The 72,089-nt window shown below is 40.2% G+C and overlaps 1 protein-coding gene across 1 annotated transcript; it reads left to right on the top strand.

The window, feature by feature from the left end:
• Positions 1 to 14,375: 14,375 nt before the first annotated feature.
• On the top strand, positions 14,376 to 46,457 carry TMEM212 (transmembrane protein 212). The gene is made up of 4 exons (XM_027875840.1): positions 14,376 to 14,559; positions 24,270 to 24,329; positions 27,778 to 28,101; positions 46,102 to 46,457. The coding sequence occupies exons 1-4, from the start codon at positions 14,401 to 14,403 to the stop codon at positions 46,120 to 46,122; spliced, it is 564 nt and encodes a 187-aa protein (XP_027731641.1). The 5' UTR covers positions 14,376 to 14,400; the 3' UTR covers positions 46,123 to 46,457.
• The last annotated feature ends 25,632 nt before the right edge of the window (positions 46,458 to 72,089 follow it).

Here is a 72,089-nt window from a genome sequence, read left to right as displayed (position 1 = left end):
TTACCTCTACATGGAGCCCATAAAATGTCTAAGACTCAATAATGGCATGAAAAGACCATCCCTGAGAGACATCCGCATGAACCCACCAACAATTTGCGGGTTCAATCAAAAGTCAACCTAAGGACTGATTTATTCAAAATTTTTGTGGAAGCAGAGGATTTTATGATAGTAATTAAGAACTAGGTTCCTGCCACTAGAAACTACACAAGGGTTATCCTTAAGGATCCTGGACTTAGTGCAGATTATACAAGGAAGTGATGGAAACAGCACTAAGCTTCACTGCAAGTAGTAAATATTTAGCACCTGCTGAATACCCAGCAGGACATGATCTGGTGATCAGAATTAAACTTTACGAGCTTGCTGTCTTTCATCAGCTGACAGACGACAAATCCCTGTTCTGAAAATACAGACCTCACAATATCCAGGAGAACTCATCTGCTAAAGTCTACTGGAAGCACACCATTACCCCAGACTGAACTGTAGCCCACAATCTCTTGGACACTATATCGAGACATAAAAACCGAGGAACAACCATTGCAGTTGATGCTGTCATCTCCAATGCTCATTATCTCCAAGCTCAATGGAACCAAAAGTTTTCCAAATGCAGAGAACTGGATGAGATCAAAGTCATGAGGGAACAGGAAGTAATTCAAGTCATCCTCATCCCTTTCCCTGCTTCATGAGCTGTGCCGAGCATCTTGTTTTCTTTTTTCTTATGAGGCAATTGGGGTTAAGTGACTTGCCCAGAGTCACACAGCTAGGAAGTATACCTATGTATCTGAGGTCAGATGTGAACTCAGTTCCTCCTGACTCCAGGACCAGTTTTCTATCCACTGTGCCACCTAGCTGCCCTTGTGTACCAAGCATCTTTCAGTGAGCCTAGATAGGCCATGAGCTTCCATCCTGATACTATTACCCAGCTACAAAATGCACTTATATTCTGTACCTGTGCAACTGTCCATAGAGCACTAAATATTAAGGAACCATTATAGGACCTGTTCCTAACTGAATCCCAACAAAAAAAAGAGGAGAATTGAGATAACAATAATATTAATAATAATAGCTTATATTAATAAAGTAAGCTAGTATTGTGTATTGGAATGGATGATCTATAAAAACTCCTTAGTGCTCTCAATCCCAGGAATCTAAGATATACATGAACATTTTCAAAGGCTTGTCTGTTGCAACGACTTGATACACTAGGAGAACCAAGTCATAGGAGACAACTTTGAACTCCACTTCTTCCACTTACTGCTTATGTAACCTTGGGCAACATATTTAATTTCCATGATCCTCAGTCTCCTTGTCTGCAAAACAAGGGGGTGGGAGTGGAGTAGGTGGCTTCTGAGCACCCTTCCACCACTAGATGTGATTCTACCTCCCATCTCACTTGGCCAACTTACTCAACCTCCCTGGGACTCTGTTTCCTTTCCTGTAAAATAAAATTGATTTTGTTTTTTTCTTTATTTCCCTCTAGCATCTTTTCCCAAGCTCTGCATATTCTGTGAGAAGCACATGACTGTCCTGCGGCTTCTCTCACCCTTCTGTTCCTAAATCAACTCTAGCCAGAGCATTGCTCAAGCTCTGTGACCTACCCAAGAAGCCCTTTCTGGCTCCATCAATGTTTCCCTCTCTGTTCTGGTCCCTCTCTTGTTTTCCTCTCTCCCTCACCATTCTCTGACTTCTTTGCTCCCCACACTCACACACCCCATATCCCTTCTTGCTTTCTGAAGCTTCTTCTCCCTCATCTCCAGCCAAGGTATCACTTAATCACAACTCCTGACACACCCGCACACACAGTCCTCGTTGGGGCACCTCCATCTCTGTGATCAAACAAGATTGGAATGACCAGAGGAGAAAGAAAAGATGCTCTGAACAGTAGCCCATGGGGGAAGGGCATCTGGCCCAGTTTCTCTTGGCAGGAATAACATCTGCTTGCAGCTGCAAGGTTTGAGATTCAGTGCCGCCGAAGTTTACTGATGTCACCCTTAAGTTGTTTTCCTTCGCGAAAACTTAGGAGAGCAGTGATATATTCCAGATGCCTTCTAGACGCATCTCAGAGTGGGAGATACAAAAACAGATAAACGCTGAATTGAGGAAGGACTAGGTCATTCACGATGTCTTCTCATTGGACCAAATATCTCACCTATCAGAGAACTGGAAATTTGAACCCTTCTGGGTAGGCTCTGGATAATTTAATTTAGCCCTCAAAAACCCCCAAGTGATTATAAAGAGCTAGGATTATTTCAAAGCAGGCTAAGAAAAAAAAGATATCATCTCTGGAATCAGAGGACCCAAGTTCAGATCCAAATTTTGACTCACTACCTGTGTGGCCTTGGGCAGGTCACTTACCTTCCCTGAATTCCAGGTTGGAATGAGGAGGTTGGACTATGTGGCTTTTTAGGTCCTTTGCATCTCTAAATCTGAGATTTATAAGATTATCCTGGATCACATCCTTCCATGGTATGGTGAGAGGGTCATAATTTTCATTGTTCGTGGGAGAAGAAAAAACAGAAAGATGGGAGTGAATTAACAGCCCAAATCACTCTTATGATCTTCTCCTAGCTCCACTCCTGATTCTCAGGACTTTTCTACCATGTCCCAAGAGCCTCCTCACCCTGGAAGATGCCTCTACCCCTTTGATCCTCTTCTCCAATTGGTCAGTCCCTCCTCAGAAGTTCCACCTAACAATATATTTACATACGTAGTATGACACAAATGTTCCACTTCCCCCATTGAATACTAGGGAGCATGATACAGTAAAACCACAAAAATGTATGAAGCATTAACTATGTGCAAGGAGTGAATAATTACTCACGTTATTTTGCCCATATATACCTAAAAATAAATGTTCATGTGTAACTAAAAGAAAAAAAAGTTGTGATCATCAGAGTCAATGCCTTTATTTTTACCAATGTGGCAGTAAGAGGTGTCAATGTATGAATTCCCCTTGTCCAAAATCCCCATTGTTCCACTGATAATACCTTTCTTTGATATTCACTTAAATTTATAATGAGCTGTTGAGATGATATCTTTTTTTCTTAGACTGCTTTGAAATAATCCTAGCTCTTTATAATATTATATATTATATTTATATAAAATAATATAAGTATATATTTATATAATATATTATTTATAATATTATCTCATTTGATCCTTACAACAACCCAGGGTTGGGGGATAGGTTCTGTTATTATCCCCATTTTACCAGTGAGGAAACTGAGGCAGACAGAGGTTAAGTGACTTCCCAGGGTCATACACTAGTAGATGTCTGAGGCTGGAGTTGAACTCAGATCTTCCTGACTTCAGACCTAGTGCTTTATCCACTGTGCCCCTGAGCTGTTTCAGAAGAACTGAAGTGAAGATATTAAACAGACACCTGCATGGTAAAATTATACAGAAATTATTCACAGATAGATGTGAAAGGAGAAAAAGAGATACTAGCAAACAGAAACACAATAGAAAGTTAGGCTTGGCCCAGCAAGGAACCATGACTCAGAAGAGCCTAGACCTATTCCTTTACTGATATTGTGAGTCATGAGGACCAAAACGTCACTTAAGATCCTTCCCCTGGTCAGAGGGCCAAGCCTGGATAGTGGTCAAAAGGAATATATGTGTCACTGGGGAAGGTGGTATTGACCAGACGGGAGGGATATTTGATTCTGCAGCTACCTAAATTCTCTTCCCCCACTCAGGGTGACATTATAAGTCTGGAAGCCCACATAGTTCACTGGGGAAGTCAAAAGTTCATCAGAGACAAAAGAGGAAATGTCTTGTGCACTTAGGGGCTCTGGTATGAGTCACTTGTGGTTTTTGTCAGGTTAAAAAAATGTATCCAATATACATATATATTTCATTAGTCTGAATCCTTGTGTGGGAGTGAAGGGTCCTTGGAGAAACATGAGCCAAATGCTGCTATTGCCAGAAGATACCTAGGGTGGGGGGCATGAGCCACAGTTTGTCATGGTTAAGGAACTTCCAATATTACACATGGTCTATGTCAACCTAGAGCTTCAGTGATAGACAAACTACACATTTTTCAGAGTCACTTGCTTACTTAAATAAACCAGGATGGAACAATTGTACTTAGCATCTTTCCATCTTTTTCCTTTCTTAAGGAGCTAAATCCCATTTGAGAGCATCCAGTATTTTCAGATGCCATGATTTTTTGCCCCATAGCAAAAGCCCACCTTCTTAAACACCTAAATGCTCCTGATGACATTATTTGATTAAAAATCATGGAACACTGCAGTCATAATCATAATCATAATAGCTCACAACTATATGGTACTTGGAGATTTGCAAAGAACTTTATCTTCATTCCTTCATCCAACAACCTTACAGAAGAATTAGAATCGCAAGTAACCCAATGCACAAATGGTAGGTCTGAGCAAGCTGCAGCCTGACCAATGAGCATTTGCTTACTTTTGAGAAGTGGTATGAAAGACATCATTATGGACATTGTGGACCAGGAAAGGAGGTGAACTGGTCTTGTGGAGAGCACATAGAAAAACAAATGGACTGTCTCAGTACTGCACTAGTATCCAGAAAATAACCACAAACCTAGACGTTGGCTTCCGGCTCATTGAGTACATTTATGGAAAAACTACACAGGATGAGAAGGCACAGATGGGTTGCAATCTACCCCTTGAGATGGATTGCCTACATCAATGAGACCAAAGGTCACATTGAGAGAAGCAATGCAACGAAGAAGACCTGAGTTGTAATCCCATTTCAAACACTTGGCAGCCATGTGACCATGGACAAGACATTTTATCTCCTTGAGTCTCTGTTTCCTTATATGTAAAATGGGAATAATAACCCCAGTTGTACCTACCTCAAAAGGTTGTCACAAGGATCAAACAAAATGTGTGTAAAGCAATTGTGTAAAGATTAGTTCCTTTTCATCCAAATTAAACTCCCCCCCAAATCTGAAATTGATTTTCAGCCATACTGACATGCCATGGTTTGTCCAGCACACAGCACATGTTAGTAACAGTTTTATCAGGAGAAACAGTGCAGTTTTGTTAAGCCAAGACTGAGAGGCATATTTTAATCTATTCCCTACCTCCCATAGGACTGTGCTTATGGCCCTCCAGAGAGCTAACATGGAGAGCCACTTAGAAAGACCATATTCATCAGCTTGAAACATAATCAGCACATCACCAACTTTTTCCAAGGCATCAGTACACTCAATGTTCCACAGAGAGATCAAACTGGATGATTCCGCCAGAGTAGACTTTAAATTAAAAGTCAAAGAATCAATGTGGAGGCAAATCTTTTTTTTATTATAAAATGATCATGATGAGGAAAAGAGATTGAGCAAGATTATATTTATTGTGCCATATTTATCCAGTCCACATAATTTCTGTGCCCAGGAGAATTCTATATATACTGTATTAGGGAAAATAATCACTTTACCAAGCAAGGGGCTTTGCACATAGGGAACACTTCATAAATATCTACTAGATTAAATCAGGACAGCTAGGTGGTTCATTGGTTAGAGTACCAAGCCTGGAATCAGGAGGACCTGAGTTCCAAACCTGCCCCTGACACTGATTAGCTGTGATCTTGGCCAAGTCACTTAACTTCTGTCTGCCTCAGTTTCCTCACTGGTAAAATGGGGATAATAACAGAACCTATCCCCCAACCCTGGGTTATTGTAAGGATCAAATGAGATAATATTTGTAAAGTATTTAGCACAGTGCCTGGCACATAGTAGGTGCTACATAAATACTAGTTATGATGATGATGATGATGATGATATCCAAGAGACTAAAAGAAATGTAAGCTCTGTTACTGGCCCTGCTTATCAGGGCTAGGGAGGATCAGGGAGTCAATATGTAAGAAACTGACCATTTGTCTGATTCAGGCTAATTCTCCAAACTTTCTATCTTTTTATTGTGACTCCTTGTATCCCTTACCCTTGTCCAGGACTACATTTTAGGCATGGTCATGGATGGGATCCACCATGCTGCATTCAAGAATGTCCAGAGGAAGGCAGCCAGGATGGTTAAAGGCCTTAAGATCAAGCTAGATAAGGATCAGTTGAAGGAGCTGAGGGCATATGGACTGGAGAAGAGATAAATCAGGGGACCATAATAGCTGAGTTCAAATTTAAGAGGATATGTAATGTGGCAGAGGAATTGGGTTTATTCTGCTTGGCTTAATCCAAAGAGTAATAGTTGGACATTATAAAGAGGCAGATTTAGGATCAATGTAAAGAAAAACTTCCCAACAAAGAAATTCATCCAAAAGTAACATAGGGAGACAGCAGCCTAGAGGTAGGACTATACTGGAGCCAGCTTGGGCTCCAATTGTTAAATGTTCAGTATGAGCATTTACACCTTGGAAATTGGCAAATGCTGTAAATCAGGGCTTGATTTGTTGTTTTGTTGATTATCTAGACTTAGGGAAGTGATGGAGAAAATGTTAATCACAAACATAGACTTTAAAATGTGTCCTGGAAACTTTTTTTTTTAAGAGCCAGTTGTTAAACATTTATCAGCATATTATTGGCTAGAGGAAAGATTGAAATGACCACTTGTAAGGAGTGTTTATTGTGGTAGAAGCTTGTATTCCAGTGAAGGTTAAATGAGATGATTTCCGAAGGCTCTCCCAACTCTAGCTGTGGGTAGACATGTTTCCCCCAGCAAGAAGAATCACCTTCCTAGATGCAAAGCAGATGTGCAAAGGGTAATTTCCTCAGTGTGTGGAAATCCCAGCATGGAAACTCCTTCCAGCTTCGCAGGTGTCCAAGATCCATCGTAATTAAGTGACTTGTCCTAGGTCCCAAAGCTAACAAGTGTCAGAGGCAGGATTTGAATCTGACTTGAAGCCTAGAATTCTATGCACTAAGCCTTGCTCCCTCTACAGCCCTAAACCTAATACGGTTTCTTTTTTTAGCTACCATATTACATGTTGAACTTATAGTCTCCTCCAAACCTCCAGATTTTTTTTAGATGTGTTGGTGTCTGATCCCAGCTACTCCATCTCGTATTTGTAAAGCTGATTTAAAAAAAAACACAAGTATAAGACTGCATTTGACCCTATTATCATATTAGATTCAACCCAATGTCCCAGCTTTTTCAGATTTTGAGGAGACTTGCCTGCCATATAAAGTATTATCTATACTCTTATACTAATCATTGACAAAAAATAATAAGCCATGCAGGAACAAGGACAGATCCATAGGGCACTTCACTAGAGATCCCAGGTAAGTTGACTTCAACTATTAATGTTTACTCTTCACATTTGGCCATTGAACCAATCCTGGATACCCCTTGGTACTGTTGTCCGCATACCTCCATTACAACCACAAAAATAGCATGAGAGAATTTGTTAAATGTTTTACTTATATCTATATAAGGGCATTCTTCTGATCCCCCAGTGTCAAAGAAGGACATTTTATGATACTTTCTTTTTTTGAATTATTGAATTAACACACATCAAAAACACAAAAATTTCCATAAACAAAAAATAGAAAAGGGAATTTTATATGAAACCATAAATCTCTATTATGTATAAACTCATTTTTTATTCTAAAATAAATTTAGAATGAGAGTATCAATAACTCCTTGCTACTCTATGTCACCTTCTGAACTTCCTTCTCCTGTCTTTTCTTTTTAAAAAATGGTGCATTGGTGCTTATTTCATTCTTTTCTCTTTGTTTGGGAGGATATTACTATCCCTACCCACTCACTGGTGGCTCCTCCTTACACCCTCCACATCCTCCAAAAAAATAAAATAAAAGCCCTCCTTCTTAACAAATAAGAATACTCAGGCAAAGCAAATTCCCAGATTCAGTATGGTTTGAAAGTGTGTCTCTCAAGCTGCATCCCTGGTCCATCACCTTTCTTCCAAAGGATGAGAAGTGATTCGTCATCTGTCTTTTGAAGTAATTGATTGGTTATTGATTGATCATAGTTCCGACATCTTTCTTGGCATTGTAGTAGTTATTGGCATTTTGTAGTTATTGCATAAATTCTTTTTGTTCAGCTTACTTCATCCTTTATCAGTACATACAAGACCTCCGATGCTTCTCTGCATCCATCCCTTTTGCTGTTTTTTATCATGCAGAAATATCTTATACCATACTATACCATTCATATAATTTTTTAGCCATTGTCTAGTTGATGAGCCCCCAGTTAGTTTCCAGCTCTTTGATACAACTAAAAGTGTTGCTACAAATATTTTCTTCCATATGGTTCCTTTCCCTCTTTGATTTTTTCTGGGTATGTGGTATTGTTGGGTCAAAGACTATGTTAAGTGGCTTTGGGGGTATGGTTCCAAATTGCTTTCCAAAGCAACTGGATCAATTCACAGCTCTAGCAGTGCATTATGCTTGTCTTCCAACAATTCTTTTCCTCTTTTTCCATATTCACCAGTCTGACAAGTGTGAGGTAGAGACTCAGGGTTGTAATAGTTTGCATTTCTCTTATTAATGATTTGCAATTTTCATATAGTTTTTGATAGCTGATATGTCTTTTTCTGTTTATATCATCTAACCACTCATTGGAAATTGACTTTTTTTCTTATGTATTTGTATAAATTTTCTGTATATCTTGGATATAAAATCTTTATTAGAAAAATTTGCCCCTAAGATTTTTTCTAGTTAACTGTTTTCTTTCTAATTTTAACTCCATTGATTTTGTTTATACAAAAATTTTTCAATTTTACATAATTAAAATTGTCCATTTTATCTTCTGTGAACAATCTTTCTCCATTGTTTGGTCAAGTACTCCCCCAAACTCCATAGTTATGAAATGACTCTTTTCATAAACACTTACATGTGTATGTTTTATATATATAATGTATGTGTGTATATATAATCACCTTTTATATCTATCACCGTTACTCCTAGTAGTAGATATAGTAAATGTGGTTGGGTTTATGAAACACAATACTTCTATGTTCAATTGTTTCTGGTCCTGTGAACCTAATCTGTCCAACCAATTCACTTTTCTGTTTCATAGCCCAAATCAAAAGGTTTTAATAATTATTGCTTTATAGCGTATTTTAAGATCTGGTACTGCTAGGTCCCTTTCCTTCTCCCTCTCTACCTTTTTTTCTCATTATTTTCCTTTGAGATTCTTGATATTTTGTTCTTCCAGTTGGATTTTGTTTTTATTTCATCTAGTTCTATAAAGTAACTTTCTGGTGGTTTGATTGGTATGAAAATGAATCTTTAAATTAATTTAGATTAGATCATAAGTTTTATTAGACAGGTTGTTCTGAATGTCTCAATGCAGTTTTAAACTCTAATCACTTACTACTGGCATGGTCCTACAAGAGCAGTTAATATCTCTCCAGTTATTTAATTTTTTCTTTATTTTTGTAAGAATGGCTAGTAGTATTCTCGTGATGGTTGTGTGTGTCCTCCTGTTCCTACCTTCCCCATTACTGTAGAGGGTAACAGCACCCTCCCAGTCCCTGACGCCTCACTATCTCTCACCCTCATAGCCAAGCTATTGCCAAGGCTGGCAGTTTCACCTTTGCACCTTCTTTTGAATACACCCCTTTCTCTTCCTTGACACTGGTACCACCTTGGTGCTGGCCTTCATCACCTCACAGCTGGACTACTGCAATAGCTACTGGTGGGTCTGCCCACCTCCAATTTTTCCCCATCCATCCTCCATTCAGACAGTAAAGTCCATTTCCAGTTCATCCTCCATTCAGACAGTAAAGTCATTTTCCTAAAATGCAGGTCCAACCATGGCACCCCCTTACTCAATAAACTAGTGGCTCCCTCTTGCCTCCAGGAGCAAACAGGAAATGCTCTGTTTGGCATTCAAAGCCCTTCATAACCTAGCCCCCTCCTCCAGTTACAATCTTCTTACACCTCACTCCCTAATACCTACTCTTTGATCTAGTGACACTGGCCTCCGACTGTTCCAGCTCTCAGCTCTGGGCATTTTCTCTGGCTGTCTCACATGACTGGAATGCTCTTCCTCCTTAGCCCTGCCTCCTGCTTTCCCCAGCTTCCTTTAAGTCCCAACTAAAATCCCACTTTCTACAGGAAGCCTTCCTTAACCCTTCTTAATTCCAGTGTCTTCTCTCTGTCAGTTATCTCCTATTGATCCTGTATGTAGCTTTCTTTGTATATATTTATTTGCATGTTGTCTCCCCCATTAGATTGTAAGCCCCTTGAGGACAGGGACTCTTTATTTTTGCATTCTCAATACTTAGCATAGTATTTGGCACTTATTGATTGATTGATGGTCTGAGTGAGTAGATTCCAAGATATTTCATACAATCTTACAGTTATTCTCAATAGGATGTGTCTATTCTTCTTGTTTTGGGGGTTTTGTTCTTAGGGATTCTTTTTACGGATATACAGAAAAGGTGATGATTTGTGTGAACTTAATGTATATCCTGCTATTTTACTGAAGTTGCTAATTTTAAATTCAATCACTAAGGTTATTTAAGTAAATATGTCATCTGCAAAAAGTATCAGTTTTTTACTTCTTCATGGCCTATATCTCTTCCCTTTTTTTCTTGTCTTATTTCTATAATTTTCATTTCTAGAACTATATGAAATAATAGTGGTGAGAGATGATGTCCGTGTTTTGTCCTCTCATTCTATTAGATGGGCCCCTTAACATTTCTTCATTACAGATAATCCTAACTCCTAGTTCTACGTAGCTGTTATTCACCCTTTTAAGGAAAAGTCCATTGATTCCTAAGCTTTCAAATTTTTTGAAATACAAATGTATGTTGTATTTTGTCAAAAGGTTTTTCTGCATCCATGGATATAATCATGTGATATTATTGGTTTCGTTATTATTTGTGGTCTATTGTGTTTAAACTTTCTTACTATCAAAACAACCCTTATATAAACCATTCCTCATATAAACCAACCTGATCATATCATTAAAGCTTTTCAGGATGGTGTTGTAACCTGTTTGCTAATATATTATTCATTATTTTGACATCAGTTCTCGTTAGGAATATTGGTCCACATTTTTCTTTTTATACTTTATCTCTCCCTGGTTCAGGCATCTGTTTTTCTATATTTGTCTCATAGAAGAAATTTGTTAGTTTCCCTCATCTCTCTAATTTTCCTGTTTTTGCAAACAGTTTATATAATATTGAAACTAATTGTTCTTTTTCATATTTGATAATATCAGCTTGATCCTAAGTTTAAAAAAAGACTTGGAATTTCCTTTTTTGGCTTCTTAAATTATTTTTCCAAGATCAGGTGAAAGTCTCCCTCCTCATCTTGAATAATTGCACATAGATAAATACGGAATCTTTTTACTCAAGGAGTACCAACAGATTAAATGAGATAAATACTTGTAAATCACTTAGTGCAGTGCCTGGCACATAGAAGGCACTTAATAAAAGCTTGTTGATTTCTCTTTCCCCCAAAGAATGCCAAAGATGGGATGTTCATCATGGAAGTTATTTGTGAAAAGAACATTAACAGAGTAGAGAGAGAATATTTCATCCAGAATCTCTTTAGAAAGTGGAATTCATTCTAAAAATGGATGTTGTACACTATCAGTAACAGGGAAGCCATTCACTCATTCACTCATTCAAAAAGCAAGGAACTAGGGATGTTCAGCTTGAATAAAAGAAGACTCAGGTAGGCTTCATACCTATGTTCAAGTATTTGAAGGGCTGTTATCTGGAAGAGGAATCAGGGTTTGTTCTTGTTAACCCTAGAGGGCAGAAACAGTGGCAAAAAGGCACTAGGATAAACTTCCTCATGATTCGAGCTGCCACAAATTGGAGTGGGATGTTTAGGGAAGTTGGTGGGGTTCCCCTCCTAAGAGGTCTTCAAGCTAAGGCTACATGGCCACACATTGGTTATGTTGGAGTGGGGATTCCTTATGGGTATGGGTCAGACTCAATAGCCTTTGAAAGGCTTTTCTGACACTACATGATTCTGTGATCCATTAAATTCTTAACTTGGATTTCACCAAACTCATGAAATCATAGGTCTAGTTAAGAAAAAAAAATATGGTACTGTTCTGGGCTCTGGGGACATCAGGAAAAACAATAACACCAACTGTGCAGTTCCTGCCCTGAAGGAGCTTACAGTCTAACTGAGGCAGAAGGATTCCTTGAGAGCACAAAGAAGTCAATACAAACACACACTAAATACATAGATACACATATGTGCACATGTATGCATATTATACATGTAGTGTGTATATATGTGTATGTGTGTCTGTATGCTTATTAATACAAAGTCATTTCAAGAAAGAAAGGACACCAGTTACTTAGGAAGGGGTTTGCATGAGGGCATACCTGAGTATGCATGAAGCAGTGGATGACCACGAACTCTACCTGGAATAGTAAGCATGAAGCACATCTTTATTTTCGTAGGGGAATGAGAAGAAGAGGGAGTGTAAGGTTTCAGGAGGGCTGGAGGGAAGTAGAATAGGTAATGAAAGATCTCCCCTACCCCAGTTTGCCATATGGTAGTTTCCTATTTTGGGGGCCACTAGGTGGCACCATAGTGCACAGAGTACCCTGCCTGGGGTCAGGTAGATTCATCTTCCTGAGTTCAAATCTGACCTCCCGCACTTACTAGCTGTGTGACCTTGGGTGAGTCACTTAACCTTTTTGTCTCAGTTCCTCATCTGTAAAATGAGCTAGAGAAGGAAATGGGAAACCACTTGAGTATCTTGGCCGAGAAAACCCCAAATGGGGTCACAAAGAGTTGGACACAACCAAAAGGATTAAACAAGCTTCCTATTTTAATTAAGTCTTCTTCCAAACCAGGTACTGAGCTACATTGTTTGACTTCATGGGCTATGAGTGACTTTAATTTCACTGCTCTGGGACAAAGCCCCAGCCACCCAGCCCTCATGAATGATTTCAGACCAAATCTCAGTGTCTTCATCTCCACACAGGTATAACCTTACGTGAAAAGCTAACAGATAATGGTTTAAATGTTCATAGGCTACAGCAGCTAAAACTTGAGTTTTGATCCAAGAATAGATGAAAACAAAAGTGTTTTCTTCACCAGTGAAATCATGGCTCAGAGTTGTCATTTCTCCTATATCTCTATGCCCTTTACTTGGTAACTGGGCATGGAATAAAAAAAGTTTGAAGAGAGGCCCATTAAATGAAATCACCATAGTTGGTTAAATTAAGGGAATTTATAACAGTTAGTGGAGGAGAGCTCAATGATGAAACTTTCATATAGGGGTTTTTTAATAGAATAAAACCATTTTTAGGATGAATCCACTTCTAATGAATCACCTACTCCAGTGATACAAATTCCAGTGATACAAAAATGGTGAGAGCCGATAAGGTAGAGAAAGGCTGCCCTGGCCCCAAGTGATTGGAGTTTGCAAAACATGAATGAGCAGAACATTGGTCTGAGCTGTCTGTTTTATGGGAAACTGGACTGTAAATGTTGATTTATGTAGGGCTTTGTGATGGAAAAAAACAGTGACTAGAGTCAGCAAATCTTCCCATCTGACTGAGCCAGGAAGTGGTCACTGACCAGACCAGGATAGGACAAAATAATGGGGGAATCTCTAAAAATACCCAGTAATCTATCTGTTTTCCTTCTATCTCTCCCCTCTTCTTATTTCCTTTCTTTTCTCTCTTCTTCTTTCCTTTTTCTCTTCTCTCACTTCTTTTTCTCTCTGCCCTATCCTCTTTGCTCCTTTTCTCACCTTCCCTCATCTCCTCTCTTTTTCTTTTCATCTCTACTTTCCTCCTCTCCTCCACTTTCATCTCTTTCTATTTCCCCCTCCCTCCTTTGCTCTCTTTGTTTCCCCCCTCTGTTTTCTCTTTCTTTTTCTCTAGATCCTTTCCTCTCCTTCTCCTCCCTTCTCTCTTTCTCTCCTCTTTCCACCTCTCCCTTTTCTCTCCCCTTCTTCTGCCTTCCTGTCTCTCCTTCTTTCCTCTCCTCTCCTTTCTCATTTCTCTCCTTTCTCTCCCTCTAGTCTCTCCTCTTTCTCACCTCTTTCTTTCTCTCTCCCTCTATTCTCTCCTCTTCTTCATCACTTCTTTGCTTCTCTCTCTCCCTCTCCCCTTTTACTTCTCTTGTCATCTTTCTACCTCTCTTCCTGCCTCTTTCTCTTGTCTCCCTCTCCCTAGCCCTGTCTTCTCACAGGTTTGCTCTTTCTCTTCCTCCCTCTCACCTCTCTCTCTTCCTGTCTCTCTACTTGTCTTCCTCCCATCTCTCAGCCTTCCTCTCTCTCTCTCTCTAGCTGAAAACACACTAGAATCAGACCAAATCCTGTTACCTTTATGAAGAATATGTTGTTTATTGCTTATCATACCTTTGAGAGGGTACAAAGAGAATCTCTCCTTTCCCAAGAAGTTAGCCACTTGAGTGCCATGGTTACAGCATCTAAGAGACATTTGTTTAAAGACATACCTCAAGCCAAGCTTTGGTGACACAACATTCTTGACTTCTAGACTCAGGAAAAAATGCAGAGCCCATTCCAATATGCCAGCCTGGTTCTTATCATCTTTGGAATACTGAGCATATTCTCTGGGATTTTTGCTTTCTTCCCAGTATTCTCCTGCAAGATTTGGTTCACCGGATGGAGTGCCCGGATCGCTTGTCCCATCTGGAATGGAGCTTTGGTAGGACTCACGTTTTATTAAATGTAATGAGACAGAAAGATCCCCACCTCCTGAAATTCTATATAATGTTCATAAGGTAAAATTGTGGTGAGTGCCACAACTGGAGATCATTGACTAAAATAGAAATATGTCATTCTTGTAATTACTGGCCTAATTGGATACTTCCATTTTATTTTATGCAGCAAATAATGACTGATTATTCCAGTACATCGGAAAAGCTGTTTGATTTATTCTATCTCTTTTTCCCCCTAAACAGATGCTCTGAGATATTCTTGGAATTTGTTTCCTGATATTTTAATTTTGAAAATATGAGGATAAACTTTGAGGAGAAAAAAAGTAATAAAAATAAGAGAGACGAATGCACACTGCTACAGTCCCACTGAGCATAATTTCATCTTGACTGGATGATTTGACTTGACTTTGAAGGCACTTCAAGATTTTACCTTGCTCTGAGGGGTGACGGGCAGTTGAAGGAATTTGGGATGTTTAACCTGGAGGAGAGAAGATTTAGGGGGATCATAATCGCTGTTGTCTAGTATCTGAAGGGCTTTCATATGAAAGATGGTTTAACCTTGCCCCAGAGAGGAGAATGGAGAACAATGAGGAAAAGTTAAAAAGAAACAAATTTCAGCTTGATATCCCATTTGTGGAGTGTTGAAGAGGGGACTGTTTTCCAGGCATGGTTTGGTCCCTTCCAACTCTGAAATGCTGTTATTCTGTTACAACAGATATCGAGTTTCATTGTACTTCTGAGTCATAGTGGCAGAAACACTCAGCTGGGAGAAAGGAAGCCTGGGTCACAATCCCCATTCTGCTACTAACTAGCTTTGTCACCTTGGGATTGTCCCTTTTCCTCTCTGGGCCTCAATTCCTTCATCTGTAAAATGGTCTGAATCATCTGGCAGCTAGATGCGGTGGGTAGACCTGGGGTCAGGAAACCCAAATCCAGCGCCAGATACTTACTGGCTCTGTGTGATCCCGGACATGTCACCTTTACCTTTGTCTGCCTCTGTTTTCTCAACTGCAAAATGGGGGAAATAATAACCGTTATCTCTTAGGGTTGTTGTGAGGATCAAATGAGTTAATATATACAAAGCACTGTGCAAATCTCAAAACACTATATAAAGTCTAGTTCTTATTATGCCCAGGACCTTGAACATAATGATAGCCAGAATAAGTAGGCACTTAATAAATAATTATGAGATTGAACATATGTAACCGAAGATTCTGAAGACATCTCCCTTGAGCTGCTATTCAGAGGGTGGGTTTATGAGTGGGCAAGGACAAGAGAAAAGGGAAGGGAACAAACATTTATTAAGTGCTTACTATATGCCAGGTCCTGAGGTATGTGCTTTAAAAATATTATCTCATTTAATTTAATTATCTCACAACAATCCTGGGAGGTAGTTGCTATTATTATCCCCATTTTATAGTTGAGGAAACTGAGGCATAGAGTGGTTAAGTGACTTGCCCAAGGTCAATTGCTAGTAGGTGTCTAAGGCTAGATTTGAGCTCTTTCTGACTCCAGGTCCAGCACTCTATCCACTCACCACTTCAATACCCCAGACCAGGACTTGGGGTGACAGGAATGTCCCTGAAATAAGAGATGGAAAAACAATCTCTACCTAGCAATTTTCTCTAGAACTAGTCCTGCCAATAAGAAAATATGGCAGTTCCTAGCTCCCTTCTCCTTCTGACCACTTGGGGTCTATCCTTCACCATCTGTTTAATCATAGCCTAGGTTTTGCATATCCCTCATGATGTCTATCATAGAGCCCTGTATACAGTAGACAACAAATAGGTGTTGATTCACAAAATCATAATCATGACCTTCTAGGTCATCGCTTCTAGTCCCCTCCTTTTACTATTGAAGAGAAGCAAAAATGACTTGCCCAAGGTCATACAGCTAGTTTGTGTCCAGAGCCTGGGCTAGATTCTTTATTCTTCACTCTTTACACAACGCCACATAACCTTTATGCATCGTACGATCTCCAGCCTTATCTCCTCTCCTCTATCCTGCCTCCATTTAGAACCCTTTGCCTAAATCCCTTGTTACTTATGGAACTTTGCCCACCTTTGTTTCTGGACCATCTATGTGAATCCTCCCATACTACCCCTCCCCACACATAAACACAACACAAACTTTCTCCTCTTCACTCAAGGAGACTCCTCTATTCTTAGTGTAAATAAAGCCTAAAAGCTACATACCAGCCTACATTTCTAATAAGCCAAGGTTGAGGAGGGGGTGGAGAATGGGGGGTCATACCCCAAAAAGAATTTCGCATGCTCCCTCTTTCAATGACGTCTCATTTTAACAGTCTGACCTTGGCCCTAATGAGTCCTCTATTGAACTCCCTTTTAAAAGACACCCCACCATTTTGACAGCTTTCCCTTCCTATTATCACCTGCTGATCTTGACTTCAAAAACGCCTTTATTGACATTAAGTATACATTTCTATTATGTTGATTTTGATTTTTGCCAATGGATCACTAACCTCTTCATGGACAAGAGGAGGCAGGTTTAGTATTTCAATGTTTTGTAATCTCTTGTTGAAGGATCTGTAAGCCCCTGTCACAAATATTGGTCCTTACATTTTCCCCATCTCCATCAGACAGGTAAGAGTAACTGATATTTATATAGGGCTCTAAGGTCACAGAATCAGATTTAGAGCTGGAAGGGATAATCCCTTCATTTTACAGATGAGGAAACTGAGGCCTGGGGAGGCTAAGTGACCTTGGTCAAGGTCATATAAGGAACAATGGCAGCAGTGAGTCTGAACTCAGGTCTGTTGACTTGGGAGCTGGTGGTCTTTTCCCTGTGCCATATAATATCTCAGAGAAACCCTATGAAGTAGATTTTATTTTCTCTACTACAGATATCATATTCCTATTTTACAGGTGAAGAAAGTGAGGTTCAGAGAGAGTAGATGCCTTACCCATCATGAAATAGCTAGTTAGGGTCAAAGTTCTCTGAACGCTTCACACATATTGGGTTTTCATATCTTTGTTCTGCCCCGTTGTATAATCAAAGTCCTTTCCCAGACTCCTTAAACTAGGCTATAGGAAAGATCAGTCACTGAGAAACAGGCTGCAGGGAGAAAATAAATAAAATCCTGAAATCTGAGCTTTAGGCTGGACAGAGGAAACCTGAGCTAGTCCAAGCTCACTGTGGGACTTTTCTCTCTTTTTTCTTTACCGAGAAACTGAGGTGCCAAATGCTTAATATGCTAGCTAGCCAACTGAACCAGGATATTGTAAGAATTAATGAAGCAGTGGGTCAGGTTCTCCCGGTGTCAACTTGTACTTGGAAGCTACATTAATTTTTATCACATTGTCATTGAGGATGCTTAAGCTGTAACTTAGTAACCAAGTGGCCTAAATGAGTTAGTTATTTGAGGGGGTGGGAAAAGAGAAATAGATAGAGATGAGGAGTCTAGATCATTAGCTTCATTAGCATAAGGAATCTTTATTGTGGAAATTCTTTATATCAATGCAGATCAGAAACTTTTGTGCAATTTGTGGTCTTAGAGAGTCTTTTGGGGGCATTGAAAAGATTAAGTGACTTGCCCAGGGTCACATAGCCCTTATGTGTCAGAAGTAAGTTGGAACTCAGGTCTTCCTAACCCCAAAGTTTGCCCTCTAGCCTTAATGCCATACTGCCTGTAGAAAGAGTTAATCCAAATCATGAAAGGCAGCTTCTCCCCAAATTGTAGTTTAGACCCTGGGAAACTGATTACACCATTCTGGGAAAATGCTTTGAGTTCTTTTGGGGGTATTGCGGCCATGCAAACCCCAAGTTACCATATTTACTCTGATAATTCCCCATCACCACCAGTCCACTTTCCCCCACTAGCTAAAACAATGATGGGGTATCTGGTGGGAGGAAGGGATTAAACAAACATTTGGGTTCTGTGGCCCCCCCAGTGACCTTCATTAAGTGAATCTTTGGGATTCTTAGCCCTTTTTCACTACAATAATTTCCTCAGAATCACACAGCAACAAGTGTCAAACTGAATCGAACTTAACAATGCCTAACATTCCTTCCTTCCTTTCAGCAATTCCTCTTAGTTCCATGTGAAAATTGCCTTCAGTGAGACTTTTTGTGTCTGGGAGAGAAAGAAAGAAGGGAGAGGGAGATGATTTACAGCTGATTACAAGTTGGTGTTTGTTTTACTTTTTTTTGGCTTTCCATTCCTTTCAAGTTTCAAGTTTGGAGCTTAACTGCCTTTGACCCAAGGAAACCAGGATTGGGCAGCTGCTCTAAACCCAGGTCATTGCTGCCTTTCCCACCCTCCAGCCCCATTCCCACCCCCACCTCACGGGCTCGGGGTTATGTTAAAGGAACAGAACCTGTGCTCACAACTCTGGGGAGGCAATAAGGAGACAATGTAAGGATGAAATGAGTGAGAGGCGAAAGGACAGTAAGTGAGGGCTGCCTGCACAAAGTAGTAATGCTTCCCAAGTAACACTCTAAAGTAGAGACCTTTCCCAGCTCAAGCAACTATATCAAAACTATCCCATGTCCCAAGTTACCTTTTTTTTTTTTTTTTTTTTTTAGCAAGCTGACATTAATCCAAAAGCTGGATCTCTGCTCTTGGGTTAATGGTTGCCAATGGTGGATTAATACGTTACTTCTTCCACATAACACATTCAGCGATTATCTTTTAGCCATTTAGTGGGAGCTGCCTAGGGAAATAATGCTGAAACCCAAAAAATGGCACAAAAAAAATTTCTGGCAGGCCAATGGAGGAAGGAATCTTTGACAGCCTCTCAAGTCACAGTGTGTAATTACTCACCTGCTTTGTCTGCTCCTCGGACCAGCTTGCCTTTTATCCAGGTGAATAAGGCAAGAGTTAAAATGTGATCTATGGGTGAACAGCAGGCAGACTATTTGTTTGGAATGTAAAGTGAATGAAGGGGAGTAAGGAGATATGTCTGGAAAGATACACTGGCTAAACAAATTATGGGCTGCGATAGTAATAGAATACCTCTGTGCCATAAGAAATGATGAAAGGGATGAAACCTGGGAAGACTCATATAAACAGATTCAAGCGAACTGAACAGAACCAGGAGAGTAGCCAACACTGTAATGACAAAGAACTTTGAAAGACTTAACAACTCAGATCACTGCACCAGCCACCATTCCTGAGGACCAGTGATGCTATTTACTGCCCACCAGAGAGATGATGGATACAACGTGCACAAAGAGACACACAGTACATTTTAGGACATGGCCATAACCATGAAGGAATTTATTTTGTTTAGCTATGCATATTTGTTACAAGGGTTGGTTTGTTTTTTCTTTTTCTTCTTTTGATTGGGGAGGAAAGACTGGAGGGTGAGAAAATAAAAGCTTGTTAATTCAAATTATAGAAAATGACCATCTCCAATAAGTGAAAATTAATATCAGTATTAATGATAGTGATATATATGTATATATGTGTATATACGTATTTATGTGCATATATGTATATGTGTGTATGTGTATATACATATATATATATAGCCTCTATTTCTCACTCATATTTATTCCTTAGGAGGCAGTGGGGGTGGGGGGGAAGGAACAATGGGAAGATCACTGACTCTGAAATCAAAGGAACAAAGTTCAAATCCTGCCTGGGATGCTTACTACCTGGAGCATGAGCAAATTGTGTAACTTCTCTGTGCCTCAGTTTCCTCATCTGCAAAATGAGAGGGTTGGATGGTATCTGAGGTCCCCCTGGTACTCAATAGCCTATGTTTTCATCTCCCCTTACTGATACCTTTCTGACATAGAGTTCCTCTGATTCTTCCCGTCTCTCTGCAATCTAATATTTCTTCTCCCTTCACCCCCTAGAAAAGAAACATAGTTGGAAAAGGGGGAAATTTCAAGTGCAGGGTGAAGTAGGGGGCCAGTCCATGCTCTCCCCTCCCATTCTCCCATGCTAAAGATGGTGGGCATGCTTTGCCAAGTCCTCCTGCACCATCCACAAGGCGGATTTTACAATTTCATAGCTGCATTCCTGTTGCACCCTCCTCCCTGAAAGGTCTTTTTCAGAGTTCTATATAAACAAAGTAAAATTCAAGCTGGAGGCAACCCTCACAAAAATACCAGGCCACAGTAAGCAGACAGCATTCTCCAGCTTGAGAAGGGAAGAGAAGGCAGTATGAATGCCAAAATAGTTAGAGGAAATTGGAAACTGATTGTCCAAGAGTTTTGACTCTCTCCTCTAAGGGAAGCCAAGGGGGGGGGGGGGGATCAAACCTCCTCAACTGGTATCCCACTTCAGATTTTCTTTATTCAATTAACCACATGTACATCAAGTGTGAACTGAGGTCCTCTTCCTTTGAAAATACTGGTTGTAAAAGAGTTTGATCATGGTCCTCCAGCCCGAGATCACTATAACAATGGCTCTTGATCACACTTGGGTTTTGGGGTTGTTTTATTTATGCTGGCCAGATCTTATAGGGTCCCTGGAAACCTTTCCAATTGCAGAACACTCACGACTACAGATGGTTCAGTTTTTATCCATGGGATCTTTATAGGATGGCCATGCCAAGATTGAATTTTCAGGCTCAGCTACATGAGGAGGCTTAAAAAAAATTCTGCAAATTCTTCAAATCCAAAATTCAAAACGAAACATGCCAGGAAAATAAAAATTTAGGTCTCAAAACAATAAATCTGCCAGACCTGGAAAGAGTCAGTCTACAAAAGCAGCAAGCCACAGAACCAGCTTGGGCAACGTCCTGGATTTCCTTTTTCCTTAAAATTGTTGATACAATGTGTAGCGCCACGTCGATCTGTCCAACAGAGGCCCATGTGGTACCATTTTTAGACCTGCTCACATTCTAAATCTTGTTCCAGGCACAACTCTTCCCGGGGTCCTCTTTCAACCACAGAACATTCCATGACACATTATTTGTAAGTTGGGAAGAAATAGTCTCAAGCCTGACTGACCACAGAGCTCCCACTCTTCATACCTGGTACTCAACCCAACCAAGGACCTGGCAAGATTTCTCAACGACTCTTCCTTGCTGAGCTCTGATGCAACCTTTCACTTTGTTGTTCAAAGAACTCTATCCCGCACACCAGTCTTTCTTCCTGCTGACACAGAATACATGGATTCCCCTTCTAAGGCAATGGCATCATTGAAGCTAAAACAACAAAATCTCCATCCTGAATTGATTTTCATGGCAGATCTTGATTACATGAGAAAGAGTCCCCTAGTCTGTTATACTACCCTAACCCACAGAGGCTACAGAGTTCCTTAGAGAACAAAAATGGAAAAAACTATCCTACCGTTACTTCTTGGTTCTGTATTCTCTAACAAACTTACTTATCTTCCCGGGGAATAACGATACTAATCGTTACACTAATCAATACAAAATACTAATCAATATAAAACATGATGGCAGTGGGATATAGGGGAAAGAATGTGAGACTTTGAAGTTAAGGGAGACCTGAGTTTATGAGATCAAATCCCTTGCCCTATCATCAATTGGTCTCTCTGAAGCTTATTTTTTTAGTCTGTAAAATGGGACTAATAATATCCACAATACCTACCTTGGGCAACTAGGTGGTGCAATAGATAGTGGCTCATCTTCCTGAGCTCAAATCTGTTCTCAGACACTTACTAGCTGTGTGACCCTGGGCAAGTTACTTAACCCTGTTTGCCTCAGTTTCCTCATCTGTAAAATGAGCTGGAAAAGGAGCTGGCAAATCACTCCAGTGTTTTTGCCAAGAAAACCTCAAATGGAGTCATGAAGAATTGGACATGACTAAAAATGAATCTTCATCATCGTCATCATCATCATCATCAACAACAACAATAAATATCTACCTCACTGGGCTGTTGTGAGGGTTATAGCATCACAGACTTCAAGGTAGGAGGATGCTTTAGGGAACATCTAATCTAGTCCCTTCTGAGGCCCAGAGGCTGCAGATCAAATGAAATTATGTATACAAACAATTTTGCAAAGCTAAAAGGATTAAGAAAGGCAACTTGACATAATGGATAGGAGTCTTCAAGTCCTACCTCTGACCCAAACTGACTGTGTGACCCCAGGCAAATCGCCAAACACCTTAGGCAACTCAATCATTCAATCCACAAACATTTATTAAATTCCTACTATGTGCCATAGATCGAGGCTAAGTCCTGGGGATGCAAAAAACTCTGTTACAGATGAGTTTCTACTCCACACCAATGGAAGGTTTGTTCACACTGGGAGTTCCCTACAAAAAAAGGATTCTATGAATGTCCATGATTATTGTATTAAATTAATATAGCAATAAAATTAAATCAATACATTAATAAAAAGAATATTGATAAATTAATTTAAAAGGTTATAAAGTAAAATACATGCTATCTTGCTTAATTGCCATAGAGGTAGTAACCATCCTACATGGGCCACTTATTTCCTGAGTGACTTTCTCAGTTCCATAATCTGTACAAATGAGAGGGCTGTACTAAATGGCCTCTGGGTTCACTTTCATATCTAATAATAATAACAGTTGACATTTATATGGTGCTTTAAGATATGCAAAGTTATCTAGGGCTGTATCCCAAAGAGATCATACAAATGGGAAGAGGACCCAGATGTACAAAAATATTTATAGCAGCTCTTTTTGTGGTGGCAAAGAATTGGAAATTGAGAGGATGCCCATCAATTGGGGAATGGCTGAACAAGTTGTGGTATATGAATGTAATGGAATACTATTGTGCTATAAGAAATGATGAACAGGAAGATTTCAGAAAAACCTGGAAAGACTTGTATGGTCTGATGCGGAATAAAGTGAGCAGAACCAGGAGAACGTTGTACACTGTAACAGCCACATTGTGCGATGACTAATATTGATATTAACCCTTCTCAGCAATACAAAGATCTAAGACATCTCCAAAGGTCTCATGATGGAAAATGCTATCTACATCCAAAGAAAGAACTATGGAGTTTGAATGCAGATCGAAGCATACTATTTGCTATTTTTTTTCTTCTGTTGCATTTTGTTTCCTCTTTCTGGTGGTTCCTCCTAGGTTCTAATTCTTACTTACAACATCACTAATGTGAAAATATATTTAATACAAATGTATATGTATAGCCTATATCAGATTACAAGCCATCTTGGGACGGGAGGTGGGGAGGGAAGGAGAGAAAAATGTAAAACTCAAAAGCTTATGGACGTGATTGTTGATAAATCAAAATAAATTAATTTTAAAAAAGATATGCAAAGTTTTTTATATATATATATTTACATACATACATGAATGTATATTATCTCATTATATTTGAACCTCACAATGACTCTGGGAGGTAGGAACTATTACCATCACCATTTCACAGACGAGAAAACTGAAGCTGAGCGAGGTTAGGTGACTTCCCCAAGACCTCACAACTAAGTAAATATCTGGGACAGGATTTGAATTCAGTTCTTCCTGACTCCAAGTCTGGCACCCTATACATACTGCCTCCTAGATGCCTCTGTGTTTATGAGCTTAGGATCCTGGTGAACCAGGAAGTGGCCTTCTGTCCCTATAGGAACTATGCCTTTACCACAAGGATGGTTTATTTCACTCCTCACCACAGGATTCTTAAATACACATCTCTTGTTTGGCTGTTTGCCATCTGTAGCCCTTTCTGGCACATGGTAGACCCATCATGCCATGAGATGAACTGAATCCTTTTTAGTCATGAACTCATTCACTGACATTTTTCCTCTATTTTTCTTCTTATAGGTAGTTATTGCTGGCATTCTTGTCCTCTGGGCTCACAGAAAGCAGACACAAAGATCTCTGGTAAGTGTACAGGTGTTTACTATGGAGTGGTTGGGGATGTCAAAACCATAGAGCTATAAAAGACCTTGGAATCCATCTTGTCCAACTCTCCACCCATTTTAAAGATGTGGAAACCCAGGTCCAGCAAGATTAATGACTTTTCCATGACCACCTAGGGAGTAAGTAGGAAAGGCAGGACTTAAACTCAGGTGCTCTGACCCCTACCCAGTGCTCCACCTTTGGGATTCCTTCTAATGTCCAAAGGTGGTTCATTTTTTTAAAATCACCCTCCTAAAGATAAATCTTCGATCTTCAAGGGAAGAAGAATTCTGTTCATTGAATCTGATAAACTGAGGGTTAGCTCAGAAATCTTTATTTCAACCATTGACTCTGAAAGTCTTGCACGAATCAATCTACTTTACTGCCTCTTTGAAATAAAAGTAGAACATTAAAGAAAAAAAATAGTAGGATCATATAAGTTGGCATTACAAAGACAGGGTGTAGAAATGCCCCCAAATTGGAAATGTGGATAAAATGCCCATAGTGAATTTCTCCCTTGCACTTTATTTATGCCACAGAGGGGAATGACTTTTCCTGAGGTCATCATTTTAAGCTCAGTGAATGTAGGTTCATGGAATCATAGATTCAGAGCTAGGAGGAGCCTCAGAAGTCATCTTTTGTAACCCCCTCATTTTATGGATGAGAAAACTAGGGCTCAGAGAAATTAAACAACTTGCCCAAGATCAATGAGGTGGTGAAGCAGATAGAACACGGGGCCTGGAGTCAAGAAGACCCAAGCTTAAATTGTGGCAGATGACAGATGAAATGATTGAGGAAACAAAGGTTCAAGCTTCTGAGCATATCTATTTATTAAGCAGTGCATACCAATTGGGCAACAAATCAGGACTAGGCCTCCTCAGCTTAGGAATGGACCTCGAATAGGGGGAAACAGATTTTTATTCATTAAAAGTAATTAATCAAATAAAGCCAATTAATTAAAAGAAAACCGTTAACCAGGATATAAAATTAGGTAATCTGATTTCTAATTGGAGGAAAGATTAGGGACTTTCCAAATTGGAAGGGGGAAAGTGAATAGGTGAAATTCCTTGAAATAAAAAAAAAAACAGGTGTCCCACTCCCCCCAAGTGTCAGTATTCAATAACTAATAACAATAATTAATTAACCAGTATAGGCCAGTTTTCACATAAGACATATGTGTCTGCTTGAGATGTATAATGGTGAGAAAGCTCTTTGCATCCATCTTCAGATCTGGCTGCATTTCTGGTCAGCATAACATAGGTCTTTAGTTAAGGGTCTCTAGGTAGCAGGTCGAGGGGTCTAGCTTCCCAGCCACACAGGGCCAGGTTTTCTCACAATTCCCACAATTGAGTAGTTTTCTGACAAGACAGAAATTGTATTAGACTCACAATTGAGTAGAAAGTGAACCAAGCTAGATTGAGTCACAACATGGAGTCAGTGTGGTTCACCCAATTCCCACTACCACTTGAAGTTCTAATCTCCTCAAATTCCTTCAAAACCCAGCTTCTGACACTTACTAACTGTGTGACTCTGGGCAAGTCACTTAACCTCTGTTTTCCTCAGTTTCTTCAACTGTAAATTTGGAATAATAACAGTATCTACTTGCTAGGGTTGTTATGAGGATCAAATAATATTAGCAAAGAACTTACAAGGGCGCCTGGCACATAATAAGCACTAGATAAAAGCTTATTTCTTTTCCTTTTCCTTCCCCCAAGATCTCAGAGTAAGAGAGTGATAGAGTCAGAATTTAATTAAATCCAGTTAAAAACACATTTAATGCCTACTGTTTTAAGCACTAAAGAAAATCCAATGTAAATAACACATATTCCTTGTCTTTAAAGAGTCTGTAATCTGGTAATGGAGATAAAATATTAGACACAGCAAAATGGAGTGAAGAGACTGGATTAGGTGATCAATAAGATCCCTTCCAACTATGATCCTGTAAATAACTAGAAACAAATATCAGAGAATGTTCTAAGTACCTAAGAGAAGTATATTCAAAAAGTCAGAGAAGTTCAAAGAAAGTACAGATAGTCCTAGCTGGATGTTACAAGTAAGATTTCATGGTATAGATTGTAGCTGAGCTGAGTTTCAAAGGATGAGCAGGATATCCATTGATGGAGGGCATTTTAAGGGCCATGTATGCAAAAACATGGAAGGGGTAACATACAAGGTTTGCCCTGGAAACAAGGAACAGTCCATCTGATTTGGAGGAGAGGGTATGCCACATATAGAGTAAGTAAGCAGCTTGAAAGGGACAAGCCAAATGATAGATATTAAGCTTGCCCTTCATTCAGTAGGCAATAGGGAGCTATTGGAGGATGGTGAACAGGGGAGTGAGATGATTAGATCCACACGTGCAGAAGATTAATTAATTATGTAAAGGTGTATAGGATGAATACAAGAATCTAACTTTTTCAAATAAGTGTTTTTCTTTCAAACTTCTTATCTATTCCTTACAGTTTCCTGTCATATGATCATAGTTTTTCAGTTGAAAGGGACATTAGACCTAGTCTAATCCCCTATTTTTACAGATGAGGAAACTGAGGCCTATCGAGGTTAAGTGACGTTATTCACTGTTATTGAGTCAATATGTCAGGAAGCTGTTAACTTCATAGACATGGTAACTTTCTCCACCAATGCCAATTCAAGACTGCTATCCATTTACAACTTACTAGATAAGTCTTAAGAGAGTCACTTGAAGCTTAAAGAGGTAGAATTTGAACTCGGGTCTTCCTAACTCCAAGGCCAGTGCTTTCCCAAGTTGCACTACTTCTTCTTTCTACAAGGGCACAAGGAGGGAAGTGTAGGACACCTTTTTTTGCTTCCATGTCTATTAGAGAGAGCTGGAGCCAGGAAGACCTGAATTCATGACCTACCTCTGACCCATACTGTCTATGTGACCCTGGGCAGGTAAGTCAGCTCACCTCTAGGCATTCTAGGCAACTCTTTCACACTATAAGTAGAAGAGGAGATGCTGAACTGTAGTAGTAGAGGGACTTTCCTCATCTGGGAGTTCCCTATTCCAGTGATATCAAAGGTCTAGTCCCTACCCTTATCATGCCCATATTAATATTAGTGTATCTTCAAGACTCTGCTGCTCAGTGGAATGACTCCCTCCATTGTCTTCCTTGCCCCAAAGAGTAGTGATGCCACCACCCAGATATTAGGGTGAAAGCTCCACAGAATGAAGAAGCTATCTCTCTCTATCTTTGGCTGAAAGTAGCTTTCCTCTCTTATCTTTGCTGGCTGCCAAGCTGCTAATTGAAAAGGAGAATACAAAGGTCTGGGAAGGAGAGAATGAACCTCTTGCCTTCCCATGACTAAGAGGAAGGAGGAGAAGCCAGGATGTTTTATTTCATGTTTACCATGAAGATTTGGAAACAATCCCCATGAAAAATAACAAACAATTCCTTTGTCTCCTTTTCAGTGGGAAGCTAGTTTCACCTTTGCCATCCTGAGTGTCATTGGATGCCCACTTCAAATGGCAATTGCTATACAATCTGCCTTTCTGGGGCCATATTGCTACTACTCATTCTCAGGAATTGCTGGAACCAATTATCTGGGTTATGCAGTGATGTTTCCTTTTCCTTATATGAGATACCCATCAATATGTGTGGATCCACCCCACTATGAAGAGTACCACCTGATTCTACAAACCCTTGACCTGGCTTTTGGTTTGGCCATGCTCTGCGCATCTCTGGTTGTGCTGGTCAAGCTTTTCTCGAGGCTCTTCCATTTTGGAGAGTTAAATGTAAGTCCTCAGAAACAATGGCTCCATTCAGGAATAAGGAGAAGATAAACATACTGCCCTCTGCCTAATCAGATCCCAAGTGGATGACCATATTTGGTTCTGGGCACCACAGTATAGGGAAGACATCAATGAGCTGGACAACGTCCAGAGCAGGGCATGTACAATGGTGAAGGACCTCAAGTTTTTGCTGCATCAGCCAATGAATCAAGAATTTATTAAGCACCTATTCTTTGCCAGGTGTTAGGAATACAAAGACAAAAAAACCCAAAAAAACAGATCCTGCTTTCAAGGAGCTACTGCTCTTTAGGGAAAGACAGAATGGACACATGTAAGTATATATAAATATAAATAATTTACAGAGAGGGGAAGGCATTAAGATATATTGGTGGGACTGGGAATATTTTGCCTGGAGAAGAGAAGGCTCAGGGGCACACAATAGCCCTCTTTAAGGATTAGAGAGAAAAAGGGATTAGATTTGCTCTGCTTGGTCCTAGAGGGCAGAACTAAAGGGAAAGGTTGGAAGTCACAAAGAGACAAATATAGATTTGATGTCAGAAAAAAAACAACTTCCTCCAAATTAGAGCTATCTAAAATGGAATGAGGTCCTCCACACTAGGTAGATAGATAGATAGATAGATAGATAGATAGATAGATAGATAGATAGATAGATGTGGGTGTGGGTGTGAGTGTGTATAATAAATTAATCTTCCTATTACAATGACCTGATCCCATGACTTCCATGTCCAAAACCCTTCACTGGTCCCCCAAAGTCAGGATCACCCCTGGTAAGCCATATTGTACTGGGGATACTTTGGGGAATATGATTTGGATAATTTAGGCCCTGAGGTTCCCTCCAGTTCTGCAATCCTGTGTTTCTCTCCAGGTTCCATTCTTAATGAATGAAATTAATTAATGGCCCACTAGGAGGAGGCCACATATCCAGTGACATGTGTTGACATGATGGCTAAAGGTACAGCCATAACTACCATAACTCAATTCCTGATTATGTCCAAACTCTTTGGTCTCTAAAACCAACCATTGAAGAGAAATCCACAGCTCTGGAAAAGCTAGAAGGGCGGGTGGGCTAGCTGCCACTGGATTACTCCAGAAGTTTGGCTTTCCTAATGGAAATATTGCTAACATTAGTCAAATGCAGACATCTTCATTCAGATCCTCCCCTTTGGAGCTCAGGAGAGTGTAAACAGCATATGCTTTTTGGCTGGAGAGTAAAAGAAACCCTCCCGGACTTTTCTCTCCATAGATGATGAAGATGACGAAAAGCGCTCAGCCACTAACATACCCCACAAACCGTCAAGTTAATTCAACCAACCTTCCATGACCTCCTACGATATGTGACACATTTTGGGGTGGAGGGGAGGTGGTCACAGTAGGGGAGTTTGTGTATTCCCACTTCAAACAAGTTTGGAGAGGGAAGGAGGTATGAAAAGAACAGGAAGAGTGACTCCCCCCATTTCTTTCCCACTACTCCTTCCTCATCCTGTGACTCATATCCCTTCCCTGATGGCTTCTCACTCCCCTAGCTAATGGAAAGAAGAGGTAACAGGAGGCTAAAAGAAAAGAATTTCAGAAGCAATGGTGAAATTTATGTATTAAAAAGAGAAGTTTCAGATGTGATGATGAAATTGAAGTACAAAATATTCCCAGCTCCCCCAAGAAGAACTAGAACTTCATTCCTCTTCATTTTAAACTATAAGTTCCCTGAAGGCAGAAACTATCTCACTTTTATACTTGTATGACCAGCACTGATTGCACAGCATGGCACATAGTAGGTGCTCAATATCACTTGGTGATAGGTGATTCTTCCACACATTTTTGACTACTGACTTTAAAGAAATACAAAATTATGCTTCTTGAGAAGGCTGATGGAACTAATCTATCCTGGCTTGTCCCTTCCTTCCCCATGCTAGACTATTCCTTTTGGGAGGCTGCAGTTCAAAGCTCTCTTCTCTGTCCTTCTGGTCAGCCCTCCCTGCCCACCCCTACTCCCCTAGGCAATACATTATCTCATTTGATTCTCCCAATAGCCCTACAAGCAGCTAGGGTAATTGTACAGAGCAAAGTCCAGAATGGATTGGACAGCCTTACACTCATTCTGGCATTTCATTTATGGGAATACCATGAAATTGGGAGGAAGAGCATTTGGAGGAGAGTTAAGGTTCTGCTAGAGAAATTTTCTTATTCAAGTCTGTAGGGATTTGAGGCTCATGCTTGCTCATGGAATCCCAGAATCCAATATGGAGAAGGGGCCTTGGCAGACAGCCCACTTTTAAGAAAGACTCCCCTCTATAACATCTGAGACAAGTCCAGCCTGTCCTTGAAGACCTAAAGAGAGAAAGAACCCATGGCCTCCTGACATAGCCCTTAGGGCTTTTAATTAGGAAGTTTTTTGTCATGTAACATTGAGCCTAATCCTGTAACCTGTAAATTCCATTCACTGTTCTGGATTCTACCCAAGGAGAGCAAGGTTAACGGATCTGAGACTTGACAACCATTCACCCAGCTACCAAAGCTTTCTCTCTCTCCTCCAAGCCGAGTATCTCCAGGTCCTTCAAATGAGACTCAAATGGCCCAGTGGGCAAAAACTCATCCGAAGCCCTTAGGGAGAGGAAAATCCACCTGGGGTGCAGTGGCCAGAGTAAAGAAGTGAACTCGCTGGTAACTTCCTATTTTACCCAATTACTTTTACTTACCAGGTGCTGCATTCTGCTGGTTTTGAGACTACTGTGTTGCACCCCTGGCAAGGCTCTGATTGGTCAGTCCTAGTTATGGCTCTTGCAGCCAAAGGCTACTCATAAGGCTAAGCCTAGAGCTGGATCTTAAATCTAAAGCTAGGAGGTGGCTGGGCGGTCATTAGGTCCAACCCTCTCATTTTGCAGATGAAGTCCAGAGCCGATGCTCTTTTCACAGTCTACCCCTGGGTGGTCAGTTACCTGGGGTGAGAAATGAGGAGAGCTAGAAAAAAGAGACAAATTGAAATGGAAGGACAACTCTTTGTGGAGCTGGGTGTCTACCAGTAAGGATTATTGCACATAATGTTGGATTCTTTCAATGTGTTGATTGGTTTTGCAGAATTTGTTTTCACATCTTTTTCTTTATTAGAAAAAAAAAAGTCCATAATGGTTCTGGGAGTTCCTATCTACCTACTTTCCTCCAGGAGGCAGGAGGGAAAGGGATACAGGGGAAAATTGAGATGATGTCAAAAAAAAAGATATCAATAAAAATATTTTTTAAAAAGAAAAGGGAGGAGGAAATAGAGAAAGATGAAGTCAAAATGGAGCAAATTCATGGTTTTTCCTTAGGGACAGCTTGAAGGTTTCCTGTCACTGTAGGAGTGAGTGAGAACTGGGTTCAGGGTGATTCTCAGGCAGGTATCTATGCTGATCCTGCTAGGGGGAATGCTGGGATAGCACCCCTGCTTTGTAGGAATGATGCTTTCTCCCAGTCCAGGTTCCTCTAAGAACAACCATAGGACGACCAGCCGTGGTTGGGTGACAGATCCCACTGTCTCTTAGCAAGTAGCATGCCCTCGGCGTACATATGTTTTTAGGGTAAGACAGCCCAGAATAATCCATAATGGCAGAGCATCATGTTACATTAGCAAGGATGAGCTGCTGATGGAAATGAATTATGACATTTTGTGCTAATAAAGACAGCAAGGTCTGGAGCCCAGGGGAAGCATGCAGAATCTGAGCATGTTCAAAGCCAGGATCCAAAAATATTTTGACAGGCTATAACACTAGACTAGACCAAAGAAGATGAAATTTAAAAGGGATGAATGCAAAGTCTTACACTTGGGTTCAAAAAATCAGCTTTACAAGTAGGGCAGGAAGGGAAAGAATGAGCATTTATTGAGTGCCTACTCTATGCCAGGCACTGTGCTAATTGCCTTTCAAATATCTTATTTGATCCTCATAACAACTCTGGGACATAGGTGCTATTATTATCTCTATTTTACAGTTGAAGCAAGTGAGGCAAACAGAAATCAAGTGTCTTGCCCAAAGTTCACACAGCTAGCAAGTGTCTGAGGCTATATTTGAACTCAGGTCTTCCTGACCCCAGGCTCAGTGTTCTATCCACTGAGCCACTTACCTGCAGCCAAAGTAAATAAGTATGACATGGAAGTGGGGAAGGGGGGAAAGTATTACTGGACAGCAATACATCTGCCAAAGAGTGGGATCTGTCATGGGCTGCAAGTTCAAAATGAGTCAACAATGTGATCTGTCAGACAAGAAAAAGAATGAAAACATTAGCAGAGGAATAATGTCTAGGGCTAGGGAGGTAATAGTCCAACTGTATCTGGAATGATGGGACCCTTTCTGGGAGCCAATTTGGAGAAAAATCATCGATTAGCTGGAAAGCATCCCAAAGTGGGTGATAGTATGGTGAAACAGCTTGACTTCATGAGATTGGAGGATTTCATTGAAGGAAATGGAGACTTTTAGCCTGGAGACATCATAACCATATAGGGGGGTTGGGCTTATTCTGCTGGAGGCCGGAGGGCAGAACTAGGAGCAAAAGATGGAAGTTTTAGAACCCTAGGACGTACATGTAGAGCTAAATGGGATCACAGAGGTCATCTCTAGTTCAACCTGCTGCTTTGTAAAGCAAGCAAAGACTGGGTGGACATGTTAGGCTATGATACATGTGGAAGGGATTCTTAATTAGCTACAGGTTGAACTAGACATTCTCTGAGAGCCTGTCCAGTTCTGAGATTCTATGATTCTTGATCAAAACAAGTAATTCGGTTTGAGCTGTTTCATTCACTCATGGAGCATCTATTTGGTACCTACTACGCGCAAAGCTCTGAGCTTACTTTCTTGGTCACCATTATTCCCATCGCTTTTTCTCTTGGCAGAGGAAAATAAAGGCGCATATCTTTGTTTTGCTTTTTCCCTCTTGCTCAAACTTCAGAAAATATGGCATTTCCTCAAAAGGCAGGCTGGGTTACTTGTAAAAGTTCAGAACCTACCCTAAATCTAAATGCATTCAACACCCCCACACACACATACACACACACACACACACACACACACACACACACACACACACATAACCTAGTTATGTTCTATTCCCAGCCTGCTGACAGGGATAGCTTAAATGAGAACAGCATTAAAAATAGTAATGTTCGAAAGTAATCCACGTTTTGTTGCTTTACACTTCCTCCTTCTATGCATAAGCAGAATGCTGATCAAGTTCAACCACATCCCTTCCCCTCCATGTCTGGAACATTAAGTTCCCCTCTCTAATTTATTGCACATTTCTGGAAAGCTGACTGTGCACACACAACACACACACACACACACACACAGAGGTAGCAGATTGAAAAGGAGATGACAGGCAAGGCTTCGGAAAAGTGGGAGGAGGGAGAAGCCTATTGGTACATTTCTCTCTCCCAAGTCCTACGAGAGCAGGGTTGTTCTGAAGAACATGTGAACTCCTCCAGATGCTGAGGATGAGCTGTTCCCAAGGGTTTCCTCTGGAGCAGTTCACACTCTCCTATCTCCCAATAGCTTTTGTCCTCTGGGCACACATGTCCTCATGGTGTACCAGAATGGAAGTTTCCCTTCAAAAGCCAAAAGATGAAGACATGTTTGGACCAAAACAAAATTGGATTATGAAAAGTTCAAAAGGTTGAAAAAACATTCAATGAAAAGGACCACAGCAGTAAATGACTTCAAAGTTTTATTCAGGGAGAGGGTGCTTTGGGGTTGATGGGGTCTCAGGGTAGGGCTGTGGAGAGACATGGAAGAAACTCATGGAAAATGTTAGGGAATAGGCCACCCTGGTTGGGACTTGGGAAGACAGGAGATGCTGTCAGAAGAAACAAGGGGGTCACCTGCTTGCAAAACTTGGATGGAAAATGAAAAAGTGACAAATGACTTCTCAGCATGCGAGGTTCAGAAGGCAAAGATTTAGGGCCAGGGCAACAGAGTTAGAAGTTCAGGTTGACTATCTCCTGCCTTAGAGGGGCAATTTGGCATAAGGAAAGTGTGCTGGAAGACCAGTGTTCAAATTTGCCCTTTGACACAGTGACTGGGTTTACAAAGCCTCACAATGCCTACTTTCAAGGTACATATGGCAATGCCCATATCAGGAAGTGAAGGAAATTTCCAAGGGTCTCATAGCTAGTATGTGTCTGAATCTGGATTTGAACTCAGGTCTTCCTGAATTCAGGTCTAGTACTCTAACCATCACAAGAAGAACAGGACATTATACCAATAAGCACAAAACTGAAGTAGAGGAATGCAATGCAATAAAAAGGCCAGGATGTCCTCATTCTTGGACCAGTCAGGAACAACTGGCCCAGAGGGGAAAAGATCAGGGTGCTAGAGAAATTGCAGCTGTGCTGGACAGCTCCCCGAAGCCTCCTCCTCTTCCTCCTCCATAAGGTAGAATGGCTTCATTTATTTTCATTTCATTATCAACTGTTATTTTTTTTAATGAAAGGGGAGAAAGAAAATATTTTTTTCTTAGTATGTCATGTGGGTTTGTTTTTTTTAATGAGCTGAGAAATCTGTTTCCTTTCTATAAAAGATACAGGTAGTACCCTTGAATTCTGTCCAGAAATTATTTTTTCCAGTCTTGTGATTTTATTGGTAGAGGGAATGACAGTGTGAAAACTCCCTCTACTGATGTGGTCGAACTTTTTAATAACTGAAAGCTTTAGATAGTTGCTTGGGGGCACATAAAAGTTATCATTAGCATTATTATTAATACCTTTATTACTGCTATTATTGTGGGCAGCCAGGTGGTGCAGCACACAGAGCATCACTTCTGAGTTCAAATCTGGCCTCAAACACTTACTAGCTGTATGACCTTGGGAACATCCCTTAATCCTGTTTGACTCAGTTTCCTCATCTGTAAAATGATCTAGAGAAGGATACAGCAAACCACTTCAGTATCTTTGCCAAGAAAACCCCAAATGGGGTCACAAAGAGTCTGACATGACTGAACAACAATCATTATTTCATAGTATCATCCTATGAACCTAAGGCATAAGGCTGTTTTATAGGTAGATAAGGGATCATTATAAAGGACCTAAAAGGTTATTTCATCCAATCACCTTCTTTTTTGCTGATGAAGAGGCTTAGGTCTTGAGAGATTAAGTGCCTTCCTAAGATCACCCAGATAAGTGACAAAGGCAAGATTTGAACCCAAATCTTCTGTCTACTAAATTATTGCTTTTTTCATCACCCCAGGTGGCTTCTCACGGTAGAGTGAGATCTTTCTGGTGCTTCAGAAAATAAATCCCCTTTGGATTGGATTTCATGATGGACCTGTGTTGTTCTCAATCAATTGACAAACATTTATTAAATGCCTATTACATGCCAAACACTGTGTGTAGTCTATAGAGCTATATTGTAGATAGAAAGACAGAATGGTAGAGGGTAGAAAGAACTAATTTCAGAGTCAGAAGGACCTGTGTTCCAGACCTACCTCTGATTCATACTGGCTGTGCAACCCTGGGCAAGTTGATTAACCTTTCAGTGCCTCAAGCCACTTTCTGAGCCTATAATTTTCAGAACAATTGCTAATATGCTTCGGTAGAGGGAAATTCCTTACCAACAGTTCCTTACACAATGAAATCATAGATTGAGACAAAAAAGACAAATATAATAGACTGATATTTCTTCTTACAAAATCCTTCCAAAAAGCGTGATGGGTGCAAAGAAGTCAATTCAAAACAAACTTTTAATGAGCACTTACTGCATGCATGACATTGTTGTGCTAGGTGCTGGAATTGTTATTGTTGTTCAGTCATGTCTGACTCTTCGTGACCCCATTTGGGATTTTCTTGGCAAACATACTGGAGTGACTTGTCATTTCCTTCTCTAGCTCATTTTACAAATGAGGAAACTGAGGCAAGCAGGGTTAAGTGACTTGCCCAGGGTCACCCAGCCAATACATGTCTGTTGCCAGATTTGAACTCAGGAAGATGAGTCTTCCTGATTCCAAACCCAGTGCTTTGTGCCCTGTGGCAGCACCTAGCTGGGAATACAAAGACAAAACAACAACTACAACCAGGAGTTCCAACCCTCCAGGAGCTGACTTTCTACTGCTTGGAAACCAGTAACAATGTTAATAAATATAAAATATGTAAAAAGTTATCTCAAAGAGGAGAGAGTGCTAATACTCAGGGGGGAGGGGGCTCCAAAGAATGTTTCTGTATAGGACACGGCTCTAAACTGGGCTTCAAAGGAAGTCAGGCATTGATTCTAAGAAAGTGAAGAGGAAATGAATTTTAGATGGGAGGACTCACTGTGCAAAAACCTGGAGGTGGGAGATGGAATTTTCTGTATGCTTCTAAGAAAGAACATTGGAAAGATAGGTAGGAGACAGGTTGTGGAGAGCTATAAAAATGCCACACTGGAAAGGCTTTGTGACATGGTGGATAGAGCATTGAATTTGGAGTCATGAATACCTGACCCCAAATTCTACCTCAAGAAACTCACCAGCTGTATGGTCCTGGGCTCATCATTTAACCTCTTGGGGAGGCCATTGATCCACCTGTAAAACAAAGCAGCTGTACTCAATGTTCTCCAAGATATCTTCCAGCTCTAAATCTATGCTCCTATTTCATTAGAGGCACTGTAGAGTGTTGAGCAGGAAGGTGACATGGTCAGAGCTGGACTTTAGGAATACTAATTTGACAGCCAAGTGGAAGATGACTTGGAATGGGGAGAGATGGGAGGCAAGAAGACTAATTAGAAGGCTATTGCAATAGTGCAGGTTAAAGATGATGAGGGCCTCAAAAACAGTCAAGACCATTGGGGTTGAAAGAAGAGGGTAGATTTTACAGGTGTTGTGGAGGAAGATTTGGTAAAACTTGGCAATTGATTACATATGGGCAGGGGAGGGGACGAGAGAGAGAGAGAGAGAGACAGACAGACAGACAGACAGAGACAGAGACAGAGACAGAGAGGGAAGGAGACAGAGAAAAAGAGAAAGAGAAGAAAAGATGGTCCAAAATGGTGAATCAGGATGACTAGAAGGATGATTATGGGTAGAAAGTGCTCATCATACTACACAAATAATCATCTGACCTTCCATTTGGGCTATATGGACTTTATGTACTTATTTATCTGTTTGGTTGTTTATTTTATTTATTTATTTATTCATTCATTCATTCATTTATTCATCCATCCATCCAGCCATTCATCCATCCATTCATCCATTCATTCATCCATTTATCTATTTATTTGTTTGTTTGTTTGTTTGTTTGTTTACGGCGAGGCAATCTGGGTTAAGTGACTTGACCAGGATCACACAGCTATTAAGTGTCAAGTGTCTGGTCTGAGACTAGATTTAAAATTCATGAAGTGTGGGGAATCACTTGAAGGAAGTAGAGATTTTTAGTTTGGAGAAGAGAAGGTGTAGGAGGGAACAAGAAGATTGTTTTAACGTATTTAAAGGACTGTCGTGGGGAATGCAACAGATTTATTTTGCTTAAATAATAAGTAGGCAGTTGGCGATACAGTGGATAGAGTTCCTGGCCTGGAGTCAAGAAGACCTGAGTTCAAATTTGGCCTAAGACTATCTGTATGACCCTGGGCAGATCACTTAACCTCTATTTGCCCCAATTTCCTCAATTATATGATTATGTATATCTTATGATAATATATACAATAATATCCATTATAAAAATATGGTAATATATAATAGCACCTACCTTCCATGATTGTGGTGAGGAACAAATGAGATAATATTTGTAAAAGCCCTTAACATAGGGCCTGACAATAGTGGGCTCTATATAAATGCTAATTCCCTTCCCCCACTAATAATAATCACTATCATTTATAGCATTTTAACTTTATTAAAATGAAAAAGAGTATTTTTTTAGTATTGGTAAGCTAATACTGTCTCATTTTATCCTCACAAAAACCCTGAGAGGTAAGTACAATTTTTATCTATATTTTATTGATGGGGAAACTGAGGCAGAGATTTAAGCGACTCACCCAGGGTCCCATAGCTAGTCAGCATCTAATGTAGGAATGGAACTCTAGTCTTTCTAACTCCAAATCCAGCTTTCCATCTATCTGCTGCCTACTTGGGCCCATTCAGCAGAATCGGGGCAGTGGCAGGGAATTGCAGGAAAGCAAAGTTATGCTTGATGTAGGAGAAAACTCTGAATATTTAGTGCAGCCCAGAAGTAGGGCAGACTACATCCAGAGAGTCTTTACGTTTAGAATCTTGGTCAGTCTCTGAAATCCCTTTTTCCTCAGATGTTGTACATGATTCGATTTAGCATCACAGATGGAAGAGACCTCAGGGGTCATCAGTCTAACTTCTGAATTTTACAGATGGGGAAACTGAGACCCATGGTGGTTAAGTGACTTGCCTAGGTTCACAAAAGCAATAACCATTAGAAGCGGGATTTGAACCCAGTTCCTCTGACTACAGAACCAGTACTCTATCCATTCTGCCATTTTTTAAAGCTTGTTAGTGCTAGAAACCATAAGTATTAGAGTTCAGGGCTTTCCCCATTCCTGTTGAGTGAGTCTATTCTCTGAGATTCAAAGGGAGTGTTCAGTGTTCAGGTGTCCCTTGAAGAATGAGTCATGCCCACCTTGAGGTGACCTTGGAGTCACACACCTCTTATTGACAATCCTCTCTCTTCTTTCCTCAAATGAAATTCCATTTCTATGTTAGAATGATACAACCATGTTCCAAGGGTATTTGCATTTCGTATATCCAGTGGAAACATACTAAGGGTGGTAGCAACTTACTGAGGGAGGAAATGAGATTGAAGTATTGGCTTCAGTGTATTGAAGTGAGTTGGGTGTTTTGCTGAATGGGCATTGTTGACAGCTCCCCAGCTGCTCTGTTTCTCAATATTCACTTTGTACATTTTCATGAGAATTAAACTTTTTTTTTAAACTTCATTAGTGGTAGAAAATTTTTTTTAAATCATTTTCTGTCCAAGAAAGCCTGGTTTTATTTTGAAAGGGGTTTATTCTACTCTCTTTCCAACCACACCCATCCCCATTGGCAACAAATTAGGCAAAACTCCCATCTTGGTCTAAAATATTAACATTAAAATGGTTTTGAAAGAAAAGCAAAACTTTTATCCTAAAGCTGAAATGTAATTTTTTAAGAGGGTTAGAGACTTGGATAAAATCCAGAAGCCCAGCTCCTCTGTTATCACCATTAACCTATGCAGGAAACTACATTTGTCTTAGTAAATGATATTCCAAATGTCTTTTAATGGCACAATGTTGATTAAATCATTTTTTTCTATAGCTATTTTGAAAAGTGGAAAACGATTGAAATAACACTATTGGAAGTATGTGGGCGTTTTTGAAATAACAACTGATTTCTATGGAGTTTATAAAGTGCTATAATTATAAAATCATGGAACTTGAGCTTTATTTTTTCTCACCTTAGAGATAAACTGATCCAAACTTCATATTTTGTAGGTGGAAAAACTGAGGCCTGGAGGAAGTGAAGTGACTTGTCCAAAGTTATATAGATTGTAAAATGCACAGTAGATAGAGGGCTGGGCCTGGAGTCAGAAAGACCTGAGTTCAAATCCAGCCTCTCAGACCCTGAGCAAGTCACTTAACCTCCATCAGCCTCAATCTCCTCAACTTTAAAGGGGAATCATACTAGCAACTACCATTAAGGGTTGTTGAGATAATATCTATAAAGCTCTTAGCACAGTGCCTGGGACATACTGAGCATTTAATAAATGTTCCCCTCTTTTATATTCAGCTATTCTGATTTCAAATCCATTGCCCTTTCTCCAGAAGCACAAAAACTTGTCACCTAGGTAAAATAGGTCTTGGTACCATTTCCATTTTATAGAAAAGAGAACTGAAGCCTAAGATGAGGCAACTTCCCAGCTAGTCTGGAGGCAGGATAGGAATCCCCTTCCTGATTAATTTCAGGGCTCTGCACATATTGCCTCTCAAAAGTATCTCCTTAGAAATACAGAGAGAACAAACAGAGAAATAAGGGAACAAAATAGGAAAAATGGGAGTTGCTTCCTCCTGAGACTTCCATGATAGTCATGTGAGGAGAGATGAATTTAAAATTCATATTTAATAAAAAAAAAGTCTAATCAGAAGCATTCAAGAGGTAGAATTGCAAAGAGGAGGAGAGAAAGAATTATTTTTCCTAATGTAATCAAAATTAAATAATGTATATTTAGATCATTCACTCAAGCTATTGTCCAAAGGACAAAGTTGTTTTCTTGGCTTAGCTCTAGGTGTCGTCAGTTGCCAAATAAAGAAGAGAATTAAAGCATCATCCCACTCCAGGGGCACTAGAAAGGACCATGGTGAGTGTGAGTAGATCACCACATATTACCCACCAAGAATTATGAAAGGGAATGGAAAAGAAAGACAACAGCTAATGGGATGAGAATGAGGGATAACTGAGGCAGAGTTTGTGAGCTCCACTGAAACCTTAATGATATCATGAGAACTCCAGGAACCGCCCCCCCACAGATTGAGAGGACCTCCAAAGGAGGATGTACAAGAGGACAGCAATTCCAGTAACTGAGAATGCACGGGGGGATGGTGATAAGTATCAGAGGAAGTACCCACATTGATGAACTCAAGAATACATGGGAGGGTCCAAGTAAATGATGGGTTAAGAAATATGTTATCCTATTAAATTATTGGTTGGCTTTTAAAATTACATTGATAACTACACATTTATCAAGTGATTTGGGATCATAGAATCAGAAGTGGAAGGATCCTTAGAGATCATCTGGTCCAACCCTCCCATTTTTCTCAGGAGTAAAGTGAAGCCTAAAAATGGGGAGGGGGGGCAGCTAGGTGACGCAGTGGACAGAGCATGGCCCTGGAGTCAGGAGGGCATGAGTTCAAATCCAGCCTCAATCACATAACACTCACTAGCTGTGTGACCCTGGGCAAGTCACTTATCCCCATTGCCTCGCCAAAAAAAAAAAAAGATGGGGATGGATTTACATATGGTCACACAGCAGAGACAAGATTTGAACCCAGGTCATGGGACTTCAGATCCTTTGGCCTATACTTGATAGCCCAATGATCATCATAACAATAAGGTTTTCAAATCCATTTACATATGGTACCTACTTTTAGGAGCTTCAGCACAATGCATAGCTATGGAGCTATGTAATAGCTAAGGGGAGGTGAGGGCTGTCTGAATATGGACATGCTTTTTCCCTAGTATTCTCTAAGCTCTGCAAGGATTTAAGACTTTATCTGAAGGCTGGCTGCCCAAAGTGCCACAGACTCTGACCTTAGGGAACTGGGCTTATGAGTAAGAGATGAAATTCAACAAATCAGAATGCAAAGCGAGGAAGACAACAGAGAAAAGGGCAGCATTACCAGCAGGAGATTCAAGTATGGCCCCATGGAGATTGCTCAGGGGTCAGGAGTGTCTGAGAGGAGTCCTGAAGCAGAGAGCTGAGGATGTTTCCAGCACACATTATGTCCCGGGTGAATGAACCCCATATAGCTGCCTCAACTGAAGCTGGAGAAAGATTGGTGGTCTTTCTTTCCCCTTTCCCTTTCTCTCTCTATGGAGAGGGTAGGATATCTGATACCTTAACTTAAGGAAACCCTTAAAGGTTCCCTGGGGAACCTGAAAGTTTCCCTAAGGTCAGAGTCTGCAGCATTCTGGACCAGCTTTCAGAAAAAGTCTAAAATCCCGTTCGGAGCTTAAAGAATATACAGTTATCCCTTCCACATGGCCAGGGTTAGGGACAAAGGGCCTGCACAATCTGGAAAATCCACATAAAATGTTTTGGCCCTCCCTTTGTTCCAGAGAAGAAGTCTGAATTATTATGGTATTAAAAGATAAAATATGTTTACATTATACAACACTATACATCTCTTTTATGCATTCCTGAGTTTCTAAACTTTTTCTGTGCCATCTGTGGCTTCCGCAAAACTCCCCCAAAATTCCCATTTAATTTCTTATGCCGACCCACAATGTATCGAAACCATGATGAGAAAAGTCACAACGTGGAAGGGATAAATGTACTAGGAAAAAGACTGTCTGTTGCAGACAGCTTTCACCTTTTCTTACTCTATTTCTATGAATTTTGCTGAATTTCCTAAAGGTGGGCTCCATATATACATGGTATTGTGGGTTATTCAGTCACTTCAAACCCCCTGCTTTTCTCCAGGTTTGGAAAGCAATAAACAGAAATCCAAAGTTGTGTATTGTATCTCAGCTAATGTTAATGCTATAGAGTAGGGGGAGAGAGGGTGATTTCTCCTTTGGTAACATGAAGGATACCTTGCCTAACTCAGTTATACTATGGGTTTTCATTCTTGAAAGGTGCTAGGGCAAAGTAGTGAGATCATATTGAACTTTTCAAACCTGGAAAATAATTGAAAATCATATGCCCCTAAAAAAATGTGATCTAATGAGTACCCTAGGCTCAGATGGGAACAAAATATAGGCAGTCATGATATACTGCTTACATGAAAGCCAAGCCTCCATGAATGAAGTGGGGAGTGAGTTGTTTGGAAGGGGAAATTTAAAGCCCTGAAGAGGAATCAGTTGCTACACAAGGGTAGTGTGATGAGGTGGGGGGGTGAGTTGTAGGACATGCTCAGATAGGTCCTCTGGATCAGTGTGTGTATGACAGCTCAGCCCAGGACCACCTGCTGCCACACATATATGGTCTCATTGGAGCCTCATCTAATGGGGTCCAAATCAGAACTTATACAACAAAAGAAAATAAAAATGTCAGCTGCATTACTCAGAAGACAGGTGACACTGAAAGGACTTTTAGTTACACTGTTTACAAGGATAATAAAATAGTTAACCAGTTATATTGGCCAACTGTAATTATCCTGTCAATTCAATCCCATTGGACAAATATTTATAAAGTATCTAATATTTGCAAAGCATTGTGTACCTCCCCTCAAGAAACTTACCTTCAATTAGGGAAGGAGGCATGGAAGAATGTAGTATGTAGACGGATAGGTAAGCCCAAAGTAATTTCAAAAAGGGTGAAGAAAGAACAGATTCCAAACATAGGGGAACCACCGTTAGAAAGGCATAAAAATGAGAGAGAGAAATTCAGGTATCAAGAAAAGCTAATTAGCCAACTTGACTAAAGTGGAGGTGGCCTGAGGGGCAGTCAAGCCAAAATAAGACTGGAAAAGGAGGTAGCAGCCAGACTGTGGAGTGGTTTAGACACCAGGCTAATGATTTCGAGTTTTATCCTAGAGTTAATAGACAACCACGGAAGATTTCTAAGCAGAGGAGCAACATGGTCAGATCTGTGTTTTAAGATTATCATCGCTGATCTTAAATGTCTCTAGGGTTCCCTTCCACATATGAGGCAATCTCATTGAAGGTCCAGACATTAATTTCCTCTGGGTTTTAATGAATTTTAGGAATGTCTTCTTAAAAAACAAATTATCTTCCTTTTAAAAAAAAAAACCTCTTTTACGTGAGTCTCAGTTAAGTAAATGATACTTCATATTATCTAATTTTAATGGGTTGATTCAACACAATTTTTTCCTGCTTCGTGTGTTTAAAAAATTGTCCTAGAATCCAAGAACAAGAGGTGGGGAGGGTGGTGGAGCCATTAGTTAATATAATCCAGAGTAACAAAGCATGATACCCCTGTCAAATGCATTTGTCTTTAACCTGAGGCTTTCCCAAAGTCACCTGTCAGCAATAATGAAGCCATCTTGAGCTATACACCAAATCAGAGAGGAGAGAATATTGTGATTAGGTCAAGCTTAATCATCTTGTCATTTCAGGTTAATAATCAGCTTCACCTCTAAGAGATGATAAGAGAATTTAGGGAAGAAAATGGGAGTCACTGTAGGAAAGCTGAGTTAGGAAGGGAAAACCTTCCCTGTTAAAAACATAAGGGACATGCTGGTATACTTAGCTGGGAAAAGTCCTGGACAGGGTCACAAGGGACCTGGTTTCTAGTCCTTGCTTACTTCACCAATAAATACTGATTAAATACCCTGTAGGATCCAAGCATTTAATCGAGGAGCTGGGGATACCAAAATGAGTCCCTGCCCTCAAGAAGCTTTCATTCTGCATTAGCTGTGGTACTTGCCTAGACCCTCTCCAGTCATCCTGATCTATATCTTGGCGCTGGACCCAAATGACTCAGGAGGAGAGAGTGAGGCTGGTGACTTTGCACAGCCCTCCTTCACTTAAATCACCTTAAATGTCATGGCCCTCTTCCAGAACAAAGGACAAACAATGACCTATCAATTACTTACTTCTCTGTGCATCTGTTGCCTTATTCTTAATGATAGTATTATAATATAACATAATTCTTAATTATAATAATAGTCAATATCATTTATATGCATTTTAATTTATGCAAAGCACTTTACGTATATTATATCAGCTAGGTGGAGCAGTGGATAAAATACGGGACTTGAAGTTTGAATCAGGCCTCAGACACTTCCTAGCTGAGTGACCCTGGACAGGTCACTCGAGCTTTCTCAACCTCAGTTTCTTCATCTGTAAAATGGCGATAATAATAGCACCCAGCTCCCAAGGTTGTTGTGAGAATCAAAGTGACATAATACTTAGGTGGCACAGTGGATAGGGCACTGGGCCTGGAATCAAGATCTGAGTTCAAATCCTGTCTCAAGACACTAGCTATATGAACTTGAGCAAGTCACTTAACCACTGTCAGAGGCAGACATAGGTTAAGTGACTTGCCTGGAATCACACAGTTAATAAGTGAGCCAGATTTGAACTCATGAGGATGAGTCTTCCTGACTCCAACACCAGGAACTCTATCCACTGCACCACTTAGCTGCCTGTGGCATTAGGAAGACCTGGGTTCAAATCCACCATCAAACATTTATTATGACCCTGGACAAGTCACTTAACTTCTGTCTGCCTCAGTTTCCTTATCTGTAAAATGGGATAATAACAATACCCACCTCCCAGGGTTGTTGTGAGGACTAAATGAGATAATAACTGTAAACCACTCAGCACAATGTCTGGCACATAGTAGGCGCTTAATAAATGCTTGTTGGTTGATCAACTAAGAGAAAGGGAAGGAAATAAGCATTTATTAAGTGCCTACTATAAGTCAAGACTGTGCTAGGCTTACAGGGCTAAAAAGACAAAAATAAACCAGTTCCTGACCTTAAACAGCTTACATTCTATGTAATGGGGAAGGTAGGTGACCATGTGTACGTGTATACAGTAAGTATACAGAAAATAAATACCCAATTAGGAGAAGGCACTAGCATCTGGGAAGATAGGCAAAAGTCTTAGGTAGGAGGAACTATTTGAAGGAAACTAAGAATTGTGAAGTATTGTAGCCTGTGCTAAGGATGGGAGATAGAAGGCCCTTCTGACTGATGCTTAGAAGCCAGCCCTGTAACAAGTGGCCTGGGGTTAAAGGGTTTGTGAGGGTGGGGAGCAGGACAGGAGACCTGCAGCCACAATGCTCCAGAATCAGAAGCCAGACCTCTTGCCTCCTTAAAATGCTCAGAAAATGATAAAAATTGAGGAAAAAAAATAAAACACTCAGAAAAGCCGATGTGTGAAGGGAGCATTTTTCCCTGCCAGGAGATAACCTTTAAGTTGCTGTTAATCCAGGCAACAAGGCAGATGTTACCCTCATAAATTAAAGCTTTGATTTCCCCAAGGAAACATTTCAGAAGGGAAGGGGGCAATTCCTTTTCGATCATTAGAAAAGATTCTCTGGCAGAGAGGAGCAGACTCCCCTCTCTCCCTGACACTTAACTCCCTCCTTCCACCCAACCCCATCCTGTCCCCACAGAACACGGGCTGCCAGGGCAGTAGCTAACTCATTTCAAATGTGAGATCTTTTTCCATTTTTCCTTTTTCTCCAGCTTTCTAAATTCTTCAGGGGCACCAGAATGCCATTACACTGAGTCATCCTCTTTCCTTCACTAGTTCCCCACTGACATAAACAAAGGCTGAATTTCACATCAGGAGTGACATAGGGGTTTCCTTTGACAGACTGTGGAAAGCTTTGATGGAAACAGCATTTTTTTCCTTTATTTCTAGGGTCAAAGGAATGAATGGTGAATTGGAGATGGGGCTCGGTGGAAATCCTGCTTATTCCCTAGCATCTGAAAACATCTGTGATTTGTGTATTTTGATCTGCAGCTATTTTTTTCCAAGCCTGGAAAAACCTTCCTCGGTGGGCTATGTCCGTGTGATGTCACAGCTAAAATTCTTGGAATAGTTTGTTTGCCAGCAGAAATTTGTAGATCTGAACCGCACTGACTCAAATGCTTCTCACTCTCCTTCTCTGATGGAAGATTGTATTGGCTGGGGGGGGTGGGGTTAACCCTATGATCACACCACCAATCCAGGTTCCCTATGTCCTCTTGCAATCGAATTAAAGCAACATTTTCTCAGTCTCCTTTCATTACTATATCTCAAAAGTCAAACCAGAGTAGTGACCTGAGGTTTTATTAATTCTGCCCTATTGACTCGGAGAGTACACGTCCAGCATTGAATTCCACTCTGTAGCTAGCTCCCTATAGATGCTCCCACCCATCTTGCGGCATCTACTTTTAGCGTGATATTAAGGGGTCTGATCTTTAGGGTTCCAGTATAGTTTCATCACAGAACTGTAGACCACGAAGAGCTAAAAGAAACCTCCTAGATGTATTTGCGAGTTTGAGACATTTCATCTTTGACACTTTCCACTTGCTCATACCCAATCAATTGCCAAGATCTAATAATTTACCCTTCTCTGTGCAAAGTCAGGGAGATAGGACAGAAAGTATCATGTGTGAGGAACAGTGGGAAAGCCAGTTTGTCTGGGTCTTAGAATCTAAGCCAAGAATAAGTAGCCTAGACACAGAGGAGGAGTCCTGCAACCGTAATATGCCCAGAATCCAAGCGAGACTTTTGTGGGCCAGTGAACAGGGTGTTAACTGCAGAGTCAGAGGCTTGGATTCAAAACCCATCTCTGATGTTTGTCTCCTCTGTGACCTTGAACATATCTTAGCACTTCCTTAGGCTCTTTTCTTATTTGTAAAATGAGGGTCTTGGACTAGAAGCCCTGACGGTCTCTTTCAGCTCTAAAAGTGGGATCTGACGAAATAACCAAATATTGACCCCTTCTGAAACTTAGACTTGACTGAGGCTATGGCTCCCCAGCTCCCATCACTGCACGTAGTAGGTACTTAATCATTGTTTATTGACTAACTGACCTCTGTGCCAAGGAGAAGGAAGTATATTTCACTGTCAATCTGTGGAAGTTATGACTGGTCATTGCACCTATCAGACACCTATTTTCTTTTGCCTTATTGGGGTCATTCTGCAAATCTATTCTGTCTACTCTCTGTATTTCTCCCATGCATCCTTCACATCGCTACCAGAATAATCTTCCTACTGTACGCATCTGACCATGTCACTCTCCCCTCAAATTGGACAATATTTTAAAGTGTTTAGCAAAATGCTCAGCACACGTTTTTAAGTCATGTCCAACCCTTTGTGAACCCATTAGGGCTTTTCATGGCAAGAATACTGAAAGAGTTTGCCATTTCCTTCTCCAGCTCATTTTACAGATGAGAAAACTGAGGCAAACAGGGGTAAGTAACTTGCCCAAGGTCACACAGCTAGGAAGAGCCTGAATTTGAACTCAGGAAGATGAGTCTTCATGTTCCAGATTGGCACTCTATCTACTGAGCCACCTAGCTGCCCAGCACATAGTAGGCACTATATAAACACTTACTTCATTCCTCTTCCTTCTCTTCCCTGATCAAAAGCCTTCACCAGCTCCACCTTGTCTACACCGTGTCAATTCCCTTGGCCTAGCATTTAAGGTCTCCTCCCACATACCTCCACCCAACCTTATCATGGACTCCAGGCTCTCACCTGTCAGGGTGACTGGCTGTTCTCCAGTCTATTGATGGGTAAGATTGCCAAGGAAGACTATAGGGAAAGAAGAGGGTATTGGGCCCACAAGGTCCCTACCAGCACTGGATCAATGAACCTAAAACTCCCACTCACCATGGGAGCCTTTACCCCAAGCAGGGCATCAGAAGTGTCCACGTAAATCTTTACTCAGTTATAGAAAGTTCTGGGACCAAAGCCAAGCTTCGCCACCTCATGCCTATGGGATCTTCAGGGATCCACTTATGCTTCATGCCTCAGTTTCCTAATGTGTAAAATGAGAGGATAGTACTAGATCTTAACTAGTTCTTAACTTTTTCTTTTCTTTTTTCATATCAGTGACATGTAGGATAATAAAGCACAGTACACAGAGTGCTGGACTTGAAGTTAGGAGGACCTGAGTTCAAATCTGAACTCAGATACTTCCTAGCTGTGTGACCCTGGGCAAGTCATTCTGCCTCAGTTACTTAATCTGTAAAATGGGAATAATAATAGCACCTCCTTCCCAGGATTGTTACAAAGATCAAATGAGATAATAGTAAATTATTATTAGTGCTAATAGCAAATATAAAATAATAGTAAATATGTAAACAATCAATTATTATAAGTAAAGTACTTAATAGAGAGCCAGCACACAATAAGTGCTATATTAATGTTAGTAATAGTAATTTCACTATTATTAGTAGTAAATGTTTACAGTAAAATTACTATTATTAGTAATAAATTTTAATAGTAAAATTATTACTAGTAGCAGTAAATTTTTATAGTAAATTTACTATTGTTCATAGTAAATTTTAATGTTAAAATTACTATTATTAGTAGTAAATGTTTACAGTAAAATAATATAGTAAAATTACTATTATTAGTAGTAAATGTTTACAGTAAAATAATATAGTAAAATTACTATTATTAGTAGTAAATGTTTACAGTAAAATAATATAGTAAAATTACTATTATTAGTAGTAAATTTTTATAATAAAATTACTACTGTTAGTAGAACTTTTTATGGTAAAATTAGTAGTAGTAGTAGTAAATTTTTATAGTAAAATTACTATTGTTAGTAGTAAATTTTAATGGTAAAATTACTATTACTGGTAGTACATTTTAATGGTAAAATTAAATAGTAAAATTACCATTATTAGTAGTAAATTTTTATAGTAAAATTACTTTTGTTAGTAGAAATTTTTATGTTAAAGTTACTATTAGTAGTAGTACATTTTATAGTAAAATGGCTATTGTTAGTAGTAAACTTTTATAGTAAAATTACTGTTATCATTAATAACTCACACTTCTGTAATGCACTGAGATTTAGGCTGTGCTTTCCTCCTGATAATTCTGAGAAAATGGGATTAAATACCATTGTCCTCATTCTCCAAAAATAAAATGGCTTGATCAAGGTCATGTAGCTACCAAATAGCAGAGCCAGAATTCACACCCAAACTCCAGTCTAGGCTCTGAACCTGGCATTCTTCCCAGTATGCCACACTACAGTGGGCACAAAGTGAGACCAGGACCTTTGGTGCACAGATTGGGTTAACAAGTGTGTGATGTGGACAGCTAAAACTGTAGTCAAGCGTCCAGAGAGAGATGGAATTGAAACCTCTCACCCCTGGCATTCACAAACTAGAAAGCAGAAATTTAGCTCTGCCTTTGACCACAAGTAAGAGCCAAATTGCTGGTTCCCCCTGGCTGTTCCTTCAGTAAAGCCAAGAGAGGAAAAATAGGAGCGTTCTTTTTCTGACAGGAAGGTTTGAGGCCCTACCTTGCTTTGAAATAACCTGTTTCCACCCATGCAGACTGCTGATGCTCTCGACTAATGAGATCGGCAGCCACAGAAGCAAGATGGTCAGCTATGTGCTCTCAGCACGTGGAGACGTTAGCGTAGAGGGTGAACTGCCTTGAAATGAGGCTGAGGAAAAGGGAGGAAAAAAAAAGAAAAAAAGAAAACCTCTTCCCTCTCCCCCCACCCCAGAGGAGATTCTTATACAGTGCCATCATGCAATCTTGAAAACCTCCCTAGAGCTGTAGATCACGCTCATTGGACACATGCAAATTATCTCAGATGCACGCAGCTTCTGCCAGTGCACAACTTATAATAACAGAGCAGTCTTGCTCTCTCTCCACAGCCCCTGAAAGAAGAGAGTCTCTCTTGACAGGGCTATTGAGGCCCTTGACATTCCAGGAAATAGTTTACTAATGTCATTCAGGCCAAAATCATATCCAATCCCAGGGAGAGGTTGAACAACAAATACAGTAACCAGAGTCTTTATTTAAAAAAAAAATCAGAACAGGGAACCATCCTGTATCCTTTACACAAGATTGGGTTTTGTTTTGTTTTTTTCAAATATTGGTAAGGCAGCTGAATTCAATTGAACAGTGTCCACTATTGATTAAGCCTGATCCAGAAAGGACGGGTTGCTGCCAAGGGGTTGGCAAGTGCATGCTGCGTAGCAGCATCCCCCTCCCCTTATTTTCTTAGGTACTGGATCCAAATCACATTCAGACCTTTATGGGAGTCCCTGGTTTTTCAGTTCTGCTTTTCATTTTATCTGTAATCACTGCAGGGAAGATAGAGTGACTCTGCATGATGAGCCAAAACTTCAGGGCTTGGAAATGAACAAGAAGGTCCCACAGATAAGGTCATTTCCATAGGAAAGATCACCCGAGGTGACAATGAACCTGGGTTCCAGTGTTTGAGAAACCAAGGAATCCGAGCTCTGGGTTCAATTCTTTTCAATCCCAATCAACAAGCACTTGTTAGGTGCTTACTGTATACCAGGCACTCTATGAGATGCTGGGTGTACAAGGATAAAAGCTAGATAGTTGCTGCTAATACAAATATTTAGGGTGAAGGGAGACTAAGTGGGAAAATCAAAAAAGACCTCTTTTAGGAGATAGCGATTAGGCTAAATCTTGAAGAGGAAACTGATAAACAGAAGTGACATGGAACAAAGAATCAGGTAGAATGGGGGGGTGCAAATACCACCTCTGACACTGACCAGCTATGTGACTGTGGGCAAAGCACTTAACATCTCTCGGAGCCTCAATTTTCTCATCTGTAACAAACGGTCATAATTTGTGGTCCCCAGATCACATTTTAAGAAACACCGCTCTAGGTAAGTTCCAAACGTTAATTTCACATTTAAAGAAAAGCCTATTCACCATAACTAGTATATTTATGATGGGCTATTATAAATAAATAGGGCAACTTCCAATTATGCCCACATCATCTGTTGATCACAGGAGGTATTATCGGGCCTGTGACAAAAAGCTGAGCAGATGAATATCATTATAGACCTAATCGTTCTGTGCTTGTCCTCCATCCATATTCCTTTTTAGTGTAGATAATTGAGTTAACTGTAATTATAAGACCAATGATATTAATTTGCTTAAGGTTGCAGGCCAGATTTGTGCTCCTATGCTAACCTTTTTTTTTCTTTAGCTACTCAAGGTCTTGCTCCAACATTGTTCCTATGTTTGGGAATGCCCTAATTCAGAGAAGTATGACCTCAAGGTTAGGTGAGGATGTTTATCACTCTCCCTACCCTTCTCTTATTTCTCCCAGTCACCTACATCTGGTCATAGCTTGGCTGTTGACCCTGTATGCCAAACTTAAACTGCCCTGGTGGCCAGGCAAGTGAGAGAATTGTAAACACAGAGCCCAGCAGGCAGAAGAGAGACAACTGACAGTTATTTGTTACAATGCACAAATGAAATACTATGTGTGAAGTGCTACTAAAAATATCTAGTTATTATTTGGGAATGATTTGATTCCACAGGTGGGCAGATACAGATTTCTGGCTCTTTATTTATTGCCTCCTTTCTTTGAGATAAAATCTATCATTTTCTGCTGTGTATAGAAGTTATAGGAGAGAGAGAGTAAACACTCACAGATAGGTACAGAAAGACCGATCTTTTTTAACTACTGGGAAGGGGGGACGGTTTGGCATTGTTTCATGAAAGATGGAGAGACGTGCCTGCCAAGGGCAACACTGACTTAGCATAGAAAGTCATTTGTAAAAGCTTTTGGAGAAGCATGGTAGAAGATTGTGATGATTATCAACTCATTAAAAAAAGAGAGAGAGAGAAACAGTGGAGGGGAAAGCAGTCCAAAGAAAGTCTATTTAGATACTCAGCAAGTTAAAGTATTTTCTGATGGTGTTTAAGGATGAAAATAGAATGACCACAAACAGATAAAAAAAACAGAGAATATCTGTAAACATTTTTGTAACAAACTCTTTCCCCTTCTTGGAGACTGGAGCCATTACATTCAGACTAAAACTGTAGTCCCAGATAAGGTTAGAGATGAAGTGGAAGAGATGAAATCACTGGAAGAATGGAAGATGAGAAAAGCATCTGGTGGAGCCTGAAACCAAGACCACTCACTGGGAAATGGATGAAGAAATTTACAACCCAGCAGCATCAAAGGCATAAATTGCCCTTCCTTGTAATAAATACCTTGTCCATATATGTTTCCTTCATGAACAGCCCTCTCTGGGTGCATCCTGGCCGCTTGGGTTCCCTATTTTTTTTTGTGCCACTCTATTTGGTTCCATCCTCCTCATTATTACCAGGTGTATTTGTGGGAAACTATACCCCAGGTAAACAAGGGAAATTTTTTTTTTATTGCTACTAACCTTGCTTTGCCATTTCACTAAATGACTTTGTTTTAAACTAATTATATCCTCTGACTGATTACTGAAAGGTAAACAACACCAGTAGGGGCTCATGAGCTATAGTTTTAGTTTGAACCTAGGGAAGCCATCTCTCCAGAGGATCTGCCTTGTGAGCTGGGCAGTACCCAGAACACTATACTGTGGAGACACAGACTTTGTAAGTCGCTCAGACAGAGCAAGGTCAAAGAAAATGTGAAACATCAGTCGCAACTATTGCAGCCATCCCATAAAAAGTCTTTATCTTTTGGAAGAGTATGATAAATGTGGTGAGTTATTGGGGTTTTTTTCTGTATTTGTTAATGTGTGCTTTGAGTTATTTATATTTTAAGTATTTTCTGTGGCAGAGAAAATAAACCATTGGTCTATATCTGATATTCATATTGTACACTGAATATTTTTTCTAGAAAGGACATTATTGCTCACATTTTGGGGAGATCTTATACGTGAGCCATATCCCATCAGGGCTGTCTATATCTTTCAGTGAATTGTGTTATGGGAAATATGTGTGCTCCTGTGGAAGGTCATTTACAAAAAGTCTAACTGTTGTTTCCTTCTAATAACATCATCATAGACACCTTCTTCATGAGTGTATTATGATATAGTCTGAGTCAAAGAGAGATTCTATGTAAATGTTGAAGCCCATTGGTTGCTCCTGCCTGCAGATGGTATTGGCTTGATTGAACAATGTCCTGGACCTTTGTAGAGTCTTCTAAATGAGATCCACAATAACTTGAAAGAATTTGGCCTAACAATCCATGCATGAAAAATCAAGTGGATGAAAAATGTCAGCATATTGGGGCAGCTGAGTGGCATAGTGGATAGAGCTCTGGCCTTGGAGTCAGAAGAATTTGAGTTCAAATACAGCCTCAGACACTTCATACTTACTAGCTGTGTGACCCTGGGCAAGTCACTTAGCCCCAGTTGCCACACCAAAAAAAAAAAAAAAAGTCGGCATAGTTAAATGTACAGCCTCTAAAATTCATCCTTTGTGTGTACGTAGCTATGTAAATAGGCAACCTAAAAAATAGATACTATATGTGTGTATATATATATTTCTGTGTATGTATGTATGCATACCCACACACATATTACATATAGTTTATAGATAATATCTATTATATGTCCATATTATATATGTCTTATACATATTACATAATATAGATGTTACATAAAATATCTATGAAATTATATGTAACATAGATAAATTTTATATAATGTTTATATATCATATATTTTGTGGTGGTGATGGTTATTCAGTTGTTTTCAATCATGTTTAACTCTTTGTTGGGCCCATTTGGGTTGGTTTTTGTTTTTGTTTTTGTTTTGTTTTTGTTTTTTGGCAGAGATACTGGAGTAATTTGCCATTTCCTTCTCTAGCTCATTTTACAGTTGAGGAAACTGAGACAAACAGAGTTAAGTGACTTGCCCAGGGTCATACAGCTAGTAAGTGTTGGAGGTCAGATTTGAATTTAGGTCCTCCTTACTCTAGGTCTGGTGTTGTATCCACTGGGGTTACCTAGATGCCCTATTATATATTATAATACTGCATATATTTCACATAAAATGTTACACATGTGTATTTTTTTTTTGTAAAAAAAAAAAAAACATAGCAAATGAACAATGAATTAGGCCCGAAAGTAGACAGGAAGAGGAAAGGACACTGCATTGCCTTTGTGAAATGGCAAAGTTTTTTGAATGACCCCAAACTTCCTCCTGAAATAAAGGTCTATCTTTTTAATACCAATATTCTTCTGGTGCTAGCAGATGACTACAAGGTAGTGGCACAGGCAGAACTCAAACCCAGAACCTCTGAGTCTAGCTCCAGTGCAATTCTTACTTCACCTCATTGTCAATCAATCAATGAACAAACAACATGTATTAAGTCGAGATGATGTGCTGGGAGCTGGGCTTAGGTTCTAGGGAAAAGGAAGACAAGGAGATTGGTCTCACCCTTGAGGATCTTATGTTCTATCTGTCCTAACTTGCCCTCAGAGAGCTGTGGTTTTGTGATACCTCAGAGTGTATCTAGCTGACTGGGGCAGTAAGGTTCTCGAAACAAAATTCAAGCTAATTCACTGACTTCAAAAGAAAGAGATAAACCATACAGGATGTGGAAGAAGGAAGTAGGTACATGTTGGGGTGAGGGTTGTCCACTGTAAAAATCCAACAAAGAGTAGCTTATGGAGGCACCAGAAAGACTGAGTTGGCTAACATTTGTTAATACTGGTGTTCAATGTTATTGGGCACCTTGATATTACCTGATAAGCGCCTGTGTTACTTTATGATTTTTACTTTCAAAACCAAAATGTAATATTCAATAATAATAGTGAGAATTTACATAGAGCTTTTAGGTTTTCTAAAGGCTTTACACGCCCTTATCTCCTTTGAATCCCACTGGGTCCTCACAGCAGCCCATTTTACAGATAAAGAGATTGAGGCAAAGAGAATTGAAGTGACTTGCCCCAGGCCACAGAACCCTGAAGTGTCTGAGGTAGGATTTTAGTTCAGGTCTTCCTGTCTCGCGTGGAGAGCTTCATGCACGGCACCATCTAGCCATGACCACCACCTGTAGAACCTTTGAAATGTCACCTTTTCCCTCTCTGAGCACTACAAAATGAGAGGCTTGACAAGATAATAGGGGCATCCTGGCAGAGGGAAGAGAACAATTCTGGCTCCACAGTTCATTGTCTATGTGACCCTGGAAAGGTCACAAACTTTCTGGTGCCTTGGTTTCTTCATCTGTAAAATGAGGAACTAGCTGATCTCTAAGGTCCCTTCTAGCTTTAAATCTGTCATCCTATGGTTTTATCAGTGTAAATACCCTTTTAAAATAGATTACCACCTGTTTCATATCTTCACTGTAAATATCCCTGACTTGCAGCTGAAATCTTACATGTGTCATTTCCCCCATTGAAAAAGGAGGTTCCTTTAGAACAGGGACTATTTTGTTGATCTATTTGTATCTCTGGCAATTAGCACAGAGCTTTGCACGTAGTAAGTACTTAATAAATACTTTTTAATTCACTCATTCATTCGGTCTTCCTATGACCAATAAATTCCTCCCCGGCACCAACAATCCATCATTCCATAGCTAGATGGAGGTCTCCAAAGTGTTGATATTGAATAGAGGAAGAAACTGAGGGTAATGGGAAGGAAACTGGTCTACGTGAATGGAAGTGAGCAACTTCCCAAAGCCTGCATCAATTTCCCCTTGAGATAAGTGGAAACAGAAAGTTTATTGTCACACCTGACAAGTGGTATCCTCCTCCATGTTACAAGCTTTCCTCAATGTGTCAGTCACTCCCTATGTCTGAAATCTATCAAAGCATCAGAGATTATGCAACAAGAGATGCTAGCAAACAGAGACCAAAATGTAGCATTTTAAACAATTTATAAACAGGATCAGCAGTGGAAGAGGATTCTTCCAGGGATTTTATTGCTACACTGTTCTTGCTGCTGCTTTTCATTGCTAGGCATCTAGACTCCATCTTTTTTTTTTTTTTTAAAGATCCATTTTTTCCCTTTGTTCTTGTTTAATCTTCTAAGAGCCAGGACTGCATAACAGGGTCAGTGTAGATGAATAGCTGCTAAGTCCCAAGCCTGTGTTTGACATGGTTCAATTAGTTTTCCTCTTGCCCCTGCATGTAGAAAATATAGTTAAGCTTTAATACACAGGTAAGATTTGTTTAGATGTGACCCCTTTGCCTTGCCCCAAGGCAAGAAAGATGGATCAAAGCTTATATACTTCCACAGGGCATTTTTTTTTGTTCCGTTCTGGGGATGAAGATTTCTTGCTTGTCCTGTTTGTATAAACAGGTCATGTCTCTATAAATCTACTTTTATCAACCGGAAATCTCATGCCCACTTGGCACCTTGGGACAGGGAATGTGCCTCAGGTGGATAAATTCTTCACTCTCTAGGGCTTTTATCCTGGTAGCCAGAGAGAATTATCAGTAGAAAGCTTTGTCAGCTTGGGCAAGAGAAATGAGTTATTGATATCCTAGAAAGATAAACCTGTACTAGGTCACTGAAAAACAACAGATCTCTCTTATGAAGCTTCCACTGCTCAAAATATCAGTGTTAAAAAATGAAAACAAGGAGCTTCCAATCTCATGTGCAAAGTTTCTTGGCAACGAGGGACCCAAAGCTAAATCTGGGTAGAGTATCCCTTGGCCATAAAGGAGAAAAGCCAAGGAGAAGGATGAGGTCACTTTCTAGTGCTTTCTTCATCTTCATTGCTACACAACAACTCAATCCTACCTCAGAGAGAAAGACTCAAGGACAAAAGGGAATACTTTAATCTTTGTATTTAAATCATTCTTTGGCACTTTTATTGAGCATATCCACATGACAGCTCCAACCTTCATTTCAGGGACTTCAAAAAGGATTGCTGGGATTTTTCAGTCCCAGCGGAAGCTCTCAACAGGAGATTCTTAACCTGGAGTCCATGAACTTGGTCAAAAAAATTTTTTTGATAACTGCATTTCAATAAAATTGTTTCTTTTGTGATCCTATGTAATTTATTGTATGTGCTAAAAAGCATGATTCTGAGAAGGACTCCTCAGGCTTCCCTAGATTGCCAATGAGTCCAGGACACAAAAAAGTTAACCCCCCACCACCATCTAAACAGAGGGATTTTAAAATTCTTTTTCCTTCGGCTTATGTTGCACTAAGAAGTACAACCAGTCTGCAATCTAATATGTTCCTACTGCTCTAAACATTGTCTAATGGTGATATTTAAGGCACAGAATTGCTTGCAGAATTATGTGATTAAAAAAAGAATAGGTACTATTGTATAGCAGAGTTTTATTCCCAAATGATACTTCACCTACCAAGAATAGCCACATTCCTTGGCATTTGTGGAGAAAAAGATAAGTGCAATATCTAGGTGTGGTGTGCTTACAAGTTCTGTCGATGAGTTAGATGCTGGAATTCTACCACCTGCCAATTAGAAAAAGGAAAGTTTTCAAATACACAAAATGTCATCATGGTTCTCTGAATGCATTTCTTGGATCCTAAATCTTGAAAACTGTCAGTACCAAATCCTCTGAAAGTCGTTTATTACTGAAGAGAAATAATAACCAATGTGAATTTCAACCTTTTCCTTCCACTAATGATTTCTAATGGACAAATGACTTCAGACTCAATTTCAATAAAAAATTCTTATGTAAAAGAGCTTTTTCACTATTTTTAGTAATGCCTTTTGGGTTTTTTAGCAATCATTTTTAGATATAATCTCCATTCAGACTGAACTTATAATAAATAAAAACAGTAACTACAACTAAACATGTATACAATATTTTGCATCCATTGTCCCCCATCTATCTTTAAAAAAAAAAAAATGAAGAACCATTTCATCATTTGTTCACTAGGACCATGATTGGTCTTTCAAATTTCTCACCATTCAGTTTGATTTTATTATTCTTTTTATATGCATTATTGTTATCATCATGTATATTGTTCACCCTGTATCACCTGTATCAGTTCTTGGAAATCTTTCTATGTGTCTCTGAATTGCTTATAATCATAATTTCCTACAGCATAGCTACACAATTTGTTCAGCCATTTCCCCCAATTAATGGGTACCTACTTTTCCCTTCTTCCCTCTCTCCCCATCCCCACCAGTTCTCTGCTACCATACAAGGTGTTGCTTTAAACATTGTTGGTTCCTATACCCTTACCTGAAATTAGGCCCTATCTATATGAAAAGGATATAGATATTAACAGCTCCAGAGAACTGTTGCTGGCTGATATGAGTTAATAGAAACAAGGTTTTGTTACTGCATCTGATCATTAATTCAGATCTAATCCAGGAACAAATAAGAAAATATCATGCTTGCAGAAAGACCTTTTTAGACTGCAGAATCATGCAATGGTAGCACAGTGATGGAGAGTTTTCCTTTCACAAGATCGAAGTTATGTACCCTTTTGTTAGTGATAACGTCATTTTAAAAAAAGGCTCTCTTTAAAGGGAATAGCAGCAGAATAACATAGTATCTATGGGCTTTTAAAAAAATAATTCCTTTCAAAAATAAGTTTCATTGATGCCTTTTGTTTTTTACACCACAATCATTCCTGGCTATAGCTCCCCCACCCCGCTCAAACAAACCCTTCCTAGTAAAAAGAAAAACACCTAAGCAAAAACAACTGACCTAATGACCACCTCTGACAATATGGAGTCCATATGTTTTTTTGTAATTCTAAAAATATGGCACTGATGACTCAAAAGTTAATATTGATCTGATTGTGACATTTTCCTAATTACAGCAAATTGCACCATTCCTGCACCCCCCTCTAAGTCCCACAGTGAGACCCATGAGCAGTCAGGAAGAAGGCGAACACGGAGCTCCTCCTGATCAATTACGTTCTGGCTTTCCCACTCTTAAAAGCTTCGAGGCTCTTTGAAACAGTTGGTCAGATACTTTCCCCCAAAGCTGCCAACAAGGCAGTACGTGCTAATAAATAGTGCTTTTGTGCATGCTTTTGAGAGACAAGGCTTTTTTGGGGGAAGGGGGGTATCTCTGCCCTTGACTTAGGCAGTCACTACACAAGGAAAAATACTGGCTCCATCGCATCATAAATCTAGAATAGAAAGGGACCTTGGAGGCCACTCTAATCCAACCTCCTCATTTTACAGATGAGGAAACTAAAACCTGGAAAGGATAAGTGATATATGCCCAAGGTCACAGAGGTAGAAATATACAGAGAGCGGATCTGATGATACCATGTTTTCAGCTATTTTATCAATAATTAATAATAGCTAGCATTTATGTAGTACTTACTATGTGCTTGACACTCTACTGTTTTACAAATATCTCATTTCATCCTCAAAACAGTCCTGAGAGGTAGATTCTATTATTATCCCTATTTACAGATGAGGAAACTGAGGCAGACAGAGGTGAAGTGACTTTCCTAGGATTACACGGCCAGTAAGTGTCGAAGGATGGATTCGAACTCAGGTCTTCCTGGCTCCAGGTCCAGAGTTCCATCCACTGTGCCACCTTTCTGACCCTTATCAAATGATTTGCAGCGTAGATTGTGAGCTCTTTGAGGTCAAGGACTATCTCTTGTTTTTCTTTTTTACCTCTAGTGCTTAGCAAAGTGACTAGTAGGTGCTTAATAAATGTTTGGTGATTGACCCAAGTGACAGCATAGTTGAGACAATTGACAGGGTTCATTTGAAAATGGTCAATGATCCATTAAAGTGTGCTAGAATGGAAAGAGAATTTGCCTTAGGTTCAGGAGACCTGAGTTTCAGTCTGGCTCTATACCAGGAATGTGACCACAGATCAGACACATCACCCTTCTGAGCGTCAGTCAACTGATTGTAAGAGAGAAAAACTATAATTTCTTTCACCAGTCCACGGTTGTAGAGATCAGATGAGATAAGAGATGGAAAGTGTTTCTCTATCCTTAGTATACTAGACAAATGTTTGTTTTTAATTAGTAGTATTGATCATATAAGAATTCTTATGGAACTTTTGAGAGCTAGTTCATCTTGGTTTCTCAAAGCATGATGCACTAACAACTTCTCATTCCAGCTTATTATCAGCTTGAATAGAGCTGTGTGGATTTTGTAAGACAGTCTATGGTTACACATGCTGCCTTGGGGTTATCAGAAAAGGCAGAAAGTCGCTGGGGGATGATGGATCTCAAAACATGCTAATCAGCACCAAGGACCCAGAGAAAATGATAAAATGACCCTTGCCCTCAAGGAATTTACTTTCTACCGTATGATATAAACGCAGAAAAGTATATACAAAGACAATGCAAAGTTCTACAGAAATAATTTCAAAAGGCCAAGAGCGTTAACAGCCAAGGAGACAGGGGAGCAAAAACTTTCCAGAAGAGGTCAAGTGCAATGTCAGGATGTGATCCAGACTCCCTGTATCAGCCGATCGATCAATTCGAATTTATTAAGCATCTAGTATGTGCCAGGCATTGGGCTAAGTGCTAGAGATGCAAAGACAGCCAAAAACAATCCTTGCCCTCAAGGAGCTCACAGTCTCATGGGAAAGACAAGAGGCAAACAACCGTGGAGCTATAGGCAAGATAAATGGGGGAAATATCAAGAAAGGGAAGGCACTCAGGCTAAGGAGAACTGCAAAAAGACTTCTTACAGAAGTGAAGACTTGGAGGAAACCAAGGAAGATAGGAGGGAGTTGACAAAGGATGGAATTCCAAGTGAGGAGACCGACAAGTGACAATGTGAGGAGGTGGGAGATGGAGCAAGGAAGCTGGTGTCACTGGATCATAAGGGATGTGGAAGGAAAGAAAGTGTTAGAAGCCTAGAAAGGTAGGAAGGCACCGGGTTATGAAGGGATTTTATCTTTGATTCTGAAGGCAACAGGGAGCCACTGGCAAATGATTGAATGGCGGTAGGGGGAACACATGGTGAAATCTGAATTTTAGGAAGATCAATTAGACAGCTGAGGAGAGGTTGGATTGGAGCAGGGATACCACCCCAGAAGGCTGGAGAGGGCAGTGTCAGAAGAGAGAAGGGGGAATACATGGAATGTCAAGAAGGTAGAAATGACCAACTGGTAGGATGTGAGGAGAGGGGGTTGATGGAGAGAAGCTGAGGATGAGACCCAAGTTATGAGCCCAGACCACTATCAACCACCACTGTATTAACTAGGGTTGCATCAAGACTCTGTTCAATGAAGATCGAAGCATACTATTTGCTATTTTTTTCTTCTGTTGTGTTTTGTTTCCTCTTTCTGGTGGTTCCTCCTATTGGTTCTAATTCTTATTTACAACATTACTAATGTGAAAATATATTTAATAGGAATGTATATGTAGAGCCTATATCAGATTGCGTGCCGTCTTGGGGAGGGAGTTGGGGAGGGAGGGAGAGAAAAATTTAAAACTCAAAAGCTTATGGAAGTGTTTCTTGATAATTCAAAATAAATTAATAAAAAAAGACTCTGTTCAGATACCACCTTTAATAAGAGGGCCTTCCTGACCCACTACCTTTCTCTATCTATTTTGTATATAACTAAATGAAGTTTTCTCTCCCCCAGTAGAATGTAAGCTCCTCGAGGGCAGGACTTGATTTGCTTTTGTCTGTGTATTATCAATGTCTACCATGATACCTGACTTACAGTAGGTACTTGGTAAATGCTGGTCAATTGATTTCTATAAGGATTAATATGTGTATGTATGTTCTGACAAATTTGTGAATGACCCTACGCTGGGGATGATAGGTTACACATCAGACAAAATGACAGAAATCCATAAATATTTTGACAAGCTTGAACCCAGGGCCAAAGCTATTAAGAGAAAATCTAACAGAGGTAAACATAAAATTCTACTTTGAGGTTCCAAAAGTTGATTTCACAAGGACAAGATGGAGGAGGCAGGGCTGAAGTCATTTTTATTAAGCTCTTTGTATATACCAGGCAGTAAATCAAAATGCACAGTGTGTAGATTAAAGATGTGACCATCTTCCTATCCTTTACCCTAATGAGATCTCTTGTGAAGCAAAGAAGAATGATGAGTCAGACACCTTGAGTTCAAATCCTGCCTGCGACACTTATGACCTACATGATCTTGGCCAAGTTAATTAACCTCCCTGTGCATCAATTTCCTCATCTGCAAAATAAGGGGATTGGGCTGGGAAACATTGACACATTCTCTCTTAGGTCTCTTTCTGGAATATGGTAGGACATTTATCTATTACTTGGAAGCTTACAAAGCATTTGAGGATACAGCTAAGGAGTAAACCTGTGATTTTAATTTTGCAGGAACTCCCTTGACCAATGACAGTCTTGGAGTCTTGGAGAATTTCCTAGAGCACTGACAGGTTAAGTGATTTGTCCAGGGTCACACAGACAGTAGGTATCAATGATGAGACTCCATTTTATGTCTTCCTGGTTCTGAGACCAGCATATAATTTACCATGTAATGCTGATTCTCTTACATGCATTTATTAAACACCTACTGTGTGCTTACAAAGTACATTTTACATACTTTGTTTCAGACTGACAATTCTATGAAATAGGTGCTATCGACACCATCATATTATTATTACATTATTACTGATTTTGTTCATATAAGGAAACTCAAGTTTAGCAAATGATGAGCACTGGTCAGTCGTTTTTCAGTCGTGTCAGACTCTTTGTGACCCCATTTGGGGTTTTCCTGGCAAAGATACTAGAGTGATTTGCCAATTCCTTCTCTGGTCATTTTACAGATGAGGAAACTGAGGCCAACAGGGTTAAGTAACTTGCCCAGGGTCATACAGCAATAAGTGTCTGAGGCCAGATTTGAACTCAGGAAGCTGAGTCTTTCTGACTCCAGGCCTGGTGCTCTATGCACTGTGGCGTGCCACCTAGCTGCCCTGGACCCCAGGTCAAATCGCAACTGTGTATTGCTACCTGTGTGATCCTGGGTGAGTCCCTTCTTTCCTCTGGGACTCAGTTTCTTTATGTAAAATAAGGGGTTTGGGAAGAGATGTTTGGATCAATTTTTTTAGTGATCTCTAAGGCTCTTCCAGCTTTAAACTGATGATGGTAGTGGTGACAAGCCCGTAGCCCCTCAGCTAGATTTGAACACAGATCTCCCCTGATTCCAAGCCCTGTTGTCTAGCAACCCATTCTACTGCCCTTTGCAATATACACATGTCACCTTCTTTCTGTTACACTATCATCTTGGACAAGCTAGATTTCAAGTCAGTCCATTTTGTTAAGCTCTCTGTCTGTTCCAGGTACACGCAAAGGGAGTTGATGACAGCTTACATCAAAGATGTGGATGCCCACATCGAAAGAAACCATTGGCTTGCTAAAACTTAATTCAATTAATTCAGCATGTGTGTACTGTAAATCCTCATCACAGCTTTCTTTACATCAGCTACTAGGTAAATTGGTGTCCTCCTAATGTGGCTTCAGGAGTCACACTAGCCATCAGCAAACCCTTCACATGCCATCACTGGGGTTGGTTATTTCTGCAGTTACACAACACCATTCATTTTATCTTAATTCCGTGATGTACTTGAAAGTACACAGGAGTTACCAGCACATCCTTGGCCCAAGAGTTGGCAAGAAGCCTTCTCTCCCCCATCAGTCACCCGGCAGCTGAATGCTTCAAGGGAAAAAAATAATAACTGACCCTTACATCATGTTTTAAGATTCTCAAAGCACTTAACATATATTATCTCATTTAAACCTGAGAGTAGCCCCAGGGCGGGAGGGTGTTGCTGTTCAGTCATTTCAGTCACGTCCAATTTTTTTGAGGTTTTCTTGGCAGAGATACTGGGGTGATTTGTCATTTCCTCCTCTGGCTCATTTTACAGATGAGGAAACTGAGGCAAACAGGATTAAGTGACTTGCCCGGAGTCACACAGTACCAAGTGTCTGACGTCAGATTTGAACTCAGGAAGATGAGTCTTCCTGACTCCAGGGTCCAGCCCTCAATCCACTTCACCATCTGGCTGTGTGTGGTCATACAGTTATTATTAACCCTCATTTTACAATTAGCCAGTTAAAAGTACTTATTAAGCGTTAGCTATGTGCCAGTCACTGTGCTAAGTAAGCGCTAGAGATACAAAGAAAAAGCAAAAAACTGTCCCTGCCCTCATGGAGCTTCCATTCTTAGGGAGGAGGAAACATGAAAATGACTAGATATATATGTGATATAGACAAAGCAAATAGGAGGCAATCTCAGAAGCGAAGGCTTAGCTTTGGCAAGGAGGAGGACCACCCCTGAGAAACAAGGAAGGAGGTAAACAAAGATGGAGATCAGCGAAGGTCAACTGCAAAACTTGGAATGTGAACTGAGTTTTAGCAGAAGTCAAAGAGGGGAGGGAGGGTGTTCCAGGCACAGAGGGAAGGCAGTTTGAAGGCATGGAAATGGGAGGGCCAATTGTGAGCAAGTAGTCCGGTAGGGCTGGATAATAAAAGGAAACTGAGGTTGTCCATATGAATTTACCATGAGGATTTCAAGAGTCTGAAGGAAGGTCATTGCAGGGAAAGTATTCTTCTCTGCACTTTCCCAACTGAGAACATTACCTATCAGTAGTTATTTTTAAAAAATGCAGATTGTACAGTAAGAACGCATTCTCCCCGTTACCTTAAATAAAATCCATCCTGATTGTTTCAAGTAATTATGAAGGGTGTTATTTCTAGACCAAGATTTTAAAGGCTTTTTTGGATTCAATTTTTAAAAACCAAAATGATTTTAAAATTCTGTAATATTGATGCAGAAATGTTACTACAGATCAGAAAGACATATGTTTTGAGCTTTTCTTTTTTAAGTGGTGGTGCAGCATCTCTGCAGACTCTTCCCAATCTCTTCCCTCCCTCTTATGATTGATGTCCAGCATTTGGGAGACAGCTGACCATTGACCTTTGGCCTATCTTAATCAGGCCCTTGAGTTGGTTACCACTGTTGCCATTCAGTCGTTTTCAACTGTGTCTGACTCTTTGTGACTCCATTTGGGGTTTTCTTGGCAAAGATACTGGAGTAGCCTGCCATTTCCTTCTCCAAAATAAGACCCCACCCCACTTAACTTTATTTCCCCAACAAGGTCCCTTCCATATACAGTCAGTCTAAAAAGAGAGTTTAGAGACAAATAGTGAAAGGCTTTAACAAGCCAAATATGAGATTGTATAGAGAGGCATCATCAGACCTGTGATTTAGGAATATTAGTTTTACAGTTTCCTTATTACAATATGCTCCTCTGTAGCTCATACCATCATCCTGTGATTTCATTGGTATAGGGATTTCTGGTGAGGAACTCCTTTGACAAATGCAAACCAGACACCTTCTTATGCGATTTATGGTTTCAGAAAATTGCCTGGGGACCTTGATAGATTAAGAGACTTGCTCAGAATCTCACAGCCAGTGCGTTTGAGAGGGGAGATTTGGTTCTCAGTCTTTCTGATTCTGAAGACAGCTCTCTTTCACCTAAATTTTGTCCCAGTTTTAATGCTCTTTCACTACCATGATTGCTCTAGCTTTCAGATTTCTCTTCATTGATTCCTGTAGTACTGATAGCCTAGAACATAGAAAAGAGGTCCCACAGCGATATAGCAGATAGAATGCTTGACAAAGTCAGAAAGGCCTGGATTCAAATCCTGCCTTTGAGAATGACTAGTTCTGTGATTTCGGGCAGGTTCCTTAATTTCCCTGACCTTCTGACCACTCTCAATTCAAGCAATAACTTGTAAGTAGGTTACAATCTACGTAAGTGGAGGGCATTCTCCTACCAGGGAAATCATAAGTCCTTCATGATGATGAGCTTACACTTGAGTATGCAAGTAATAGATTTCATATGAGACACATTTTTTATGTTTCCAGATTACAAGTTCCTGGAGAATGGTGGTTGTATGTTACACTTCTTCTCAAAAACTAACTAGGAGACAAAAAATAAATAAAAATAAATTAAAAAATTAAAAAGGGGGCAGCTAGGTGGAGCAGTGGATAGAGCACCAGCCCTGGATTCAGGAGGACCTGAGTTCAAATTCGGTCTCAGACATATAACACTTACTAGCTGTGTGACCCTGGGCAAGTCACTTAACCCCATTGCCTAGCCAAAAAAAAAAAACTAACGGGGGCAGAGCAGCCTGGGCTATACAGGAAGCTGACTTCTGGGGGACACAGTCCCTCCGTATGGTGATCGGTTCTCAAGCCCCTTCCCTGAATGTGTCACCCCTGAGAGATCTCTCCCCTCTTCAAGGCCTGCTTTTTCCTATTATCTCACTGCTCACCTACTGACTTTCCACTTTTCACTGCCTTCTCTGAGTTTGGGGGAGTCAGGGGCTTTTGATTATTCTGGGGGCTAGGGTGGGCTAAAGTCAGTCTGTCTTGTGTATGCCTGGCACCCAACGGGGGCTGACTGTCTTCTGCTTAACTTCTGCAACTGAATTTACTCTAGGCACTAGAATCCGTACTTATGACTATAGCTATTTTTTCAATATATTTCATTTATTTCATTAAATATTTCCCAGTTACATGCAAAAATCTTTAAACATTCATTTAACATTCATTTTCTTAAATTTTGAGTTCCAAATTCCTTTCCTCCCCTCCCCCCCTTGAGAAGGCAAGCAATTTGATAACGATTATACATGTGAAGTCATGCAAAACATATTCCCATATTAGCCATGTTGCAAAAGAAAACACAGACGAAAACAAACAACAAAAACAAGAAAAATAAAGAAAATGAGAAAAGTACGCATGATTGTTGTTTGTTCGTGTCTTTCCTGACACCTAGGGCATTGCTAACCATGGACTAAATAAGACAATCACAGAAGTGTGGAGTTGGGCAGGACCTAAGAGAATTTAAGATACTGTTTCCCCAGTGCCTGGCACAAAGTAGGTGCTTATTAAATAATTGCTGTTTCATTAGTTTGCCTCACTGGTCATCTGCATCTACTCCAACCAAGAAAGAAATCAACATCCCCAACAAGCCTCCTCAGCCTTTGCATGGATTCCGAGGAAAGAGTATGTTACCTGCCAGGAAGCTTAGTCCATTTCTGGACAGATCTCATCATTAGGACACTTTTCCTTTGACCTGATTTGGTAACAGTTACTAGTAACTGATAACTGAGCCAATAGCTTCTTGAGAAGCCTTCCTCTCTCATGCATGCTTCTCACAGCTTCCAAAACGATATTTCTAAATCCAAAAAATAAGTCTGGCCAAGTCACTATTTAGCTCAAGAAACTATACTGGCTCCTTATTACCTCCAGGGAGGGGAAAAATAAACTTCTATATTTGGTATTTAAAGCCCTTCTTCCCCCCACACTAATTTTGCCCAGAATTACTTTGTATTTCATTTGTTGTTGTTGTTCAATCATTTTAGTCATGCCTAGCTCTCTGTGACCCCATTTGGGATTTTCTTGGCAAAAATAACTGAAGTGGTTTTGCCATTTCCTTCTCTAGCTATTTTACAGTTGAGGAAACTGAGGCAAACAGGGTTAAGTGACTTGCCTGGGGTCACACAGCTAGTAAGTGTCTGAGGCTATATTTGAACTCAGGTCTTCCTGACTCTAGGCTTAATACTGTGCCACACATATATACATACATACACATATGTACATACCCACACACATATATGTGTGTATATATATGGATATATACATATATACACACTTACATATATAATATTTATTTATTTGTTAATATAGACATTGTTTTTGGCAGGGGATTTTTTAAGGTCCTGGAGGATGGTTCTGTATTGTTCTGGTACACCCATTCAGTTTATCTTGAATCCCCTTAATTGTATTATTATGTAGCCTACTTCTATCCATTTTCCACAAAAATCACAAGAGGTTTTGTCAAATTCTTTGATAAAATCTAAGTAAACTTTATCTAAAGCAATTCCATAATCTAATAAAAAAGAAAATGAGGCTAGTAGGTGTGACTTGCTCTTGTCAAACCATGATGGCTCCTTGGGATCCCTGGCTCCTTATCTAGATGCTCACTAAGCATCCCTTTAATAAGATGCTCTAGAATTTTGCCAAGGATAAAAGTCAAGCTCCCCAGCTTTGCCTGGCAAATGAAGATCAAGAAGATGTTTGTCCTTCTCCATTTCTGTAGCACTTAGCCCAGCCACCATGATCTTTCACCGTGAACCCTGGCAGTGGCTTCACAGTCAATCAATCACTAAATATGTATTGAGCGTCTACTCTGTGCAAGGACTAGGGATGTAAAAGAAGGCAAAAGACAGCCCTACCCTCAAGGTGTTTACTAACAACATGCAAAGAAATATATGCAAAGCAAGCTATATGCAGGATGAACAGGAGATAATTAATAGAGGGAAGGTACTGGGATTAAGAGGGGCTGAGGAAAGTTTCCTGTGGAAGGTGGGATTTCAGTCACATGGACTGGTTCCTTCAGGATGCCAGGATATGGGTTATCTGAGCCAGGCGACTTGCATTTATCAAGGGCAGCTTACTTAGCCTGGGGATCAATTCTCCATCTCTATTCTGACTTTTCCAGCAGTGAGCTCATTCTCCTTAAGAGGAAAAAATAGAAACTAAAGAAGATTTGGAAGGCCTCTGCTTTCTCTGTTTATGTCATTAGCAATTGTCTTTTCTTTGCTCCGCTTCTTCCCATCCCCCACCCCACCCCACCCCAATACAGCTAAAATAAGCCTAAATATTCCCAAATACTCATGGCCATGATTGGGTAACTAGGTGGCACAGTGGATAGACAGAGCACTGGACCTAGAGTTGGGAAGACTTGAGTTCGAATCTAGCCTCAGACACTTATCTACTATGTGACCCTAGGCCGATCACTTAACCTCTTCCTGCCTCAGTTTACTTATCTATAAAACAGCAAAAATTAAAGCTTCTACCTGCTAGGGTTGTTATGAGAATCAAATGAGTTAATATTAATAAAGGACTTTGCAAACCTTAAAATGTTCTATAAATGTTAGCTAGTAGTAGTAGTAGTAGTAGTAGTAGTAGTAGTAGTAACACAGAGCTGAAAATAAAATGGGTGACCATCGATTGGAGACTGGCTAGACAAACTATGACATAGAAGTATGATGAGCTACCTCCCTCTCATAGAGGGGAATGAAATTGCCCCAGGTTACCTAAGTAGAGGATTTGAGCCCAGATCATGAAAAATTATTGTGCCGTAAGAAATTATGAAGAAGAGGGATTCAGAGGAGTATAAGAAAATGTGCATGAACTAATATAGAGAGAATTAAGCAGAACCGGGAGAACAGTGAACCGCAGGAGAAGACCTCTAAAATGAAGCTGAATATTGAGTAAGTCTAGTGAATCCTTGGTCCAAGAGAAGAAATGAAGAAACACACCTCCTGTCATTTGCTAGAGAGGTGGGGGGCTGTGGTGTGGAGTGTCAGCAGTTGTGTTTTTGATGTTAGTTAATTTATGTTGATTGTTCTTTCTTACAAAGGAGGGCTTGTCATGTTGAGGGTGGAGGAGGAAGAGAGAGAAGAGCCCTATCTAGAAATGTCTGAAGTGAAAGTAGACACATCAATAGGATTTATTATGTTTTTTTAAGCTATGAGGAATGCTGAACATTCATAGCTTGAGACCAATTTTCTATCTGGACACAGAATCTCATATTCAACATCCTACATCCTTTTCCCTTGATGCTCCCATGCCCCACCCATCCCTCAAATGGCAGGCGGTACGATGCAGGGTAGAGAATGCTCCATTTGGGATCAGAGGACTTGAGTTCAACTTGTTTCTGCTACTATCTGTCAACCTTGGGTAAGTCATTTTACTTTTCCATGCTTCCTCTTTAAATTGAGGAGGTCAGACTAGACCAGTGATTCTCAAAGTGGGGGCTGGATGCCCCTAGGAGTTCCTGAGACCCTTTTAGGGGGCCAGCCAGGTCAAAACTGTTTTCATAATAATACCAATGTGTTTTAGTTTCTAATACAGTAAATATTGATACATGGTCTATTTTCACAATAATACTAATAGTTTTCATTTCTAATTCAGTATATATTTGTGAATATATGTATATATCTTCTTTTATATGCTCTCTCTCTTTATCTCTCTCCACATACATACATACACACCACCAGGAGATTTTTGTTTAGGAGACACACACACATGTTTATACCACCTAAACAAAATCTACTTAAAGTGGAAGATAGATAAAGAAATAGATAGATAGATAGATAGATAGATAGATAGATAGATAGAGAGAGAGAGAGAGAGAGAGAGATAGATAGATAGAGAGAGAGATAGATAGATAGATAGATAGATAGATAGATAGATAGATAGATAGGTACGTAGATAGAATAGATATCCTAAACAAAAAATCCACCTAATTTTTGAGCATAAAGGGATCTTGAGACCAAAAAGTTTGAGAATCACTGGACTAGAAGGTCTTGCAGCTTGGAGATTCTGTGCACCTCCCATGACCTTCTGCTGTCGTTTGTTCTCATTACAATAAAATCTACATGTATTAGCATAGCTGAAACACATTCTCAGTCCCGGTTTCGTCTGGAGGAGCCTCTCTGTTGCACCAGGAAGACTCGCTCTGCACTTGGGTTTCCATTACTTGGGGCAGCCTCTGGCTCTTGACCTGGTTTCTACTCACTCTGCATTCCTGTGGTCATCTCCACTTCCTGTTGGTATAGGGGGAATCCCACACACCCCAGGACCCCAGTCCTTCCCTCCTCCATCCTGTCTCCCCTGTATGTTCACAATACTTTGTTAATAATCATACATTATTAAAATAAAGCTAGCAAGGTTTTTCACAAATATCTTTGAGAGGCCCTCTCCTAACATCCTTGGAGTTGATCCAAGCCTTGCTCAAGGCACTACGTTCCCTCCCAGGGAAGGGCTCAGAAGGTGTCATCAGGCCTGAAGTCAGGCCTGACCTTGGACCACAGCATCATCACTGTCCCGGTCCTTCAGCGTACGGTGGACCTTAAAGTGTTCGGAACAGTGTGAAATGATTTCCAGGGACACACGCGGGGGCGCAGACACCTGGAAAGGCCCTGGCTCACCATCATCGGGAGAGCTCTGCTGGGTCCTGTGCTCCCTCCTGACTGCGCCCCTGGCTTCGCTGCCTGAGGACTAGATCAAACTCTGGTCCAGACGCCCGGGTTACTAGGCTTTATGCGGGCTGGGCACAAGCATCCTCGAGAGGGGGAGAGGAGAAGGTTACTTACGATTATCATTGCCTCCCTGCTTCAAAGATTAATTTCCCAGCATTCTTGATTTTCTTGTCAAGAAGCAACGCAACTAGTCCAGCTCAGATCCTAGGATATCAGTTTGCTTTTCTCACTGCTTCCCACTCCCGACATGTTTTTTTCTTCTTGGACACCTAATCCCTCCTCTTCTTGAAGAGAATGGGATAAAGGTGAACAGTCTGTGTTTGGGTCGATGGCTGCAGGAGCAGAACAAGGGAATCCTAGGAGTAGAGGAACAGCGTCTACAAACAAACCTTAGAAGAAATGGAGAAGTGGCGAGAAATGGGTGGATTTGCATCAGTCTTAACTCTACCCATGTCCCCGAAGCACTGAGGTTAACATGGAGGTTCTCCCGTATCAGTTCCAAGTCACATTTCCCCCTCTTTTCTTTCCTTCTTTCCTTTCTTTTTTACACTCTTTCTCTTTATTAAGCACCTACTGTATACTAGGTACCGTGTTAGGGCTGAGGATTCAAAGACAAAAGGAAACAGTCTCTGCCCTCAAGAACCCTACATCCAATTATAAAAAAGAATCTATTTCCCCTTTTCCCTTCTTTCTTTCCTTCCTTCCATCTTTCCTTCTTCCCTCCCTCCCTTCCTAATTTACTTTTTTTCACTGTTTTTTCTCTTTCTTTCCTCCCTGTATTTTCCTCATTCCATTTTCCTTCATTTCTATCTTTTCCACTCTTGTCTCTGTCCCTTGCTCTCTTTTCTCTCTTTCCTACTTTCTCCTTCCTTCCCTACTTCCTTCTTTTCTATCTTTTTCTTTCTAACCTTCCTTCTACTTTTCCACTCTCCCTCCATCCCTTCCTTCCTCTCTCCCTTCCTTCCTCATTTCTTAACTT

This window comes from Vombatus ursinus, unplaced genomic scaffold, assembly GCF_900497805.2.
Source record: "Vombatus ursinus unplaced genomic scaffold, bare-nosed wombat genome assembly UNPS02014810.1, whole genome shotgun sequence".
NCBI classification, from domain to species: Eukaryota; Metazoa; Chordata; class Mammalia; order Diprotodontia; family Vombatidae; genus Vombatus; species Vombatus ursinus.
This window is presented reverse-complemented; position numbering and strand designations above follow the sequence as displayed.

Bases quoted from the DNA above. Each gene is read 5' to 3' on its own strand.
- TMEM212 (XM_027875840.1), top strand. From the start codon at position 14,401: ATGCAGAGCCCATTCCAATATGCCAGCCTGGTTCTTATCATCTTTGGA. The intron at 24,330-27,777 runs GTAAGTGTACAG...TCTCCTTTTCAG, and splicing joins AGCAGACACAAAGATCTCTG to TGGGAAGCTAGTTTCACCTT. The intron at 28,102-46,101 runs GTAAGTCCTCAG...CTTTATTTCTAG, and splicing joins TCCATTTTGGAGAGTTAAAT to GGTCAAAGGAATGAATGGTG.